Genomic DNA, 70,764 nt, shown 5'->3' with positions numbered 1-70,764 from the left:
CTGACTCATAGCGTCACCTTTGGCCACTCACTTCCCCTCGTCTGGACCTCAGGTTCCTCATCGGAGAGTCAGGGGGTGGACCAGCTGGTCTGCCGAGCCTTCCCCATTTGACAGGCACTGTTGAAATTGGGGCAGGTGATACCATTCCCTTTCCCAGCAACACCCCCCACAACTCTCCCAATAAGCGCCAAAGTCCAGAGACGTTCCCAGCTGACAAACTCACGTTCCCATCTAACAGACTGCGATGACCGGTCCCCTTTGTATTTCTTGAAAACAGAAAAGCTGCAGGGAGGGGTGGGCAGGTGCTTTTCTTTAAGGTGCCAGTTCCAAAGGGCCCAGGCTCTGGGCTGGAAGTGAATCACCGTGAGTTTGCACTTTGTATATTGTAGTCACTCATAACTTTAGCTTTTGTTTATAATAAACACTGTTCGAATGAAATTCAGATTCCTCCTGCCTCCAAGGCCCAGAAGGGCCCACCCCTCGCTCCTTCCCTGACCCTCTGCCTCGCCCCTGCTCTGACGCGCCTTCCGGTACTCGGAGCCCCTGATTCGTTCCCACCTCAGGGCCCTGGCCTCGGGGGGTTGCTTCACCATGAATAGCCCTCTTTCAGGTCACAGCTGCTTCTAGGGGAGACCCTACTTCAAGAAGCCCCTCTCCATCACACCGTCCTGGCATGTTTCGCCTAAACGGGCCCCATGGTCTGATATGATGCTGCTCGCTCACTCGCGCGCTGTCTGTCCAAAGGTGGGGACTGTTCTGTCTATTCTGCAATTGGTCCGCAACCTTCTGCCCAGGACCTGACGTTCAGTAGGGTCTCAGTACATCCTGCTGGAATGAACGAGCAAATGAAACCAGAGTCATAGAACTCATCGGCAGCGGCGTCTGCAGTCCAAAGAGCTGGCATTTGGTGAGCATCTATTGAAGCTCCAATACTCTGTCCACCTGATGCAAAGAACTGACTCCTTGGAAAAGATCCTGATGCTGGGAAAGGTTGAAGGCGGGAGGAGAAGGGGATGACAGAGGATGAGATGGTTGGATGGCATCACCGACTCAATGGACATGAGTTTGGGTAAACTCCAGGAATTGGTGACAGACAGGGAGGCCTGGCGAGCTGCTGCCATGGGGTTGCAAAGAGCCGGACACGACTGAACGACTGAAATGAACTAAACTGTATGCCAGTCACCACACTGTTGCCTCATCCTCCCAGACGGTGGTTTTATGGTCCCCATTTTGCAGTTAAGGTCAGGAGTCCCAGGCTTCAGGGCCTTCAAAAGGACAGAGCTGGCCTTGAGCTCAGCCTGGGGCCACCAGGGCCTGGGCTCCATCCTCCCCACTAATGAGAAGGCTGGGGGAGGGGAGCCAAGCCCCGCCCTGCACATGCACCCCTGTCTCAGAGAGCGCCTCTGGAGGGCTCCACATGGTGGAGCCCCGGGGACCAAGCTGGGAGCCAGGTGTGTGGGCAGCCTGGCCTTACGCCAGTTGGTGCCGGGAACCAGCTTGGGGAGCAAAGAGTATGGGCCCGTCCCGGGGCTGCTGACGGGGGCCACTGACCCCAGGTGGGCTCCCGGGGGTCCCTGGGGCTCGGCCGGCAGCAGTGGGCGCAGGGTGCTTCTGGGGGCCCAGAGGCTCGGGGCCCACCTGCCTTCCCCTGAGGGCAGAGCTAACCTCTGGGGCTCTGAGCGGAGGAGGGCAGGTAAACAGTGGCCGACAGGCAGCCTGTAAATCCCCAGTGCAGGCCCCTCCTTCAGCGCTTGCTAGCTGTGTGTCCTTGGGCAGGTCTCGTCACCTCTCTGGACTTCCATCTCTGGCGGGAGGGTGGTGCGGCTGATTCTAATGGAGTCACTGTATTTAAGGTCTGCTCAGGCAGCTGAGGGGTTGAAGGACAGGCTCCCGCTCAGGTGGAGGAAGCCCCCCAGTCCACCTCCCACCCCCGGAGGAGGGGTCTGCCCAGCCGGACCTGGAACAGGGAGTGGGCGTTTGGCACAGAGAAGTGGAGAGAAGGGTGCTCCAGGCAGAAGGCACAGCCTGGGCAGACAGCGGGCATTCTTCCCCGGGGAGCCTCCTTCCTTGCTCAGGTCTCAGCTCAAACGCTGCCTCCTCAGAGGGGCCTCCTGCTGCCTCCAAGGGAGGGAGCCTGCCATCAAAGCAGCTTCCTTTCCTCCTTGCGCTTAGGGCCGGCTCCCGAGTGAGTTTATTGCTCGTCTGCCCTGCCAGCTTCCCCGGGGCAGGGACGCGTCCGTCCTGCTCGCTGCTCTGCCCCAGGGTCCAGCACAGCAGCGGGCGCCCGGCAGACATTGGCAGGCGCCAGGCCCCTGCTCCGTGCCTCACTCTCCTCGCCCATGAAACGAGCGCCGTGACAACACACCCCTTCCTGGGGTGTTGTAAGAACTCACTAGTCCGCATTTGTGAAGCCCGTAGAAAATCCTGGCCCCCAGTAGGTGCTCTGCATAAGTGTATAAATAGAAACTACGGTCACTGCCTTAACACAATCATAGATGTGTGGATTAGAAAGTCAAAATATTGCAGATCACCAACCTGTATAACCTAATATGCTGCAGTTTATGTTTACATTCAGTCTCTATTTTACCTTTTGCCAGCTTTTTTATTTTGACAGATTTTAAATGCATAGAAAATAAATAAATAAAAAGAAAACACGGGGCCATGAAAGCCTACCATCTCACCAGTCAATTGACATGGCTCAGAAGGTAATGAATCCACCTACGATATGAGAGACCTGGGTTTGATCCCTGGCTTCGGAAGATCCCCTGGAGGAGGGCATGGCAACCCACTCCAGAATTCTTGCCTGGAGAACCCCAAGGACAGAGGAGCCTGGCAGGCTACAGTCCATGGGGTCACAAAGGGTCGAGCACGACTGAGTGGCTAATACTTTCAACACTGACTTTTAGCCTCATGTGCTTCCCTTTCACTAGACAGAACGAGAAAGATGGATATTTATACTTTTATTTTCTTGTCTTATTCTTCCTTTCTGACCCATATGGGAGCCAGTTGAAGACATGAAGATAATTTATCCCTAAATTCTTCAGCTGTTGCAATTTTTTTTTAAAATCTCTTGCTCAAAGAATGTATGAATTCTCTGGAACCAATTGTAACTAATTCTCTTACATATCTGTAATTCTACAAACCTGCGAACATGTGAATCCTTGAACCTGGGAACATTTGGTTCTAGAAACCGTCATCTGCTGCTCCTCGGAGTCCACGCATGCTTGAGGCTCGCTACCTCTTGCTCCCCTGGGATTCCCGGAGCCCTGCCGCTGTGGTCCAGGAAATCTGCAAGGCGTCTGATGCCTCTGAAGCCAGATTCCCACTTCCCAGAAGCCAATAGCCGGGACTGAGCAAGGGGAAAACCCAGCCGGCCCCAACACGATGCCAAGCCCCAGGGATGCCAAGTGGCACAAGGGCCTGGGTCACAAGCCAAGGGGTGAGACCCCAGCCTGGCCACACCCGCTAGCCCAGCAGGGCCTCCCCAGGGTGCTCAGGCCTCCTCCGGCCAGCCTGGTAAGGGGCAGATGGGCGGCCCCCGCCCCCGCCCTGCTCGTGGAGCAATCTTCTGAGTCACCCCCACCCCATGACTGGCCTGCCCGCCACCTCGGAGGCCTGTAATTAGCCTCCTCCGAGGCTGGGTCTTATCAGCCCATCGGGGCAGGCCAGGGAGGGGACGCCCCAGAGGTCCCTGCAGACGCAGCTTGTCCTGGGGCTTGGTAGCACGCAATCCAGGTGTCAGCCAGTCCCAGGTCCAGAGGCTCACTTCAGGCTCCCAGCAATCCCCCCGTCTGTTCCCCAAAACTTGGCCTCAAGTTCCACCATTCAAGCCATGTTCCTGCAAAATGTAAATGGGTCACTCGCGTGTCAGAGTGATTTTGCCAAACCCCAGCTAGAGACCCACCGGTGTTAGGCACCTGAGGGGTCAAGGAAGACCCAGCGGAGAGCCACCTGTGGTCGTGACTGTCAGGCAGCCCTTGCAGGGGGTGCTGGAGAAGAGAGGAAAGAAAAGATGCCCCCTTACCTCCTCCCCTGGTTGGAGGCCCTAACCCTGCTGCCCATTCTACAGATGAGGAGACTGAGGTCCAGAGACACTCCAGACCAACTCCCATCTCCCGGGGTGTGCTGACGTTGGGGGAGTGGATAGAGGCCTCTTCCAGGGAAGGGGGATCCCTCTACTCCCAGCAGAGAGGGCAGAGAGGGCAGTGAGAGCCGTCAGGCTGCGACCCAACACCCTGAGTTCAAATCCACTTAAACCCTTGTGCCTCAGTTTCTTCAATGGCGTCAACTGCAGATAAAAGCACCATCCTCCTCATGTGACGCTGTGAGAATTAAATCTGGCACAGATTGAGGCGCCTCCTGAAGACCCAGAGTGGGCTTTTTCCTGCCTCGTCTTGATACTGGCCGACTCCCCTAACTTGGGTTGATGGGAGGCAGGGAGGCCACTGTGTGCCTCAACCCGGGCAGGCTAACTCTGTGTCTCCCATCACCTCGCCTCCCACACACAGGCCCCCGGGAAGTTGCAGCTGATTCCCAGGCTTCCCCCACTCCGGGATGAGGGTCCCTAGAACTGGCACCCCCAGCCCCACAGCTGTGCAGACACACACAGACACATCTCCAGGCCTGCAACAGGGCAGGTGGCTTTGTGATTATTAATAATTTCCTCCCTCCATCCCTCCCCCAGACCTGCTAAACCAGTCTCCCCACAGGCAGCAGAGCTGGCCTGACATTTGAACCAACTATTATTCTCTCACTTGTGGGAGAAGCCAGAGGGAACATGGGCGCTGTGTCCTGAATCCTGGGGTGGGGGCACCCAGGCCATCCGTAGGTCCACCCCCCCACATCCCGAGGTCCTGGGAACAGCATTCAAGCTACCCAGGGCAAGGGGTTCATTGACCCTGAAGACCAGGTAAGATAGAGAAATTAAGCCCCTGGCAAGGGGCAGACTGGAAAACTCTCTTAAACGGGGCCAGGAATGTGGCGTGGTTAAGAGTCAAACGCACAGTCTGGATTCACACCTTGGCTCTGCCTTTGACTCGCTGTGTGGCCTGAGACAAGTCACTTGCACTCTCTGATCCTCTGTTTTCTCCTTTGTAAAATGGGGTGGTGAATCCCCACATTGCAGGGTCAGTGAAATTTACAAAGCCCCAGGCCCAGTGCCCACCTGGTTCCCTGGGGCCAGGGTCTGCTCACTGTCTTTCTTCCTGGGAGCCCAGGGAGGCTGCACCCAACTGTGGCCCCTGAGACAGAGTCCTGAGGCTTTGGCCACTGAGACCTTGAGGTCTAGGCCCATCTCCAGCCATCTCTAAACTCCACCAGTGGGAACAGGCCAGGATACGTGTCCCCCTGACGACTCCCTTGCTCCATAATTAGCGTTCGTGGCTTCTTCCTGATAGTTAGGCAGCGCCTGCAGGACCCAGCACACAGGGCCAGACCCAGCAGGGCCCTGGGCTGCCCACGGCACCCACGCTGGCCGGAAGAGCAGAGGCAGGCTCGGCACAGAGAGTCCTGGGGCCGCGGGAAACCACTGAAGGCCTCGGAGAAGGGGCGAGACCTGAGCTGGGCGGGTCAGACATCGAAGCTGACATCAGGGCCTCCCAACGGTTCCTCTCACCCTATGGAATAGCAGAATAGCCAAGCGTGCGAGCTGCCTGGATTCAAATCCAGACTCAGTACCTGGAGCTTCGTGGCCATGAGCAAGTCACGGTGCTCTGTGCCTCAGCCTCCATCAGTCAGAGAGGGATGCTGACAGCCTAGAGGTGGGGGGTTTACATGAAGCAATGACTCATGAGCACATGTCGTAGGTGATCAATAGATGGAAGCTGGTAGCTGTTTCTGCACCTGGCAAGTGTCACTCTTCACATTGTTCCCTCTGCCTGATATGCCCATCTCCATTCGTCTCATATGAACTCCCAAGCATCCCTATGGCTCCACCTAAACATTCCCTCCTCAGAGGAGCCATCCCTGACCCCCTACACACACACACACACACACACACACACACACACACACACACACACACAGGAAGTCCTCTCTTCTGGGCTCTCTGGTACCACCCTCGGCACCTCCTTCAGCAGCTTGGCCACACTCCGGGCAGAATAGCTGATACTCTGGGGTTCACCATGGATCACCATCACCTGGCATGCAGGGATTGTGGGTGGAAGGAGTCCTCTCTTTCTCTCTCTCTCTCATTCACTCTCACTCTCTCTCCCTCTCTTTTTATTTCTTTTATAATTTCAAGCAAAACAGACAAAAAAATCCCTGCAGATGTGGGAAAAGGTTACAGTTTCCAGGCAAACTGGAAAACTTTTCTCTGACCACCTCCAGAGCAAAGGACAGCAAAGATTCCAAAAAAGTAAATTCGAGATTGAAAAGCCCTTTAATGAAATGTGTTATAGACTAGACAAAAAGTAAGAAATACCGTGTGGAAAGATAAGAAGTATAGAGTAGATCTATGTGTACCGATCTGAAACAGGGTCCAAAATTAGTTGTCAAATAAAACAAAAATAAAACAAGGGGAAGACCGAGGTATGAAAGACATTGGCTACCATTTGTGTTGGTAGGAGGGAGACAGGAAAGGACAATTGATAAATTTGTTTGTATTATATAAATTAGCTCTGGGGGGAAAAAATGGGTAAACTGGCTGCTTCTTGGGGGAGAAAGTTGGAGACTGGGGGTCAGGAAGAACGGAGACTTGTTTTTCACTCCATATTCTCTTGTACTTTCTGGAGTTTGTACCTTTTACTCACAGGAGCTATTCAAAAGTAAGCACATGAATAAAGTTTTGGGCTTTGGAAACACACACCCGCCTGATGCAGGAACATGCTTCAGCACCCCTGACAGGCTCTCCTGCCTTGAATGTTCCCAGTGATGGGGAGCTCAGTAACTCACTAGCCAGTTAATCCATCCTGGGGTGGCTTGGAAGGGTGGGGTTGGGCTCAAGGAGAGAAGGCAGAAATGTGCATCCAGGGCTGCAAATAGATGCCTCTCTCGTGTCCCTGAAGGTGGATAGAAATGTGACTTTCCGACTAGGGACCTGCTCCGAGGGCCCGTCTGTCCCGAGGCCCAGGTGGGAGGTGGGCAGGGTGGCAGGGCGTGCTCTACCGTGACTCAGGCCCCACGGGTGCCCGGGGCACAGACAGCTTCCCAGGGCTCAGGGCTGTGACTCAGGGCCCAGAGCAGGGCCAGCCCAGGTGGCAGCTGGCGGGCCACCGGCACAGCCGCGCCCTTCTCAGCTTCGAACCCGGGCGCTCGGCACCCGGCTCGGCGCTGGCCCCTGGCGGAGGGTGGGATGGGGAGATGAAGGCTCTGGCACCAGGCGGCCTGGGTTTAAACCCTGCGTCAGTGTCTCCCTCTGTACAGGAGAGAGCCCCAGCGCCCTGCCTCCTCATGAGGCTGGTACAGAGATGCTCTGAATTCATCAGGTCCACGCCCTGGGCAGCCCCAGCGCAGAGCCTGCACTCAGTAAATGTCAGCCGTTACTGCTGTGGGTGCCCAGACTCTCGTGAGGGTCACTGACCCTGGAGCCTCCCAGGGAAGCCTGGGCACCCCAAGTTCGCCCTGCATGGCCCGGTGAGCAGGCCCAGAGGGAGCAGGCCTCCAGGGGCACCCGGCAACACTGAGGGACTCCTAGGTCCCCGCACAGATCGTCAGTCCGAGGAGGGCAGAAGTTTCTTCTTTCATCAGCTGTGTCCCGTGCTAGGAGTGGTATCTGACACACAGTCAGGGTGGGCTTTATGGGCGTGCGACCAGGCCCCTCACATGGGGCCCCATGTTCAGACGCTCCCTTGCTGGCACCATCTTGAAATTCTTCCTTTTGAATAAGAGGCTCTGCATTTAATTTTGCACAGCCCCCCCCCCCCCAAATTCTATAACTAGTCACATACATAATCGACACCCAGAATGGACTTCTGGACTTCCCTGATGGCTCAGAGGGTAGAGTCTGCCTGCAATGCAGAAGACCTGGGTTGGATCCCTGGGTTGGGAAAATCCCCTGGAGGAGGAAATGGCAACCCACTCCAGTGTTCTCACCTGGAGAATTCCATGGACAGAGGAGCCTGGTGGGCTGCAGTCCATGGAGTCGCAAAGAGTCAGACAGGACCAGGCAACCAACACAACAACATGAACTTCTGAATAAATGGACGGCCGGGTGAAAGTTGCCTGGGGCATCACTTTGTACCTTTCACCCCAAGAGTCGTGGATTCCAAGGCTCCTTTTACCAGCGGGGAAACAGACTCATGGAGGTGAAGAGACGCACCCCAAATCATCCAGAACCAGAACCCTAAAACCCTGGTGCCCGCGGCCACCTCAAGCATGGCAGGCTGGCTTCTCTGTGACAGTGAGGACAGAGCCCTGAGGATCTGGGGGGAAACTGAGGCCCGGCTCAAGGTGGGAGCTGGCCCCGCTTGGCGCGAGTGCCTGCCCGGGAGGCGGCCTGGCCGGGTGCCCGGTCAGGAGGCGGGAACCTCTGTGAATCGCTCCTCAGTCCCCGCGACCACAAGCGGGTTGGGTGAAAGGCGGCGGCTCCCCGCCCGCTTCCCCGCCAACGTGGGCCCAGACAATGGGCCTTTGTGCCCGGTGTGGGCGGGTTGTCAAGGTGCGCAGCCCTGGCCCGGAGCCCTGGCCCCAGCCTCCACGCGGGCCAGGAGGCCGGAAAATCCAGCAGACAAGGAAGCGAGGCCTCTCCCCGAGACAATCACAGCCAAGGAGATCAGGGCACAGAGCAGGTGTGCCAGGCCCCCAGGGCCACACAGCACACGAGTGTCAGAGGCCGGGCGGCAGCCTGCAATGCCAGCCTCCCGGTCACGTGGCCAGAGGGTGCCTACCCTGCAGCCAGGGGCTTGCACAGCCCTGCTGCTCAAGCCCACCCTCAGAGGGTCGGCAGAGCCGGGCGCCCGCCGTCTCTCACTGCCCCCACGTCCCCTTCCCAAAGGAGCTCGGCTGGAAGTGACAACCCTCCCCTGTCTCTGGGAGATCCGCCCCAGACTGCCACAGCCACAGTCCTGCTAGGAAAGCCGTGACCCCTGGGGGCTCCATCGGACCTGCTCTGGAGCTCTTTCTCCTTTTGAGACCACATGCCTAGTGGGAAACCACCTGGTCAGGCCAGCACTGCCAGAAGCTCCACTTTACAAGAGAAAATAGAGGCTCTGAGAGGGGGCTGGGCTCTCCCAACGGCCCCCAGCATGCAGCAGTAATGTGTAGCTGGACTCCAAATGTTTCCACTGACCTCCAGAGAAAGATGGGGGCAAAAGATGGGAGCCTGGCCCTCCCAGCGCCTACCATCTAGTGGGAAAGACAGAAGTCAACAAGAGGGACAGTGATAATACAGAGTAGCTAGCTACCAGTTATCAAGCATTCAATAAGTGCTTTACGTACAGAATCGCATTTCACTGTTGCAAAATCATGGGGAGGCAGGTATTATCCTTGTCCCCATTTTACAGATGAGGAAACTGAGAGGTTCAGAAGACACAATTACCCTAAGCCAGTCAGCCAACGAACGGATCCAAACCCTGACCCTGAATATCTCTGCTCACTCAGCCCCTGCCAGGCAGGGCGAATGATGCCAAATTATAGATGAAGACGCTGAGGCTTTGGGCTGCAATGTGACATGCCCAAGGTCACACAGCCAGAAAGTGGGAGGAGGGCTTCAAGCCCGGGCTTCTGGCCCCCAGAATCCAAGTCTGGTTTGCTTCCTCCTCTACCTCGACCGGGTCTGTGAAACTCCCCCAGAACCATCTGCACCTGCGGCTTCCCCTCCTCCCCTCCCACCTGATTGGATGCAGCTGCCCCTCCGCCCCCATCCCCGCTGGCCTCTCCCAACACAGAACAGATGCTTATGAAAATCCGGAAAGAGGATCCCAGTCAGGAGCAAGCTAAACGTCCGCGTGAGAGCTTGCAGGAGAGCGCTGTGGCCTGTTCGCAGGACAGATCCTACACCAAAAATAAATAGATGCACCCGAGCTGCCGTACCAACGGGGACGGATCTCGAGAACAGAACACTGAGTGAAAAAAAAGCAAGTTGCCGAAGCAAAAGTACAAGTGACACCATCTGTTGAATCACATCCACAACCAAAACAGTACCCCAGATCTGTAAAGTGTGTGTGTGTGTCTGTGTGTGTGTGTGTATAGAAGCATAAAGATGTTGTACAACCACTTTGGGAAATTGGCCAGAGCTACAAGGACTAAATATATGTGCATCTATAACCTCACTCTTGAACATACACTAAAAGAACTGTGTTCTTATGTCTGCCAAAAGATATGCATAAGAAGGTTCATAATAGCGCTATTTGAAATGCTGGAAACCAGGGAAAAAATGTACATCTCCATGGACAGTACAGCGATTGTATGAACTGTGGTCTATGTAACCAGTGGACTACGACACAGCGGTGAAAAGGAACGAACCACTGACAAAATACAGATAGATCTCACCAGGTTGAGAGAAAGCGCCAGATACAGAAGCGCACACACAGAATGATTCCATTTGTATGAAGTTCGAGAATAGCAAAACCAAAGGCTCAGAGTGGCCTGTGACTGGATCCAGGTAGTGATCCTACAGGCCATCAAATTACCCAATTAAGATTTGTGGATGGTACTGTGTATACATTATACCTCCATCAAACAAACAACAGAAGGACAAAGACATCGGTGGAATCACGAACACCAAGCCAAGTCTGCAGTATCTTCTAGCAGAAATGTGACTGGGAAGGGGCAGGGGCCAGAGGTACCATCTCTACTGGGCTGTTTTCTTCTTGAGCTGAGGGGTGATGGCTGCATGAAAGCTAATTTTCTTATCTTTTAAATGTTTCTCTGAATGTCTGAACTGTGTCACTGAAAAAGCAAACCAAAACCAAAAACCATTTCCAAGGCTTCTCCTGCTCCAGAAGGCACGCTGGCTCCCCACTGCCTCCAGGCTGAGGCCCAGCCTCCTTCTGCATGCCACTCAAGGTCTCATCCTGGGCCTCAACCTGTCTTTCCAGCCTCCTGTCTCACTCCTCCCCACCAGCCAAGCTGGTCTCTGCACTCTTTCCCTAACACACCTTAAACATTCCCAGCTCCACGCCTTTCCTCCCACCTGGAATGCCCTCCCCATTCCAGTCTACTTGCTCTGTGCCAGGCATTATGCCGAGTGCTTTAAGCTATTAACTCCTGAAATCAGAGGCTGAGCCCTGGGGAGATGAGAGCCCTGCTTTCAGCCCAAAATAATCTCCATTGTCACCCCCAAAAGCTATCCCGGAGATCTCAAGCACAAAGAGGGCCTGGTACGCCAGTTTCCAGGCAAATTCTCCCACACCCCGTTTCCAGAGCCCACCTCCCCAGTAGAGGAATTCTGGCCCACTACCGGATCTCACCTTCACTCATGTCTTTATAATTCTCATTTTACACTGGGGGAAACGAAGGCTCAGAGTGGGCACGTGACTCACTCAAAACACTCCGCAAAGACTGTCTGCTTCCTGAGGTCTTCGCATCCCCTGAAAGCTTGCAATCGTGGCTGGCCCCAAGCGTGTTCCTGCCTCACGACCTCTGCACGTGCTGTTCCGGCGCCTGGAATGCCCTTTTCCTAGATCTTCCTATGCCCAGCTCCTTCTCATCTTTCTGGTTTCTGAATTCAGAGCAGCCTTTCCAGATCCCACTCCCCGCCACCAGGGCAAAGTCCATGCACGCTAAGCTGCTTCAGTCGTATCTGACTCTTCGTGACCCTGTAGACTGTAGCCCGCCAGGCTCCTCTGTCCAAGGAATTCTCCAGGCGAGAATATTGGAGTGGGTAGACATTCCCTTCTCTGGGGATCCTCCTGACCCAAGGATAGAACCCGTGTCTCTTACGTCTCCTGCATTGGCAGGCAGATTCTTTACCACTAGCACCACCTGGGAAGCCGGGGGCAAAGTAGTCCCACCCTTGTTTAATTCTAGTCCCATCACTTAGCATTATCTGAAATTGCTCTGGGTGTTTATTCACCCACTTCTCTTTTATCTGCCACACGCACAGCCCTAGGATATCAGCGCCACAAGGCAGGGTTTTTGTTGTCCAGTGTTGCGTTCCGGGGTCTGACATAGTGGGTGCTCAGTGAATGGGCAAGAACACCCATCACTGACTGATGGTGCCCGCCGGCATCACCCAGGAGGATGTGACAGAGAAGGGACTCCGTGACCGCGGAGGACCAGCATCTCTGCTCCTTGTCACTCAGCTCTACCCAGGGCCAAGGCCGCATATGGGCCAAGGAAGCAGGAAAGAAAGGTGACGATGCTCTGGGCCAGGCATCCTGACAGACCCCATCCCAACCACCACGCAGGTTGTTGAAGGACCCCACATCCCGCTGAGAACATGTATTTTTTGTTCTTGATATTTCTGAGTTTATGTAATGGTATGATTTTGCCCTTATATTGTTGTTAATTTTTAGTTTGGGGTTTCTTTGTCTTGTAGCCCCATTTCCCCAGGTTTTTAGCATTTTCATAGATGGTTATAAAGCCTGTATGGCCCCCATAGGGTAAAGATAAAAAGAAACATTAAGAAATGAGGAGAAAGAGACAGAAATGAAAGAAGGGACACAGAGGCAGAATAAAGAGAAATAGGTGAACATGGAGAGGCAGGTACAGAGAAAGAAAGACGGACAGAAGGATGACAGAGACAGATAGAGGAGAGACCAAAAAGCAGACAGAGGCAGGGCCTGATGCCCGCATCTCCTCAGGATAATGTGCACCTCGCAAACGATGACAGTATTTACTGAACACTTCTCCCATGCAAGCACGTGCTAACCACGGTGACATGAATAATCGTGTTGGATTCTCCCTCACCACGAGGAGAGTGTTATCTCATCCCTGTTGTAAAGATGGGACGCAGAGAGGTGCCCAGCTCACGCCCGGTCACACAGCCAGCAGATGGTGAAGCCAGCTTCAAGCGTCAGGTCTGCCCCAGACCGAAGGCCGAGCCCCTTCCTCTAGTAACGGGTCTTGGGGTTTCTAGATTTGTCTTAGGGCAGCTCTTCTCAAACTCGGCTGCGCCAGCCAAAGATGGCACAAGTCCTGATTCGACAGGGCTGGGGCCCAAGACGGCGTTTCTTACAGCCTCTCAGGTGGGCCCGACTGATACTGTGCATCTCAGACCACATTTGAGCTGCACGAGTGGAGAGGCCTCTGCTAATCCGAGGATCTGATCGGCAGCCCTCGGATCCGCGTCCAGGCCGCAGGCCCTGGGGCTCCCGCGGCCCCTTTGGGTCAGTCTCCTGTGCTCAGCATTTCCTGTTGCTCTGCCTTCAGATGCCTGGGAATTCCCCATAAGCCAACTGCTGCGGCACACAAAGACAGCGGCACAAAGATGTCCATTGTGGCATTGTTTACGGGAAAGACAAACTGGAACCACCTCAATGTCCACCCGTCGGGGACTGTTAATCACACCGGGACTCATGCAGCCACTGAAAATGGTGGCAGAGCAAAGCTGAGAATGAGCGTGACACCTGACCCACAGCTCCACTTCTAGGAACACATCCTCCAGACTTGCACATGGGCACACAGAGGTTTGCACAAGGCTCTCTGTTGCAATTTATAGTGGTGAAAGCCTACAAGTAACTTGATATCCCTGAATAAGGAACTGGTTCACCAAACAGTTCCTTTCTATAAGGGCCTACCACATGGGCTTAAAAACAAACAAACAAAAAAAGCCAGGACAGTCCTTTATGCACCTATGTGGACCTTCTCCAAGGTCTACTGTTTGGTGAAAATAACAAGGCATAGAAACAGTGTGTAGGGTCTTCCAATGTCTATAAGGAAAGCAAGAAGAAAGAAATTATATGTTTCTTGTTTATCTATGCACAGAACTCTTCTGGAAAGCGAAACAAGAAAACATCTCAGCAAGGAAGTGAGGGAACAGAGACAGGAGGGAGACAGTTTACTGCACATTGCTTGTATCTCTGGAATTTGGCACCATATAGATGCATTATCAAAGAACAAAAATTAATAAATGTTTAAAGAAGTTTAAATGATAGAGAGTGCTACATTTGGGGATGTGGGGGAATGCTTCGGATGAACTATTGAGGGGAGGAAAAGGAGACGACCCAATCTTTATAAGACAGTGTTCACATAAACCCATGGACGTAGGTACAAGGCGAAATGTCTGTCCGGAAACTGTTAACAGAGTCACTGCTGTTGATGCGCTCTGTTAATTCATTAATCCTCACAAAGGTGGGGGGGGGAGGATGGGCTGGCATTGACCCCATTTCACAGATGGGGAGACTGAGGCCCAAGAGGGGTGGTCTGGCCAAGGTCTCACCGTCAGGGCAGGCAGAGTGAGACGAGAGCCACAGTCACAGGGCCACAGGGCCCCCTCAATTCCACTTGGGTGATTTTTAGCTTTTGCTTTGAATTTTTCAGCATTGCTGGAATCTAAAACAATGAACCTGCTTATCTGTCTGTCTGTCTCTCGCTCTTTCTCTCCCTCCCCCCCTCTCCTTTTAAACAAAACTTTTAAGAAAAGGCCTTCAGAACTCCCATGTCCCCATGGCAGCCACCCCCCTCGCCTAGCACTCATGTCCCCCTCCCCCTGGGACTTGCCTTTGAGCCCCAGGTATGAAGAATCCTGGGGGCAGCTTTTAAGAAGCGTACATTTTAGGACTTCCCTGGTGTTCATATTAGGGCTTCCCTGATAGCTCAGTGCAATGCAGGAGACCCCAGTTCGATTCCTGGGTCAGGAAGATCCCCTGGAGAAGGGATAGGCTGCCCACTCCAGTATTCTGGGGCTTCCCTTGTGGCTCAGCTGGTAAAGAGGCCGCCTGCAATGCGGGAGACCTGGGTTCAATCCCTGGGTTGGGAGGATCCCCTGGAGAAGGGCAAGGCTACCCACTCCAGTATTCTGGCCTGGAGAATCCCATGGACAGTCCATGGGGCTGCAAAGAGTCGGACACGACTGGGTGAGTTTCACTTTCACTCACTGGTGGTCCAGAGGATGGGAAGCTACCTGCCAATGCAGGAGACACAGATTCAATCCCTGTCCAGGAGGATTCCACATGCTGCGGAGCCACTAAAGCCCGTGGGCCGCAGCTACGGAGCCCGCGGCTGCACCTCCTGAGGCCCGAGCATCGAGTGCCTGCGCTCCACACGAGAGAAACCGCCACAGTGAGAAGCCCACACACCGCAACGAGGAGCAGCCCCCACTCGCTGAGACTAGAGAAAGCCCGCGTGCAACAAGGCAGACCCCGTGCGATCAAAAAAAATGTAAGTGTATTATATATCAAGCCAGGGCAGAGAGAATGTTCCAGATGAAAGGAGACCAAAGAGATCCTATCAAATGCAGGGCCTGATCCTTGATTAAAGTCCAGACAAGAAAAATAAACACACACACGCAGAGCTATCGAGGACACTTTGGAGCAACCTCAGTAATTTGGACACAGACTGGATATTAGGTAACATAGCCAGATCAATGTTAATTTTCTTGGACGTGATCATGGCGTTGGGGTTGAGCCTGGGAATGCCCGCGCTCTTCAGAGGTGCTTGCTGAAGTATTTAGGGTGAAGGGTCAGGATGTGCACAACCTACAAACATGTCAGCAAAAAGTCATGCAGACAGAGACCAAGAGTGCCCATGGGGCCAAGTGTTGAGTGTTCACAGTCAGGGCATCTGGATGAAGGCACGACAGCAGTTCCGTGTAAGGTTTTTGCACATTTCTAGAAAGAGTGAAAATCTTCAAAATAAAAATTGGGGGGAGATCACTGGTTGTCCGCATGCAGTGGTATCAAAAGAGACCGACCTCAAAGGAGCACCAAGGTACCTTCTGGAGTGACGGGAATCTGTGTCTTGATCACGGCTGTGGTTACACAGGGAAATTCATAGAGCTGTGTACCAAAACAGAGTGACCTTTATTGTAAGTTAATAAAGTGACCTTTATTGAATTATACTTCCCAAAAGGTGACTTTAAAAAAGAAAAGTTGGAGAAGACAAACAGTCAGCCAGGCCCCAACCCACACAGGCTCTGGGAACACAGTTGGGTCCTGCCTTGAGCCAGCCATGCCTGAGTGTGCTCCACTGTGGACCCCAGGGGTTCAGCAATGCACAGATACTGGGACCCGCAGCCTGGCCTCGAGGAGCACCCAGGCACCAGTTAGATGCTTCCCGCCTTACCACCTCGGCCTGACTGCAGGGCCTCAGTCTCCCTAGGACCAGCAGGGACATACTGAGTAACTAGCTCCCTGTGTGTCCCAGAGAAAGCGGGTCTGGGTGCCCCTCACAGGAGTGAGTGACCACTCATCATCGTCACTCTGCCATCACTGGGCACAGCTGGCTCACAGGGGCCCAGAGGAGGGAAGCAAGTTGCCCAAAGTCACCCAGCAAGTCAGGTCGCTCGGTCTGGAATGGATCACTCCTAAAGCTTTGAGCCTGAGGTCGTCACATCCAAGCATCCCCATTTCTCAGACTGGAGGCCTGAGGCCCGAGACAGTGTCAGTGTGCAGGTGAGCCGTGTCCTGGGAATCCCAGACCCTGCTGCCCTGACCCTACGGGGTGTGGTTCCCACAGGCAGGCCTCGCGGGGTTGCTGGGGAGGCGGGGTGTGAGTCTCTGGTCCTGACCATCGTCCTCTGTCATTCCTGCTGCCCCCTCCCAGGCGTCCTCTGCCCCCACCCCACAGGGGAAGAGGGAGGTGGCAGGGGTCCCACGCCCGCCCCCCACCGCCCCAGGGAGCACCCACATGGCAGAGAGCCACGGATTCTGCCCAGCCCACGAAACTCACCTCACCCAGAACCTGTTTCAACTCCTCCAGCTCTCCTTGGCAGCTGTGGCGGCCTCATTAAGCGATGCCAGTGCCTCCCACACACACCTGAAGAAGGGGAGGGGGCACACACCACGATGGAGTCCTAGGGCACCTTCCCCAGAGACCCCCAGAGCCCCCGGAGGGCAGAGACGGCCCAGCACCCTGTCAGCCGGGGCCTGGGCATCAGCTGCCTCGCTGCGAAATGGCCAGGCCGCCTTCTCCCCAGGCAGGCCTGCGTGGGTCCTCTGAGCTGTTTAGCCTCCTTAATTAACCGGCAGTGATTAAGAGGCCACCTTGGAAGGCCCCTGGGGCTTCGGGGAAGGCTGGGGGCAGGGCCCCCCAGCCATGGCAGACTTGGAGGCTCCCCACTCAGCAAAACAGAGAAAAAGCCACCATCCCACACTGGAGAGCTGGGGGCAAAATAGCCCATCTGCACCTCCCACCCCCATCAGCTGTGCGATGCTGAGAACGTGGCCTCGCTTCTCCGGGCCTCGGCTTCCGCTGAGAGCAAGGCAGGGTGGCGGTGAGACCTGATTAAAGACTGTTTGTGAAAAGGCCCCAGAGATGCTGCTGATAACAGGCCCAGCTATTATTCTGGGAAAGGCATCGAGGAGTGTCTGAGCCCATAATTACCGAGAGGATGAAAACAGTGAGGAACGAGGAGGCCTCGCCCAGTCCTGCCCACTGCCCCCCGTGCCTGCCCTCCTGCTCCTCCCAGGACACGGGGACCCTGGGAGAGGAGGTGTCGGACCCCAGCCTGGGCCCTGAGATGTCTGCTCCTCTTCTCAGCACCGAGATTGCTGAACTGTGTGCATCCATTCCTTCACTCGCTCATTCATTCATTCACAAATCAAGGAGGGCATGGCAACCCACTCCAGTATCCTTGCCTGGAGAATCCCATGGGCTGAGGAGCCTGGCAGGCTATGGTGGCAAAGAGTCAGACACTGAAGTGACTGAGCACATAAGCAGGCAGATGTCAGCACAGCAGCAGACGAGACAGACGTGGTCATGCCCACAAGAGCTCATTCTACTAGCGGAAGTAAACGATAAACAAATAAGAATCCATCAGAGGAGTAGGGTATTTTTTTAAGCTGATGTGGTAGGGAACAACTGACCTCAAGGGCTTACGGAGGACTTCTCTGGAGAGATGACATTAGCGCTGAAAACCCAAGGATGAGATGGAGCTTCCATGGGAAGAGTGTTCCAAGCAGAGGGCAGTGCATGTGCAAAGGCCCTGGGGCGAGAAACCGGCGTGTTGGAGGAAGCTGGAGCAGGGAGGAAGAAGGGGAGAGTGGTCGGAGGAGAGGTCAGAGAGGCGGGCAGGGTGGGGAGTGGATCGGGCAGGCCCTGATGCCAGCGTGAGCCTGGATTGCATCCTCAGGTCAGCGGCCAGCTGCGGGAGAAGTTTAAGTAGGGGAGGGCCCGGAGTGGGATCAGCTCACCATGCAACGTGTAGGGCCTGCTCAGTACACAAGCGCAGGTGCAGTTAGCGTCCAGACGGCTGAAGACCCTGATGATGACCACCTTGCCCGTCTGTAGAACCCTCTCCCCCTGGGGAGTCAAAGCTCAGCTCTACCACGCCCTGGCTCTGTGACCTCTGGCCGCAGTTACCTCTCCTGCGAAACAAAGATAGCAGATTCTCCCTTTGAAATGCGGACGGGCCCCCCAACCCACATGGAGAGGATGATCTAAATCCCCATACCCTGACACAGCACGAGTTTCCTGAGCACCTACTATGTGGAGTGAGAATCTGCGGGATGGACCTGCCAGGAGAACTTTGAAGGGGATGCTCAATCCTCCTGAGGGCCCTGGAGCATCAATGCACAAGTTCAGATCCCAGCTCTGCCCCTGAGAAGCTGTGTGCCGGACTTTCCTGGGGGCTCAGTGGATAGGAATCTGCCTGTAATGCAGGAGACACAGGAGGCTCGGGTTCGATCTCTGAGTCATGAAGATTTCCTGGAGGAGGAAATGGCAAGCCATTCCAGTATTCTATCCTGAAAAATCCTATGGACAGAAGAGCCTGGCAGGCTACAGTCCATGGGGTCTCAAAGAGTTGGACACGACTGAGTGCCTAAGCATGCTTTCATGCATGCAAGGAGCATATTTAGACAGCTTTTTTTTTCCTAATTGCCTCCCTGTGAAGTTTTGATGCCTGTCTTCTAATCTACTATTGTATATCTGTTTATTTTTTTGTATGCTTATCTGTGCTTTATACATAAAAACATTAAGAGATTTTCACCTCACAAGAATCAGTTTCCACCCTCTTGGGGGGCAGTATCATCCCCATCACCGCCACCCCCTTGCCCTTGAGCATGTTAAGTTAGGCTGAGCTGAGGTGAACACATTTGCAGCTCTTGGAAGGGATATATCTTGTCTTCCTGAAGGTAGAAGTTTCTGGGACAAGGGTTGAGACTCCTGCAAGACTGAGGCAGAGGCCAGGCCAAACTCAGTCCCAGCTCCCCTTCTGCCCTGCCAAGTTCCCTTCAGCCCATCCCCTCACCTGTGTAAAAGAAGAAAAAGGAAGCACACAGCACTGAAGCAGGGATGAGCTCAAAGTGTTGAGCTTAGCTGAGGGATGGCCATGTGACTGGAGAACTGAGGAGGAGACGGCTCAAGGGAGGTGAGGTTCTTGTGGGACATGGGGAGGAATGTGGTTTTTATCCTAAGGCAATGGGGAGCCATGGAAGATTCTGAGCAGGAGAGGGACATGACCTGCCTGGAACTAGAGTCTCTGGATAGAGGCAGAATGGACTCCCTCCGGGTCCAGGATGGTGTATCTGATTGGCCAAGCCCAGTCACATGTCCATACTCTAGCTGCAAGGGAGGCTGGAAACCTAGCTTCATATTCCCAGCACCCTTTGTGGAAAGTAGAATCTGCTCATAGAGCCGGGAATTCTCCAAACATCAGAAGGAGATTCAGGTTCTGGACAGTTGAAAAAAGTGGCCCAAAGTGACCAATAGTAAAAAATAATAAATAGAGTGCTATGAGGCTGGTTGGGTGGGAGTCGAAAAGCCAGGCTAAACCTGGTAGCAGCTGCCCCTGTCCCAAGACCCTGAGCCAGCCCTCATATATGCAAAGCTGCTTCCTGGTCCCCAGCCTGGGACAGGGACCCTGGGAACACACTGCTGGATCTCGGGATCTTGGGCCAAGAGTTGCTACTTTCACTGCTTTATTTAACTTTGTTTTAAAGGCTGTTCCATCTGGAGCCATGGTGGCCCTAAGGGACCCAGTGGGACATATACCAACAATGTATGCACCTAGAGACTCCCCTCTTACAAAAAGACAGGCTCCAGAGCTGAGCATGCTGAGGGTTCAACCTCTGGCTAAAGACTTGACTTCCCTGAGCCTCCGTTTCCTCACTGCGAGAGCAGTAGGAACATCTGACCTCACAAGGGAGGTCACCTCCCACCCGGGATGTCAGGATGGTCTCACTCTGGTCATCAGGCACACAAAGATCCTAATTTCATTCCCCCTGACCACGCACCTACTAAGTGCCACGTGTCAGACTGGACATCTCACACCTCCAGCCCGAAGCCCCACAGTAAGCCCCAAGGGCTGGGCAGAGACTCAGACCCTGGGCTGTGGGACACTCCATCCGCGCTATCGAGTCTGTGGTTCACCGTGTGGCTGGCCCTGCTCAAGACACTTAATCTGCGTCGCCTCACTCAGTCCTCGCCACCCTCTATGAGTGGAATGCTATGATTATTATCTCACTTTCTAAATGAGGCTCGGAGAGAGATGAGAGCTTGATTACCATGTTCACCTACTGGGAAAGGGGGCAGAGAGGAGATTAAAGCCCAACTGAGCTGACCCCAAAAACAAACCCTTCATCTCCCCTCTGCACACCTGGCTCAAGATACATCTCCTCTATGAAGTGTCTCCAAACCCAGTGCCCACCCCCACCACCACCACCAAGCTCGCCCCCATCACTGCACACCCGCCGACACCCAGTTTGGCTTTATCCTGTAGTTGTTTGCTATGACTGTGAGCGCCATTGTGCCTAGAATTTCTCCCTTGACATCCCTCCTCCACCCCAGGTCCCAGCAGCCTGCCCCCCACCCCACACAGAGGGCCCTGGACCAGCCGGAGCCCCACCTGCTCCGTAATGATTAATGAAACACCAAACTGTGACCTGCACTCTTGGGCCAAGCCTCGTGCCTAGTGATCTCAGCGTGCGTGGTGAGGGTGGGAGGGATGAGGAAGCAACGGAAACATTCTGTGGGATGAAGGGGTCTCCCCACCCCACCCGCCAGTCCCTGAGAGGACCTTTGGCAATCAGAGAAGGCAGTGGGTTTACCAAGAAAAGGAGGAAGAAGAAAATGCAGGCAGAAGGCAAGAGGCGCATGGCATGGGTGAATCAACACCCAGTGGGCGGTGGGTGCCTAGAAACCAGACTCTGTGGAGCGGCTGACAGAAGAGGGGGTCCACAGTCCTGGAGGAGGGCCGAAGTCAAAAGGACCCGAGCAGAGAGAGGAGGGGTCCATGAGCTCTGAGCACCGTGTGTGGCTGTTATCCACTCAGACCTCCGTAACTCCGCCCAGCAGCCCTGCAAGGCAGGTATCCACACTCCCATTTAATGTAGCAAGACACGGAAGTTCAGAAAGGTACAGTGGCTCGCCCCAGGCCACACAGCATCAAAGTGGTGGAGCTCAGACGCAACCAATGTCGATGGCTCAGGAAAGGAGTTTAAGCGAAAGCCTTCGTCGTCGTGCCTGGATCCCAGTGTGGGCTCCCCTGCTTGTGACTGTGTGGCTTTGGGCGTGTCACACCTCCTTTCTAGGTCTCGGCTTCTCAACACAATGGGCAGGGCAACACTCCACCCTCATTCATTGTCGGGTGACATCTGTGAGCGGCACAGAGTCTGTCTCAGATCAGAGACGGGTACCATGGGGCTGGCAGTGTGCACCCTGTTTGAACGTCCCCAGTACCGAGGAGCCCAGTCCCTTACAGAAGTGATTTTCCAGCCTTAAAACTTCTCCTTATTTTGAACTAAATAAAACCTGCCTTTCCCAGGACCATCCCAGGCCGGCGGTGGAGCCCTCACTACCTTCCGCTCCTCCTTTGCTGACCTTGCAGAGAGAACTCGGTCACTTGACACGCATTTACTGGGCTCCTACTGTGTGCCAAGCCTTGGTCTTGGCACTAGGGACACAGGAGTAAACAAGACCGAGAAAGTCTCTGATATCACGGGGCTGGTGTGCTATGGAGAAGAGACAGATACTAACCCTAAGAACCCTCAGGAAATACAACCCCAAGATCGGTATTCATTGGGGAAATCTAAAGACAAGAAGCATCCAAACAACAGAGAACATTTCGAATTTACTATTCTGATCACCCAATTTTTAAACGACGTCATTGTATGAATGAGATGATATTCCTTCTTGGATCAAAACCTTTCTGTGGCTCCCAATGCCTTCAGGATCAAGTCTAGATGCTGTACATACAACCAGTAGGGTTCCAAGTGACCCACCCCCGTGGCCCTCTCTGATTTCACCCCCTTGCTGACTCCACTCAAGCCACACTGGGCTTCTCACTGCTCCCAGAATGTGCCAAGCTCTTTCAGTTCTCAGGGCCACCGAGAGCAGCAAGCTGTGCTCTCCATCTGAAGCCCAGCCTCTCCTCCAACTGGCCAACTCCTCCTCCAACAGTTGCCATTCTGCACCCCAGGGAGACGCATCTAGGTCCAGTCTTGCCTCTGTGTTTGGCACACTTGGCCTCCCTCCCCCTGCCCCTACGAAAATCCACGCAAAATGGAAAGAAAAATAGCCAGGAAAGAGCGTGAGTCATTTGTTTACAGGCTAATTAATTACTAAGCTCAAAAACTTGATTTCCATTCTTCCTTTTTTTCCCCTCTCTGCCCTTTGAGAATGTTTGGAATCCACATTGTTTCCCAACGCAAAAGTATGTCAAGTTTATTTTTAGCAAATGCACATGATGGCTGGGACTGTTATTCATCGCCCCCCCACCCCCACCCCGCATCAGTAGGGAGCCACTCCACGGAGCGTGCGGGCAGCTGAATGCTCGTCACATGTGGCTCCTGGGAGGCCAGCAGGTCTGCCATAGCCTCCACGGCCCTGGGCTCCTGGAGACCCGAGCCGGGTCCAGCACCGAGGGGCTGCGGAGAGACGTTCCCGGCTGCAGTTTCTCCTCCTGACCAGGGCTGGCGCTGTGGTGCTGGGGTGGGAGGAGCCATGTCTCCCAAGCTGGCTGAGCAAATGCCTTTTTCCTGGACTAGCACATGGGGTAACTTGGGTGTTCCGGTGACTTGTCCCTCCACTTTTTGTCTTTTGAAAGGGAGTGGGAGAAGCCTGATTGATTCACCTTTGGTTCGGTCAGGATGGACGAGTCCTCCGATTCTGTCTAGCTGATACTCCTGTGCCTTCTCTGCCCACTTTCCCACCCAGCACCCTCACTCCCACCCTCCACGCCTGTCAGCCGACCCTGTCACCCGCTCTGCTCTCTAAGAGCCCAGATTGGGAAGTAGGGGCGGTCTTGTCCTGGGAGCGCTTCCAACGGTTTCCTTCCAAGGTGGCTGCTTCCGCTTCCTGTCCCAAGATGGAGTCCAGCAGCTATGAAAAAGCTACTTGCAGCTACTTCAAGGGAATAAGAAAGGACCTGTCTCCAACAGATACGTTACCCAGCAATAAAGACGACATTATGGCCGTGGAGAGTGGAAGACTGTTACCTCTAGAAGGCGGGATGGTATCTATCACCTCTCGCAGTGTGTGTCCCCGGCTCTGGTATACAGTAAGCGCTCAGTAAAGACTTAGTAAAGGATTGTGACCTGAGTTCTGGGCTCACGGTGCAATAGTAGTTAGGTCACTCGCTCTTCTGAGCCTCAGTATCCCATCTCGCAAATGGGTAACTGACCTCTAACCCTACAGCTGGGGTTGCAAACTCAGCTGCCACAAGAGTCAGGCAGGGACACAAAAGTGAAACAGGTTGGGGCAGCTGTGGCCACATAGACACAGGGCCCTTGGCGGCATCCACGCCTCGGCTCCAACACACAGCACTTACGAACCCGGGGTTCCTGGATCCTCTCGTTTCTCGAGGGAAGCCAGAAGTCTGGATGTTTCTGTGCAATATCCTTAATTTTCAGGGTTGGCAACTTGTTTTGACTTTCAGCAAAAGCACTGCACAGGCCAAACCCAATGCGCCTCGAGGCCGAGCAGGCCCATGGGCCACCAGTTTGAGCCCTTGGTGGTTAGCGCTCATGGTTCAGGAGACCTTGAACAGGCCTGTCCCGCCCAAGCCTGGGACAGGGCTTTGGGATGGAGGAGGCGGTGGAAGCCTCACCCCGAGTGGGAGCAGCTATTATCCCTGCTTATGGGAGGGCTGGGCTAGACTCGTTGAAGCCAGGGCTGTGGGCATTGCCTGCAGAGCTCTGCCTTCCACTTAATTAAGGAAGCCGATAATAATCTAGGTGGAGCGTGGAGATAGGTCGAGAATGAGTTAGCAAACTACAGTTGGTTGATTGTATCTATTGTAAAAAGCCCAGATATAATATCAGATTAGTACAGTTTGTGTGCCGTTTATAATACCGTGTCATTATGGGACGTGTTATAATTAAGGCCCCAGCGGGCCCCCTTCTCTTCCTGACTTTGCAGGTCTGGGCACCGTGTCTCCGCTTAACTCCTTCCTGGCCAGTGGGCTCTGCCCATGGGGTTTGTAACACAAATCTGGATCAGCCAGGCCCTGACACATCCCGCAGGGTGCCAGACTCCTTGCTGGGCACTGGTGGGCAGCAGGAGAACCAAGGCAGCCGTGGGTCTGTTCTCACAGAGCTCCAAGGCTGGGGGGAGGAGGGCTGGGGGTGGACATAGACACAAACAAAGCAAATCAAGTTCACGGTGAGCGCTGTCAGGGAGCTAGGGAGAGGGCAGTCGAGGGACCATCTGACAGGCTGGCCAGGGAAGCGTCTCCAGATACAAGCTGAAGAGGGCAAAGCATGTTCACTGGCCCTGGTGAGGTTCACTGAGGCATAACCTAGGCCGACGTGGCCCTTCTTGCACACCCGTGCTCTGATTTGTGGAGCACCTATGGTGTGCCAGGAGCTTCCCAAGCGGCTCAGTGGGAGACAGTCTGCCCGCCGGTGCAGGAGATGCAGGAGAAGCAGGTTCAATCCCTGAATTGGGAAGATGCCCTGGAGGAGGAAATGGCAACCCACCCTGCTATTCTTGCCTGGAGAAGGAGGACAAGAGGAGACACGGACAGAGGAACCTGGTGGGCTACAGTCCATGGGGTCACAAAAAGTCAGACATGACTGAGCATGCACGCACACACACGCTATGGGCCAGGCCTGGACTGAGCACCAGAGAAGGACTGTGAACAGAACAGACAACAGTCCCTGCCCTGAGGAAGGAGACACATATTAAACAAATAAACAAATACATAATGTGATGGTGAGTCAGGGAGAAAGAAGGGCTGAGGGTGATACTGGGGGTGACACTTCAGCAGGGTAGCCGGGAAAGGCGTCCTGGAGGCAGTGACATTGAGATGAGATCTGAATGACCCGTGGGATCCAGCTATGTGACACAGCTGGGGGAAGAGCATTCCAGACACATGGAACAGCATGTGCAAAGCCCTGGGGTTAGATCACACCTGGTGTGTTGGAGAGATCGCAAGGAGGCAATTGGACTGGAGAAAAGTGAGTTAGGAAGAGAGAGTGGTGATGAGGAGGTCAGAAGGGCGGTGGGGCCAGACGAAGCATGTCCCTGAGGGCCTTGGGAAGACTTTGGCTTGTGTTCTCGATGTGAGCCACTGGGGGTCCTAAGCAGAAGGGCAAGATCTGACTTAGGACCCACCTGGGTTTAGCAGGATCCTTTGGGCTGTGTGGAGAATGGTGAGATCAGTAGGGAGGTGCTTTGAATCCAGGTGTGGACGTGAAGGGCAGCCTGGCTGGGTCTGTGTATGTCAAGGGTAGGGCTGAGAGAATCTCCCACCACGCACTGGATGCGGGACAAGAGATGAATTGAGAGACCCCAGGGTTTGAGCCTGAGCACCCGGAAGGGTGGGGCTGTCATTTCCTGAGCGTGGAGAGCTGTGGGCGGGCCCAGTGCCCAGATCTGCCCTCTGCCCTCTCCCTGAAAGCCCCCTGCTGGCCCCTAGCCCACCCCAGCCTCTGCGGGGTCAGGGCATGGAGGGAGACAGTGAGCACTTGGCCCCACCCAGGCCTCCAGGCAGGAAAGGGGCGCCCAGGGCCTGGCCGCAGGGTGACACAACAGTTAATAATTTTGCCACTGAGTTTTGCAATGGGCACTCTTTATCGACTGCTAAAGCGAGTGGGATTTTGCAACCATCCCAACGGGTGATATGGCTAATGCCAGGCCAGAGGGACATGGGACCAAGCCATGGGCATCTCCTTGACCCACAGGGACTGACGCTCCAACAGGCCGTCCAGGGCTGAGCCATCATGGCGCCATGAAGGGCTGGCAGTGAGCTCTGACCTCTGGGTCACGAGATTCCAATCTCAGCTCGTCCACTTGGCCAGGGACCTTGGGCAAGTCACCTCCCCCCTCTCTGGACCTCAGCTCTTCCTCTGTAACAAGGAGAGCAATTAAAGGGATTGTTTTCAAATTACTTTAAGAGTATTACCCAACCTACCATTTAACCTTTATTGAACATTGACTGTGTACCAGGACCCATGCTTAGGTGCTTTCTCTACATCATCTCATTTAATCCTCATGTATTTTAAATCTTTTAAACTGCTGTTTTCCTGTTTTACAAATGGGGAAACTGAGGCTGAAAGAGAGGGGTCCCAGGTCAGCCAGCCTGTGAGGAGCAGGGACTCAGACCCAGGCCTGTCTGAGTCCAAACCGCAGCTCCGTCTTGGGAAGTCACTGCGGGTCTCTGAGGCTGTTTCCTCATCTGCACACTAGGAAGCACAAAATGAAGAGAATCAAGCAGCATCGCCCTCAGAGGGTTGGTGTCCAGTACTTGGGCCGCCCTGAGAACACAGGGGCCATTGGCATTATCACCAGGATTGCTGCTGCAGCCAGCACCACCCATCAGGGTGCCCAGCAGCTGGGATGCCCCTCCTTCCTGCTCCATTCAGCCCTGCAGGGCACAGACAGGGCACAGGCTTTAGGATCATGGCCAAATCCCTCCTGCCCTCCCGCTGTGACCCTGGGCACATCACCCCTGTCCCCTGGGGCAACAATTCCCAACCATTCCAGCCATTTGCAGGCCAAAGGAGGCCACTGAGGCAAGGATAATCCCGGTGTGCTGGGCCTGCCAAGCAGTCCTATGGAAAGGGGTCGTTTACCCCATCAGCAGAGGGGGACACCAAGGCTCAGGCTGGCACATGACTTGCCCAGGACAGCAGTCCAAGCAGAAAGGGGCAGAGATGCTGCTCCACCATGACAGGGCCTCTGCCTGCTGAGGCGCTGATGCAGAAGCTTTCCTGCGAAGTCTCTCTCTGTTTCTCTCCTTCTGTATCTCCCTGCCTTTCTCTTCCCTCAGTGTCTCTCTCTCTCCCCATGTCTCTGTCTCTCCCCGTGTCTCTGTCTCTCCCCCGTGTCTCTGTCTCTCCCCATCTCTCTGTATCTCTGTCTCTCCCCCGTCTCTCTGTCTCTCTCTCTCTGTCTCTCCCCCATCTCTCTGTATCTCTGTCTCTCCCCGTCTCTCTGTATCTCTGTCTCTCTGTATCTCTGTCTCTCCCCATCTCTCTGTATCTCTGTCTCTCCCCCGTCTCTCTGTCTCTCTCTCTCTGTCTCTCCCCCATCTCTCTGTATCTCTGTCTCTCCCCGTCTCTCTGTATCTCTGTCTCTCTGTATCTCTGTCTCTCCCCATCTCTCTGTCTCTCTGTCTCTCTGTCTCTCTGTCTCTCCCCTGTGTCTCTCTGTCTCTCCCCATCTCTCTGTCTCTCTGTCTCTCCCCGTCTCTCTGTCTCTCTGTCTCTCTGTCTCTCCCCCGTGTCTCTCTGTCTCTCCCCATCTCTCTGTATCTCTGTCTCTCCCCGTCTCTCTGTCTCTCTGTCTCTCTCTCTCTCCCCATCTCTCTGTCTCTCTGTCTCTCTCTCTCTCCCCGTCTCTCTGTCTCCCTGTCTCTCTCTCTCCCCGTCTCTCTGTCTCTCCCCCGTGTCTCTGTCTCTCCCCCATCTCTCTGTATCTCTGTCTCTCTGTATCTCTGTCTCTCTCTCTCTCCCCGTCTCTCTGTCTCTCTGTCTCTCTTTCTCTCTCCCTGTCTCTCTGTCTCTGCCCCGTGTCTCTGTCTCTCCCCCATCTCTCTGTATCTCTGTCTCTCTGTCTCTCTGTCTCTCTCTCTCTCCCCATCTCTCTGTCTCTCTGTCTCTCTGTCTCTCTCTCTCTCCCCATCTCTCTGTCTCTCTGTCTCTCTGTCTCTCTCTCTCTCCCCATCTCTCTGTCTCTCTGTCTCTCTGTCTCTCTCTCTCTCCCCGTCTCTCTGTCTCTCTGTCTCCTCTGTCTCTCTCTCTCTCCCCGTCTCTCTGTCTCTCCCCGTCTCTCTATCTCTCCCCCATCTCTCTGTATCTCTGTCTCTCTGTCTCTCCCCATCTCTCCGTGTCTCCCTCCATGTCTCCACCTCTCTGTCGTTTCTCTCTGGCCCTCCCTCAGGATCTCTGGCCCAGGCTCCCTCTTCCCCTACATTCCCTCTGGGCCTGCCCACCTCCGCTCCATTCCTGGCTCTATCAGTATTTACTGAGGTGAAGGCGTCTGGCCGCCTAATTTGCCTGACACCGTCACCCAGCCATACAGTTCCGCTCACAGCCACCACCCAAGGGTTCCCTAGAGAGGGAAGGCAGGGTGGGGGGACCCACAGCCTCAGTGATGCTCCAAATGCCCCCAGTTCAGGGTCCACAGCTCTGGGCCCAGACCGGGCCCCAGCTGGATTCTCTCTTCTAAGGCAAGGGCAGACTCTGCCCACAGTGCCCTGGGGGGCGAATGCTGATTGGCCCAAGCCAAACATGGCCCTCTCTCTCCCTTTGCAGTGATTGGCTGAGATTAGACGTGGAGTGTATCTGTGGCCAGTGAGATGCGGAATTCTGCCAAGGGACTTCTGGGAACAGTTTCTTCATTCTTAAGAGGACACATGAAGGCCTTTGCCTGCCTTGACCATAGCCACATGAGGAAGAGATGGCAGGAGATTAGGCAGCCATCATGGAGCTATAAGGAACTGGGCTGAGAAGAGAGGACAAACCCACAAGGTGGGAAGAACCTGCGCCCTCAGTGATGCCCAGCCCACCCCAACCTCCAGCTCACCAAACCATTGTTCATTCACTCATTTGACAAAACCTTTATGTTACACCTAGTGTGTGTCAAGCCCCATGATGGGCACTGGGAATAGAGCGGGAAACAGAATTGACACGGTTCCTGCCTTGCATTCTGGAGTAGGGAACAGACCTCCATTGGACTGAGCAAGTGTAACCGTATGTCCATAACGATGGCTGCAAGGGGAGATCCACAGAGACGAGACCAGCGGAGGTGGGGTGGGGGGAGCGGGGAGGAAAGCACTCTAGCAGTGAGCATGAGAGGGAGCGTGGCAGGAGGAGCCTGGGGGGAACGTCAAGCAGCACCTTCGGGTCGTGATTAGGAGCTTAATCCTTATTCTGAGGGCAGTGGGAACCACGGGAGACTGTTGGGCAAAGTTGCTGCACGGAGATCCTGTGTACATTTCCTAAGGCCCCATCGGGCAGCACGTGGAGAGGAGATGTAGGGGTGAGGCCTGGAGCAGGAGAGCAATCATCCAGGCCTGAATGGTGCTGGCATGGGGAACCCTGAGCAGGGGGGCCGGAAAAGGCAAGACTTCAGGAGGTGGCAGTAATGGTCCTTATCGATTGCTTCCCACCGGCAGGCATGGTTCCAAGCGCTTCACAGACAGTATCCCATGTAAGCACATCCCTGTGAAGTGGGAACTACGGTCCCTGCTTCACAAGGAGGAAACTGAGGCCATCATGGGATCAGTGCCCAAGAAATAGCTCAGACCCTCACTTGCCAACACTTTCTGCCCCCACGTCAATGGGACTCAGGACACTGTAAACCTTGGGCATCCAGGGCTCCTTTGGGCTGTCAGTCACCCTGGACTCTCCCCGCCCCCATGGGGGACACATGGGGATCTCGTCATGTGTCCCCCCTTTCCTATTCCACTCTCCTTGAGAAGTCACTGCTATCACATCCAAGGTCTCCCAGCCATAGACCCCATTTCCCCCACGCCCCTCACTCTTCTACAGGGCAGGGCCCCACCCCCCGTGACTTGGCAGCCCAGCGGAGGGCAGGGACTTGCCCGAGGCCACCTAGCATGTCCTTGGTGCAGGGGCCTACAGCTGAGGTGAGGCCACCGGGGCCTGTGCTGTTATCTGCGGCCAGAGGCCAGAGGCCCAGTGGGATAGCTGGGGCCCCTGATACAGTGGCCTGTGGTCCCAGCCCCCTTGATGTCAGGCAGGCCAGGCACAGCCCAGAGATAATCAGGACCGGATTCTGGCCAGTGATTGATTACAACATCACAGCCAGGGCCGCCCACAGCTGTGAAGACTCAGGGTCAGGATCTGCTGAGGCTGGGACTGCAGGAGGGGCGGGGATGATGCAGGAGACCCAGGGGTTCCTCTCAGATCCCTTCCTAGGAGGAATCCACACAGCAGAAAATGTCCAGGCCACTTCTTGATGGTCACTGGCTGGCTCACGGTGGGACATAGTGGTGACCAGGCAGAGCGGGTGCCTGTCCTCAGAAAACTGACACATGCATGGAGGAAGCAGGCATCAGAGCTGGAGGCCCACTAAAAGGAAGGAAGAAGAGGGACTCCCCTGGTGTTCCTGTAATTAAGACTCCAAGCTTCCAATGCAGGGGGCATGGGTTCAATCCCTGGTTTCAGGGAACTAAGATGCCACACACTGTGTGGCTTGGCCAAAAGAGTAAAAAAAAAGAAGAAGAAAAGGAAGGAGAGGTGCAGGAGAGCCCTCCCAGTGAGGTGACTGAGCTGAGAGCTGAAGCATACACAGGACAGAGCTCTGGGAAGAAGATGAGGAAGAGAATCCTGGGAACATATGCAAAGGTCCTGTGGTGGGCCCAGTGTGGACTATGTGGGGTAAAAGCGTAGAAAGGGAGGGTCAGGGTGATGAGGCAGGACCAGAAACACATCAACAGGCACCTCTAGGCCAAGGTGAGGGGCTGCGATTTTAGTTTATGGGCCACTGGGAGCCACGGAAGGCTGCAGGCTGGGCTTAGATGTGCTCAGACTGGGAGTCCAGGGCATCAGATCTGCAGGATGGCCTGGAGGGGCCTGAGCAACTTCAGGTTCTCAGACTTGAGGCTCCAGGCCTCTGGGGCCCTCCTCGGTCCAATATTCAGGGCTCTGGCAGCCTGCAGGCAGAGGCCCAGTGGAGCCGACCCCAGGGACCCATGGCCCTCTGCCTGCCTGCCCCCACCTGGACCTCCCAGGGAACATTCCAGGCAGCGATTATCTCAGGTTCGAGCACTAATTAGCCCAGTTTCACCTCAGGCCTCCCCAGCTCTGCTCTGAGAGGGCCCCATGGAGAGGCAGCCTCCAGGTACAAGGTCCCAAGTGAAGGCTGGAGGGGCAAGAGAAGGGGGCCCCCAGAGCCGGTTACTAGGAACACACAGATCCGCAGCTGCAACCCCGAGGTGTGGAAACAGCCCTGCTGGCGATGCCTGCAGCAGGCTCCACCCCCGTGCCCACACCTTCCCGCCCCCAAGCACCCTCTACCTCGGGCAGCCCCAGGCTCCTGGCCGCCCCCACTCCCACCCCGAGATCCCCACTGTGTCTCTCCTGCTCTCTGCCCTCTCCCTCTCTGTCTCTCCCCGTCTCCTTGCCCTTTAGTCCCAGCTTAAAGCCCAGGCACTCTCCCCTTCCCCGCTGGTCTCCAGCCCGAAGCCCCAGGTTGCGGGTCCCAGTCCCTCGGGGGCACAGGGTGGGAGTGAGTGACGCTGAGAGGCCCCAGGCAAATGGAGTGAAGACCGTGTCTGCGCTGACTGCTCCAACCCTGCCGGTTTTTCCAGCTCAGCTCCACCCTGCACGGGGCCACCCCCTCCCAGGGACCCACCCTCCTTAGGCCAAGTGGGGCCTGGCCAGGAGCATCCTGGAAAACAGAAGGGGAGGCAGGACCAGCTCACCTGGGCCCTCCAGCCAGCCCAGGCTAGGGCTGGAAACTTACAACCCTATGAGCACGTGGGGGAAACTGAGACCCAGACAGGGCTTAGGGCCACACAGCTGAATAGGGTCAGACTTTGAACCCAGGACCCAGGAAGGGGTGCAGATATAAACAAAGGTCCCCCTCTTGCTCCTGACCCCCGGGTCTCCTTCCCCAGAGGTCACCCTGGTCCCAGGTTCTTGTGTGTCCTTCCAGAATCACCCAGGCATATCCATATGTCTCTTCTTTTATGAATGTTTTAACACAAGTGGTGGAACAACAGGCACTGTTCTGCACCTGCTTTTTCCCTTAGCCGTATCTTGGAGATCTTGTCTTATCAAAGCCTTCTTCCTTATTTCTAACGCCTGGCGTGTCCTCCAGGGAGTAGACCAGCCCCAGCGAACTTGCCCAGCCCCACTAATGGACATCCTGTTTGTTTCCAGTCCTTTTTCTATATATATATATACATATAAATATGTAGAAAATGTCACAGCGAACCACATCCTCCCAACACACACATGTGTATCCACACAGGTTCACACACTCGCTGGGCTGCTGACCCATAGGAGCCAATTGTCTAGGAAGGTGGCGGTGACTGTAAAACCCGGGGATAAGCTCAGAAATCATCACAGTTGCAGACGTCTGGATGCTCCAAAGCACCCGAAGTGGGAGCTTGGGTGAAGGACCCTAGAATCTGCGTGTTTAGCAAACACCTCCCAGAGAAGAGGGACTCGTTGAGCTGAGAGGCTCTGGCAAAATAGTGGACGGTCCAGCTGTGTTTTCCAGCTGTATTTCCAGCTCGCAGGGCCCAGGGGTACACCCTGCCCTCCATCTCAGAGGCTCCCTTTTGTTCCATTCATGTGAGGCTCTGGAAACATTGGTGGGGGTGGTAAAAAGGACTCTGCACAGTGAAACGTAAGCAATGATGAAGCTGAAAAATCAATAAATGGGGAAATAGAGGCAAAGAGAGGCAACTGGACAAGGCTGAGATTCCACAGGGCCTGGTGTTGATGTGCGGCCAGGCTGAACTTGAACAGAGGGCTCCTAACTGTCAGGCCCCAAGTTTTCTGTTGCATGCTACACACCCCGGTCCCATCTCCTGTCAGTTAGCCAGCACTGATCCAGCCACCCACCCGGTGATCTGCCTACCAGCTCGTCCCTCCTCCTCCTCCTGTTCACTCTTCATGTCATCATGCAGCCCACCCTACCCATCCAAATCCATCCATCCATCTATCCCTCTAGCTCCCTGTCCACAGACCCTCACCCAACCACCCACCCCAACCTCCATGCAGGATTCGGAGCACTACCAAGTGCCAGGTGCCGTTCTAAGCGCTGGGGGCCCAGGATCCATGAGACAGACGGGTTCCTGCCCCAGGATCTCAGCGCCTACGGGAGAGAGTGAGTACAGATAGAGAATCACACACTTCCAGACCCCGAACAGGGTCCTGGCCGTGAACACCATGCAGAGGGTGGAAGCGAGCACGTGGAGGGCGAGGGAAGGCCTCTTTGGGTGAGGACCCTCTCCAGTGAGGGTTAGGTCGGGAGTAGGCAGGAGCCTGAGGGAGAGGGGAGGGAAAGGCATTTGTTGACGAGGCAGCAGCGTGGGCCGAGAGTTAGAGGCAGAACAGCAAGCTGGGGGCTGGAGGAGCGGCCCTCCAAGAGGAGGGAGGGTGGGACGTGAGCAGGGCTGAGGCGTAGCTGTGAGCAAGGACATGCTGGCCAGGGAGGACAGAGCTGATGGGAGACCCAGCTACGGGGCGTGTGGGAGAGGGATGCTGAGAGGCCTGGCAGGCCTGGGGCAGGAGCCACAGAGCAGAGACCACCAGCCAGGAATCAGATTCCCAGGAAGCCATACAGAAGAGGCCCTGGGGAGCCGCAAGGCACCTCGAGGGACACGGTCTGCTTCCTGCCTCTCTCGCAGGAGAACCAGTCCCACGCGCGCACCCAGTCACAGCACTCTGCCAGCACCCCCAGCAGCTCCCAGCTCCCTGCCAGCCCCGGCCTGGCCCCTCCTCCCACTCACCAGCCACTCCTGCTCCACTAAGGGCGTCGTCCCCTGCCTCCCCCTACCCAGTTCATCAGAGGGCACCAAGCCTGCCATAAGGAGCCCCCTTGGGCCTCACCCAACCTGCAAGGGCTCCATTAAACTTCCAGGTCACTTCATTCGAAGCCTCCTCATCGCTTCCACAATACCATGATGCTAATTATTGAGTGCCTACTGTGTGTACCAGGCCTTGGACTCGGCACTTTCCACTGTCCTTTCGTTCCAGTCTCTCCTCTCCCAGGCTGCCACCACCTGTAACTCTGGGGGGAGAAATCGAATCATATCCCCCTCTGCTCAGAATGCCACCTCTCCACAACCGCATCCACACACCACCTTCTAGCACCTCTCCTGCTTCTCCCCTCACTCCCAGCAGCCCCCAAGCGGCCTCCCTGCTGCTCCCCCACAGGGGAGGCCTGACCCCACCACAGGGCCTTTGCACGTGCTGGTCCCTGTCCCGCTCTCCCTCCTCCTTCAGGCCTTCGCTTAAATACAGCCTCTCTCACTGAGGCCCTTCCTGACCTCTGCAGTTAAACGCAGCATCACACACACAAGCGCACACACAAGGGCACACACCCTCACCAGCATTCCTTCTCTCCTTTTTTAATCAAAGTGTTTTTTTTTATTTTTAAAAAATTATTTTGGCCACACTGCAAGGCTTTCAGGATCTTAGTTCCTTGACCAGGGATGAATCCCAGGCCCTTGGCAATGAAAGCGTGGAGTCTCAGACCCTGAGCCAGCTGAGAATTCCCTCTCCTTCCTCTTCTGTGGACTTACCCGGTGGCTCAGGCAATGTGGGAGACCTGGGTTCGATCCCCGGGTCGGGAAGATCCCCTGGAGGAGGGCATGGCCACCCACTCCAGTGTTCTTGCCTGGAGAACCCCATGGACAGAGGAGTCTGGCGGGCTGCAGACTCTTCTTTATGTTTCTTCACAGCACTCACCATCTGACGGGCTGTATCTCCCAGCATGAGGCTGCAAACGCCATGAAGACACGGTCTGGGGCTATCTTGTTTTCTGCTGTATTCGGGGGCTTAGCCCAGGTTGTGCTCATTCCTGGAACACATCCTTGGCAGTCTTCTGTGTGCCGGACGCGGGGTCACAGACACAGCAGAGAACAATGGGGAAACGTGGAAAGCGGCATCAGAGGCTCTGGGCCCAAGACTTCCCAGTTGTGGGGCCTCCGAAGAACACGGGAGCCCTGAGGTTCAGCTGATCCCAGAGACTTGGGCCCCCCACCCCCACCCAGTGCCATCCCGTCAGCTCCTCCAGGGACCCCGTGACACGCACAGCGTTGTTATTCTCTGGAAAACGCTGCGCTCCGTTACCAGATGGTCTGTGCTTCACAACAGATGCCAGTTAACCAGAAGCCGCCTCGATGGGGCCCTCAGTGACCAGAACTGGGTTTTGCTGTTGTTTGTTTTTCCCTTTGTTTCCGTGAGTTCATCTACCAGCCATTTACTTATTGGGCACCAAGTGTGTGGCTGTCATGGAGGATCGTGGATGCTCCACTTACAGACGGGACTAATGACTAATACACGGGGACTCAGCAGGAGAGACAGGCTAGAAAATGGGGAGGAGGTGGGAAGCCACTAGAAGACATGCCCACGGAGTGGGCTTTGGGTGGATGAGGCTGGTGAAAATGTACCATCACTTTTGAACCCAGGTTATACTTCCATAAAAGATTTACCTTTTAAAAAGTATAACAGGAGAAAAGGAAGGAAGGAAAAGACACTTTGTGAAAGTATAAGTCACTCAAATGTGTCTGACTCTTTGCGACCCCATGGACTATAGCCCACCAGGCTCCTCTGTCCATGGACCCCTTCAGACAAGAATACTTGAGTGGGGAGCCATGCCCATTTCCAAGGGGTCTTCCCAACCCAGGGATCAAACCCAAGTCTCCTGCATTGCAGGCAGATTCCTTACCATCCAGGCCACCAGGGAAGCCCCATGAGTGCTCTGTCTGTGTGTTAGCCACTCAGGCATGTGACTTTTTTTGATCCCGTGGACTATAGCCTGCCAGGCTCCTCTGTCCATGGACTTCTCCAGGCAAGAATACTAGAGTGCGTCGGGGATCAAACCTGGGTCTCCTGCACTGCAGGCAGATTCCTTACCATCTGAGCCACCACGGAAGCCCAAAAAGTGAAAGTGTCAGTCGTCGCTCAGCTGTGTCCGACTCTTTGCGACCCCATGGATGGCAGCCTGCCAGGCTCCTCTGTCCGTGGAATAAAAGGCACTTTGGCACACACTTTTTTTTTTGGCCATGCCACACAGCATGCAGGATCTTAGTTCCCCAACCAGGGATAGAACCCACACCCCCTGCAGTGGAAGCACAGTCTATTAACCAGTGGACAGCCAGGGAAGTCGACATTGGCACACAGATTGAAGTAATGCATAGACCAAGGTCTGGAAGTTTGCACCCCAAAATCATAAAACCCTCCAAGGTGAGGAAGAGATTGACCCTGGGGCAGGTGAGCCTCATCAGAAATGTTTTCATGTCTTAAGAGGATGAATGTGTGTCTTACTAGCATCTTTTGAAATCTCAGTTTAAAAAGGCAAAGAGGTCACTCAGAGCATCAGTGAGCAACTTGTATCTATTAAGCACCTACTGTGTGCTCCAGGGGCACATGGCTAGCCCTACCAAGCCCTAATCTTCCTGAGTTTCACCTTAGCTCAGCCACTGATGGCAGCTGGGAAGCAGAAGACGGAGTTCCTCTCCTGTCTCCCTGCAGCCTTGCACAAAGTACTACATCCCAGGTGAGGAAAACTGAGGTCAGCAAGGTTAGTGATGGTGACACCTACGCTCAAAGAATGTTCCTGAACGTCTAAGGAGAAACTCAGGTGAAAGTGCTCAGTGACCTCCCTGGAGGCCACAAGCCCGGCTCCATGAAAATGAGGAGACTCCGGTCCTGAAACCACCGAGAATCTCAGGACGCAACAGCAGAGCATGAAACTGGGATATGCAGGCTGGGGAAGCCCACGCTGGTCTCACCTTCGCTTCGAGCTTCTCAAAACTCAGAGCGATTCATCCACGTGTACAGAGTGAAATAAGTCAGAAAGAGAAAAACAAACATTGCATATTAACACATATATAAGGAATCTAGAAAAATGGTACTGATGAACCTATTTGCAGGGCAAGAATAGAGACGCTGACATAGAGAACAGACGTGTGAACACATCAGGGGAAGCAGAGGGTAGGACAAACTGAGAGGGTAGCATTGAAATATACATATATATATAACCATATATAAAATAGAGCTGCTGGGAAGTTACTTAATAACAGTGCTCCCCAGTAGCTCAGCTGGTAAAGAATCCACCTGCAATTGCAGGCGACCCCAGTTTGATTCCTGGGTCGGGAAGACCCCCTGGAGAAGGGACAGGCTACCCACTCCAGTATTCTTGGGCTTCCCTGGCGGCTCAGACGGTAAAGAATCCGCCTGCAATGTGAGAGACCTGGGTTCGATTCCTGGGTGGGGAAGAACCCCTGGAGGAGGGCATGGCAACCCACTCCAGTATTCTTGCCTGGAGAATCCCCTGGCGGGCTGCAGCCCATGGGTTCGCAGAGAGTCAGACACAGTGAGCGATTAAGCGTAGCACAGTGACGACCTAGGGGGGTGGGATGGAGGCAGGATGAGAGGGGGTGGAAGGGAGGGGATGTGTGTGTATTCTTGACTGGTTGACATTGCTGTATGGCAAATACCAACACAGCACAGTAAAGCAATTATCCTCCGATTAAGAATAAATTTTTAGGAAAAAACCTCACAGTGGGAAATAAGTGAGTTTTCTGAGTAATCTTCAAAGCGGTCTGAATCAAGCTCCTTTCTCCAGAACTTTCCATCCCATGCCAGCTGCCTCACCACACTGGTGTTCCCAGGTCTAAGGGCAACACGGACTCCCTCCTTCCTGCAAGCAGCAATACCACCACCAACAACAGCGGCTATTATGATCGGGTGCTGGGACGGGCGGGCATTGTATCGAGATCTGCACACGCTGAGCTCCCCGAGTCTGCTCATCGGTGCTCTGTTAGCTAGATGCTCTCATGGGCAGCCTCTGGAAGTGGTAACTGAGGCACAAAGTGGGGAGCCGCTTGGCCCAGGTCACATAAGCAGATGGGGGCAGAGCTGGGATTGGCACCAGAGCCCACACGCTGGCTCAGGAAGGAAGGCAAAGGCTGGCAGGACGCGGGTAGAGATTGGCAGGGCCGCCCCGGGCCAGAGAACCAGGCTCCCGGAATGGGAGTTGCAGGCGGGGCTGCCCTCTGTCCCATTGCCTCCCCTCCGCACTTGGAGCCCTGAGCCTGAGCTCTGGGCTGGAACAGCCTTTGCCAGGCAGAGGTTTCATCATCCGCTGCCAGGCCCCGGGGAGCCTGTGGGAGCCCAGCAGGACTGTCCAGCCCGCTGAGTCCAGGCCAGAGCACTGGGTAAGGAACACACTCCTGGGCCCCCCAGACCCAGGTCCAAATCCTGCCTCTGCCACACCCACCAGGCAAGGCTGTCTCCATCTCTGAGCTCTTGTGGATTTTTTTGGTTGTTGTTTTTCCTTTTGAACCTCAAGGACCAAAAAGGCCAAGTTATCTGAGCGGACTGCTCAGCTCACAATGGTGTCCTCGTTGTCCACGCAAGGCTCCTCTCTGGTTTCATTTTTTATTCCCCGTAACCCCACTCTCCACTCCCTGCCCACCTCATTCTCCTATTTCTGATATATGTCTCTTTTTATTCTTTTACTATTGAGTTTAACTTACATAGGATAGCATGCTGAAAAGGAACTTCTCTCAACAAATTTTTGTCCATGAATTTTTATCTCAGCACCTATTTATTTACCTATAAATGCATGTGACCACCACCCAGATTGAGACATAGAACTTTTGCAGCAGCCGGGAAGGCTGCTCCGTGCCCCTTTTCAGACGATACCTCTGCCCACAAAAGGAACCAATATTTTGCCTTCTAGATTTGTCTGACCAATTCTTGAACTTGGTATCGGAGGAATCACACACAGTACGTGGGCTTCTGTGTCTGCCTTGCTTCCCTCCACAAGATTCTTTCAAGATTCAGCCATAATGTGCATGAATCCACAGCTCACTCCATACCATTGCTGAAACATTCCATTTATAGGTGGATTACAATGCGTTGCTCTTCTCACTTGCTGAAAAACATCTGAGTTGTTTCCAGTTTGGGGCTCCTATGGGCAAAACTGCTGGGAATATGCTTACAGGTCTTTTTGTGGACATATATTTTCATTTCTCTTGGGTATACTGAAGGTCAGCTGTTTTTATTTGTTTTTAAACTTATTTTGGTGTAACTTTCAACTCATAAAAAATGACAAGAGCTACAGGGACTTTTCAGTCAAGCTATAACATCCTTTACCCAGATTGTTTATATTTTGTCCCACTTACTTTATCACTTCCCCTCTATTTATATTTCTCTCTTATCCTGAGTTATTTGAGAGCCAGTTGTGGACATTATTGTTTGGTCACTAAGTCATAACCTCCTGGACTGTAGCCCGCCAGGCCCCTCTGTCCATGGGATTATCCAGGCAAGAATACTGGAGTGGGTTGCCATTTCCTCCTCCAGGGGATCTTCCTGACCCAGGGATGGAACCCATGTCTCCTGCGTCTTCTGCATTGGTAGGAGGATTCTTTACCACCATTTCACCAGGGAAACCCAGTTGTAGACATGATGTTCTTTTATTTCTAAACCCTCCAGCCATATCTTCTAACCCTCTCCCCTCCCCACCCACCCCGATTACACACCCAGTGCTACTATCAGATTCAGGACACAGAATCAATGCAGCATTACTGTCAAATCCACACAGCAATTCAATATGCTATAATCATCCTCAAAAAGTCTTTATGGTTCTTTTTTCTGGTCCAGAATGATTCCTAGCTTCCCTCAGTTGTATGGAGGCTCTTTGAATAGTTCCTCAGCTTCTCCCGGACGTTCTGGTCCTGCTTTTGAGGATGATAAGCTATCTCTTTTGTGATATGTCCTTCACTCTGGATTTGCTCGATGCTCCCTCCTAGTTAGATTCAGGTTATGCATCTTTGCAGGGAGATAATAGAAGTGATGCTGTATTCTTCCTGTGTGTCCTGTTAAGCAGCACACAATGTTGATTTGACCTATTGCTGGAAAATAAAGATAATAAAAGTTCCCACCTCCTAGAGGTATTAGAAGGATTAAATGAGACACAACCTAAGGCCTGATTTTGTAATTATTATCTCTCTTGCCATTGGAGGGAGGGCCAGACACGGGCTAGAAGAACAAACACAGGGTTATCCCCACCCAGACCTGTCTCCTGGGCTCTAATCCTCACCTTACCTCTGCGAACTTGCAGCCAAGATGCACGGAGAGATGGGAGTACACGGGAGCCCAGGATTCTAGTCAGACCAGACTGGAGGCCCCTTTGTGCTAGTTCAGCCTGATGCCCTGAGGGATGGCACCCAAGGCCCTGAGTGTGCAGAGGACTTCTCCAATGTCACACGGCAAGCCAGTGGGGACTCAGGCCAGCCTCTGCTCCCTCCACACCAGGGGCCCCAACCCTGGGTGGTTTTGCCCACTAAGGGACCCTTGGCAATGTCTGGAGACATTGTTGGTTGTCACAGCTGGGGACAGGGATGCTACTAGGCATCTAGTGGGTGGAGGCCAGGGATGCTGCAATACCCCAGACAGTGCCCCACAACAAAGAATGATCCTGCCTCACATGCCAATAGTGCCAAGGTTGAGAAACCCTGGTCCACACTCAACTCACGGCAGCAGGCACTGAGGGAGCCCTGGCCAGCTCACGCTGCCTGTTTTCTCCCGGGGCCCAACCAATGGCAAAGAAAGGGCAGTTAGGACCTTCAGCGACGTCTGGGCTTAAAAAGAGGAGTCCCCACCGTACAAATGAAGGTTTGCTGCCTGAGTCTGATTTTCCCCAAGTTCACAAAGGTTCAAGCTTCCCAGGTGGCATTAGTGATAAAGAATCCGCCTGCCAATGCAGGAGTTGTAAAAGACACGGGTTCTATCCCTGGGTCCAGAAAATCCCCTGGAGAAGGGAATGGCAACCCACTCCAGTATTCTTGCCTGGAGAATCCAATGGAGAGGAGCCTGGCGGGCTACAGTCCATGGGGTCACAAACGGTCGGACACAACTTAGCATCTGAACAGCACACGGGTGCAGGACGGTGCTGCTGGAGGTCTGAGGCTGTCACAGCCTCTGGAGAGCTGGGTGGTGGGGGCTTACGGGACATCAGGCAGGTGGGGGTGGTTACACCCTGAGATCATGTCGTCATTTCTGGGCTCTGATTTTATAGACTCTGAGGCTCCAGGTGGCTCTAGTTGTTGGCAGAAAGAGACAGTCAACCCTGACATGTAGCAGATTCTCAGTAAATGGTTTGTTGGCAAAATCAACTGTGATAATAATTGATCTTTATTGAACGGGTACTATGTGCACTGCTCTAAGCATTCTGCCCGTGTCATCTCATTTAATGCCACCATGCCTAGGGACTATTATTGCCATTCCCATTTTGCAGAAGAAAAAACTGAGGCACAAAGAAGTTAAGTCACTTGTCCAAAGTCACAAGCTGTTAAAAGAAACATAAATGAATGAATGGATGAATGAATGAAATGAATACCCATCCCCACCTAGATTAGCACTTTTGCTTCAAACGTTACCGAATTGGAAGTCTGGTTACAACACTTCTTGGCATCATAACAACCCCAGTTCAACACCCCTGACTCCCTGGTCCTCCCCCTCACTGCCATGAGGGGCTGTGTCCCCAGAACTGAGCCTGAGGTAGAGATTTATGCCACAAAGATCTGGGGACCCTAATTTAAGGGGACCCTTTTGTTTATCAAGGGCTTACTTTCCACCAAGCCTCATGCTACGCAACAGTTAGGAATGTGAGAGACCCATCACACAGATGAGGAAACTGAGGCTCGAAGGGGAAGGTCATTTATTCCAGGTCAAACGTCTAAGTGAGAAACACCCAGTGACCCACACCCACCAGACTCGTGAGCCCCACGGGGAGTCAGAAAAAGAAAGGGCAGAGAGGAAAATCTGATAGCGGCCAGGGGACCATGGACAGCCCAACTCAGCTCAAACTAGTTTCCAGAGAAAACTAGTTCCCATCCTTCCTCCCTAGGTCCCCAGAGACTCGCCCCTCTCCAGATTATTTGAGAAATAACCCAATTGTATTGAGTTTATTTTTTTCCTCTCCTCCCCGAATAAAGTCAACAGTTACAGCAAAAAAAAAAAAAATCCCTTGATCAGTCTCGCCAAACTCCATCTCAGCATTCAGACAGTCCAACCTGCACAGAGACACATTCAATGACATCATTACGGTGTTTGTGGCTTTGGGGACTTGGAGGCCGTATCAGTGTCCATCATAAGGGAGAGGGCACATTAAAATGTGGCAGACACATCACAAGAATGGTATGCATCTGAGTAAAAGGCAATGAAGGGACCAGAGCTGCATGGGGACATCTCTAAAACATCGTCTGCCAGGAACAGATTGGATATGGTTGTCCACTGAAGTATCACCTGAGTTAGAGAAAGGCGGAAACAACTTAAATCTCCATCAAAAGAGGACAGGTTAAATGATTATGGTACATCCATGCAACAGAATACTGTGTGATCATTAAAAAGATCGAGACAGCTCTACAGTACTGATATGATACAGTGTTGAATGAAAAAAGCAAAGTACAGACCACAATGGCAAGCAATAAGATATGATGTGTGGTATAAATGCCGTGTGCACGCTCCAGCTCACACAGACCATCTGATACAAGAAACACTGCTGGGAACTGCAGTGACCTCTGGGGAAGGGAACTGAGAGTGTGAGGTCTGAAATGGAAGGAAGACCAGCTCTTCACTGCAAACTCTTTCATATCTTTTGGAATTTTGAATAATGAGCATATGTTATATATTCAGATTAAATAAAAATTGAAAAGAAAAATGCATAAAGACCCTGAGGGAGTGGAACTGAAATCATCCACAAGAGAGGTGACAGTGCAAGGGCCAGAGCAGGGTAGGGAGGCATCCAATTGGGGCACGTCGCGGGGGTGGGGCGGGCGGTGTGCAGAGATAGGAAATTGGTGACCATCAAGTAAGGAGATATACTGAGGGTGATGGGAGCCAATTTTCTCCCTGTTGAAAAGAGAGTTCCCAATTTGGAAAAAGAGACAAACAGAATCAGTGGTGCGGTGCTGGAGTGGAACTAGAGTTATCAGTTGGAAACTCATAGTCTTCTCATAGATGATGGCCGGTGATGATGATAGACAGGTGCAGAAATAGTGATAATATGTATGTAAATGTATGTCTATTTACATACATAAGTATGTAAATATACGTGCGTGTGTGTGTGTGTGTGTATTTATAGACACACAGCCCTAAGACAACCTGGGAGTAGACACACTCCAGCAGCGATAAGCATACTTCCTGCTAAGATATTGGCTTCTACTGTTCTCTAGGAAAAGGAGCCCAGGATCCTTGGAGAAATGGCTGATTCCAGGGCTGGAGCAGGAAAAGCGCTAGCTGAACCCGGAACACCTCCTGCTACAGGGCTAGGGAAGTGCTTAAAGAATGGTGGCAACTGTCAAAAGGGCAAGAAACTAACAAAAATAAATCAGTGATTGAAAGCTTGATGAGCAACAGGATAGTTACATGGCTTCAAAATTCCTCCCTTCAAACAGTTATCAATTACAACGGGAAAAAAGTAACTTCACAGACATTCCTTGTGACAGATAATCTCTTCAAGTGATGGAAGTAAGCACCACCATCCTCACCACAAGGAAAAAAATGTTATAACCATGTGAGGGGAGGGGTGTTAACTAAACTTACTGTGACGATCATTTTATAATATATGCATGTATCAAATCATTCTGTTGTACACCTTTAACTTCAGTTCAGTCGCTCAGGTGTGTCTGACTCTGCAACCCCACGGACTGCAGCACGCCAGGCTTCCCTGTCTGTCACCAACTTCCAGACCTTACTCAAACTCATGTCCATCAAGTTGGTAATGCCACCCAACCATCTCATCCTCTGTTGTCCCCTTCTCCTCCCACCTTCAATCTTTCCCAGCATCGGGGTCTTTTCCAATAAGTCAGCTCTTCGCATCAGGTGGCCAAAGCATTGGAGCTTCAGCTCCAGCATCAGTCCTTGCAATGAATATTCAGGGTTGATTTCCTTTAGGATTGACTGGTTGGATCTCCTTATAGTCCAAGGGACTCTTAAAAGTCTTCTCCAACACCACAGTTCAAAAGCATCAAACCTTTAACTGATATGATGCTATACATCAATCATTTCTCAGTAAAACCGGGGGCAAGGGGAGAGAGTAAACACCATCAACAATGGGACAAAGAAAAGAACACAGTATCACTACTGTGACTTACCTGCATGGTATGAAGATGCACGGCCTTATTCTAACCACAGGGAAACAAGGGACAATCCCAAGGTGTCGGATATGCTACAGAACAGCTGGCCAGTCAACCTCAAGAGAGTCAAGGTCATGAAAATCGAGAAAAGACTGAGGAGCTGTTCTAGACCAGAGGAGACTAAAGAGGCATGGCAGCTAAATCCAGCATGTGCTCTGAGCTGCATCCTTTTACTGTACATTATTAGGACAACTGGTGAAACCTGAATGGGTCTGAGGACCTGGCAGCAATGCAGAATGTTAATTTCCTAATTTTGATGGTTAGATTGTGGTTATACAGAAAATATCCTGTTTGTAGGAACTATATATATCAAAGTATCAAGGGATGATTAGGCAATAGGTCAACAATCAATTCTCAAATAATTTAGGGAAACAATGTTTTTTTACCATATTTGTAACTTTTCTATAAACGCGAGATTTTTTTTCAAAGTAAAAAGTGCTATAGACTGAATGTTTACATCCTCCAAAATTCATGCGTGGAAATAACCCACTGTGAGGGTATTTAGAGTTAGGGTCTTGGGGAGATGATTAGGTCCCTTTAGAAAGGAGATTAGCACCTGTGAGGACCCAGCATCTAGGAATCAGGACCTCATCAGACACCAAAGCTGCCAGCAACTTGAACTTCTCAGCATCCAGAACTGTGAGAGAGAGATTTCTCCTGTTTAGAGGTCACTCAGCCTATGGTATTCTGTTATGGCAACCAAACTGACCAAGACAGAAAGTATTTTTAAAACAGAAAAAAAAAAAAAGGTAAGAAATGGAATAAGAACTAGGACTGAATATGACTACCAGGAATTAAAGCACTACTCAAAGCATTTCCTATGACTCAGCAAGGAACTGCTGGGTATATGCCCAACTGAAATATGCACATATGTTCACCAAAAGACATGTATTCTAGAATGTTCACCACAGCCTCAATTCTGAAGACCTAAAAGCTGAGAACAACCTCAATGCCCCTCAGCAATAAAATGGGTAAAGACATTGTGGTATTTGGTGTCCATGCAGTAACGAAAAGGAACAGACGCTAACACACACAGCAGCTTGGATCAATGCTGCAGTTACAGTACAGAAAGAAGTCAGACATATTGTGTGACCCCGTTTATATAAAGTGCAGAAGCAGGCAGAGTTAACATTTGCTGTTAGAGAGCGGGACGATGACTGCCGACAGGTGGTGGAGGTGACTAGACGGGGCTTCTGGAGTTCTGGGCAAGTCATCTGGGGATCTTGATGCTGGTTACACACGGCTCCACACAGGGGAAGTCCACTGAGCTGTGAACCTATGTTGTGTATACCTTCCCACATGTGTATATTTCACCAGGAAGAAAAGACATGAGACGATGAGATGCGTGACTAAGGATGGATATCAACCACATTAGTTGTGGGGGGGGGGGGGTGCCTTGAGAAGTGGGTAGAATGGATGCGGGGAGCCAGGATGGAGGCAGAAAATGAAACAAAATGCCCTGCAGAGCTTGAAGGAACTGATGGCAATCTCGTCCCAAGAACTGGGAGGCGTGCTTAGCGAATGTGCTACACTGGAGTTTGAAGAAGAAAGGAAGAAAAGATGTCATCTGCGTGTCCCTCCCCAACCCGCAGGCAATCTTGACGACTGGCCCCATTAGGCACGAGAGGCCCGAGGCCTGGCTTAGGTAAGGCGGCCCGGGCGGCCCGACTCCTAGCCCAGTCCTCTCCCCTCCACAGCCTATCAACTCCCACCCACCGGTTTCTCCGGGGGGCTTGCTCCTCCCCGGCCACCTCCCACCTCCAGGGCTCCACAGGCCAGGGCTCGTGAGGTAGGAGTCTGGGGACAGCTACAAAAATCCGAGCTCACCCGCCCAGCTCCCTGGCCCATAGACAGCTTGCAGAGACCCCAGCCTGGCCAGCCCCAGGCAGGCTGGCTGAGGTGCGTCTCAGCCCCAGCGGACCGCAGGCTCAGTGGGGCAGGTGGTGGTGGCGGCCAATCGGGGCAAAGGAGTGATCTGGGGTGGTGTGGGTGTCTGGTCCCAGCGCAGCTGCCAGCAGGCTCTGTGACCTACAGCCGGGGGTCTGGGCCTCTCCGTTTCCAAACCAAGGGCCTCCCCCAGTGGCTCATGTGGGGACAGTGTGGAGCAGGGTGTGAGCTCACTGGGGTCAGCAGAAGAGACTCCATCCCCTCCAAGATCCCTATTCAAGCCTATCGGAACAGGCGCTGAGATTCAGAGTCTCAGAGGAGGCACCTGAGCACAGGCAGAACACTTTCCTGACCAACTCCTTCGTGTGTTACTTCTGGAACTGAAATGAATCGAAAGAAATCCTGCCACCCCCTTGCTGTTGTTTAGTCGCTAAGTCATATCCAACATTTTTTGTGACCCCATGGACAGTAGCCCCGCCAGGCTCCTCTGTCCATAGGATTTCCCAGGCAAGAATACTGGAGCGGGTTGCCATTTCCTTCTCCAGGGGATCTTCCTGACTCAGGGATTGAACCCGTGTCTCCAGCATTAGCAGGGATTCTTTACCACTGAACCACCTAAGAAGCCCTACAATTTAGGAAAGTGCAGTTCATTCTATTCCAGTTATAAACCAATAAAGCTGTTAAAAGATAAAATCCATAAACATCTGGATCTCCCATTTCTTTGGGAAAATCAACCAACACTACATCAACACAACCATCTCCCACTTTCCATGTCTTGCAGTCAAATTTGCCACAGTAGCGCCTAACACTGGAGAACAATGAAGACCATGTCTACTTAAACACTGACCGGGCCACAAGACCTATCCAAGGCTACAGAGAATCAACTACATTGCATGGAAGTTCTTCTTCCTAAGCAAAGAGCAGCCTACTCGTGTTGAGCTCATGTGCAATAGAACATTCTCAGACAAGGAAGCACTGGGGCATCACTAAGAAATGCAGGTCACAAAACAGCCCACACAGGTTGATTCCGTTTTGGCAAACTTATCAGTTAGAAATAGATTCAGCTGCCGGTAACAGGAAGCCAAAATATCACGGACCTCCATAAGCACAGATTTATTTTCCAATCATGTAAACAAGTCCAGAGCAAGGCAGGCAAGGACTGGTGAGGTTGTTGCATTACCATCAAGAACCCAGATGCCTTTTGTCTTTTGGTTTCACCACTCTCAGCATATGTCTTCCAGGCGTCAATGTTCGCCTCATGTTCAAAATGGTCCTTGAAGCTCCAGCCATCACATCTGAGTTCTAGGCAGGAAGTAGAAAGAAATGGGAGTTGGAGGCAAAAGGGGAGATGTCTCACACCTGAGTCAGCCCATTTTAAGTCTTCCTGGAAACCTCACCCACGATCTCTGTTTATATCTTCCTGGTCATCCCTAGCTGCAAAAGAATCTGGGAAATGTAGTCTTAGTAAGGCCACTTGCCCCTAGTAATAGAGAGGTCCCACAGTTAAGGAAGAAAAGCAGGTGGTGCGTATCAAACAGACATTTGCTATACTGAAGAAAAAATACACATAGAACAAAAATTCTGGAAGAAAATACTGCATAGAGAAGTCTCTATCTACAATCACCCTGCACAAATTAACCTGTTAAAACTTTACAAAATGCTATAAAGAATATTATCCTCTTGTGACAGATGGGGAAACAGACACAGGGAAATACAGTCACTTGCTCCAAGTCACACAACCAGGAAATGGTGATTTCAGAACTAGAATTTTGTTGTTGTTCAGTCTCAAAGTCACATCCAACTCTTTGTGACCCCATGGACTGCAGCACGCCAGGCTCCTCTGTCTTCCACTATCTCCCACAGCTTGCTCAAATTCATGTCCGTTGAGTCAGTGATGCTATCTAACCATCTCATCCTCTGCCACCCCCTTCTCATTTTGCCTCCAATTTTTTCCAGCATCAGGGTCTTTTCCAGTGAGTTGACTCCTGGTCTCAGACGGCCAAAGTATTGGAGCTTCAGCTTCAGCATCTGTCCTTCCAATGAATATTAAGGGTTGATTTCCTTTAAGATTGACTGGTTAGTCAATTGACTGACTCCTTGCAGTCCAAGGGACTCTTAAGAGTTCTTCTCCAGCACCACAATTTGAAAGCATCAATTCTTCAGTGCTCAGTCTTCCTTATGGTCCAAATCTCACATCCATACATGACTACTGGAAAAACCATAGCTTTGACTAGATGGACCTTTGTCAGCCAAGTGGTATCTCTGCTTTTTAAAATACAATCTATATTTCTCATAGCTTTTCTTCCAAGGAGCAAGTGTCTTTTAATTTCATGGCTGCTGTCACCATCCACAGTAATTTTGGAGCCTAAGAAAATAAAGTCCGTCACTGCTTCCACTTTTCCCCGTTCTATTTGCCATGAAATGATGGGACCAGATGCCATGACCTTAGTTTTCTTAATGTTGAGTTTCAAGCCAGCTTTTTCACTCTCCTCTTTCACCCTCATCAAGAGGCTCTTTAGTTCCTCTTCACTTTCTACCATAAGAGTGGTGTCATCTGCATACCTGAAGTTGTTGATATTTCTCCCCACAATCTTGATTCCAGCTGTGATTCATCCAGTCTGGCATTTTGCATGATATACTCTGCATATACATTAAATTAGCAGGGTGACAAAATACTGTCTTGTCATACTCCTTTCCCAATTTTGAACCAGTCAGTTGTTCCATATCCAGCTCTAACTTCTGCTTCTTGACCTGCATACATGTTTTTCAGGAGACAGGTAAGGGGGTCTGGGATTCCCTGGAGGCTCAGACGGTAAAGCATCTGCCTGCAATGTGGGAGACCTGGGTTTGAGACCTGGGTTGGGAAGATCCCCTGGAGAAAGGAAATGGCAACCCACTCCAGTACTCTTGCCTGGAAAATCCCATGGACGGAGGAGCCTGGCAGGCTACAGTCCATGAGGTTGCAAAGAGTCAGACGCGACTGAGCGACTTCACAAGGGGGTCTGGTACTCTGAACTAGAATAGAGGTGGTCAAATTCTAGCATCTGGGCTCTTCACCCACCGTGTCGGTAATGATGTTATAAATCACATCATTGTTATTGTTAGTGATGATGGCTATTTCTGACTGTGTGCTGGCACTGTTCTCAATATGCTGCGTGGATTAACTCATTTAACTCTCGCAACAACTTTACCTGACAGGTACTATTATGATTCCGTTCTATATACAAGAAAACAGAGGCTCAGAGAGGTAAACTAAATCACCCAAGGCCACACAGCAAGTGTTAAGAGGGTCTGTGTTTCCGGGCAGGAGAATGACGGGTGCTTTGTATTCCCTTCTCCTATAGACACCCTGTGTGCGCCAACCCTCCTCCCACGACCCATCACACGCTACTTAGGAAATCAAGGAAGAAAACACTCCTCCTGGAGTCCAGCTCTCGCCTCCCCTCTGACCGCCTACTGCCCCCGCCCCGGGCCGCTGGGAGGCCTGCCCCCCCCGCGCCCCCCCAGTCAGCGCCCTCTCCCCTGCACTCCCCGCTTCCCAGAGAACTCTCCCTCTCTTGGCCGCCCGCCTCCGCTCCTCCCAGGCCCCACTCCTGGCATGGCCTTCGCCTCATTCCTGCTTGGTGAGCAGCTCCCCGTGGCTCCAGGCCCTGGGTCAGAGGCTCCGCACCAGCAAGGTCTCCCGGGCCCCGCAGGCAGCCTCCGTGCGCCCTTCACCCACTGCACGTCGCCTCACCCAGAGGCCGAGGGACACATCTCATCCCACTGACAAACTTGTCAAGAGCTTTTCAGGTGCCAGGCCCTGATGGGAACATCTAGCTGTCCATCCCCCGACAAGCCCTCTGAGCCTCACTCCACGGCCCTGCGTGAGGGACCCAGCCGCCCCTCCGCCTTCCCCTCTGGCTGCCTCGATGCCAGCCGTACGGGCTCCTCACTGCTTCCCTAACACACTGAGCCTGGTCCTGTCTCAGGGCCTTTGCACCTGCCGCTCCTTCTGCCTGGAATGCCCTGTAAAAACTCTCCCCGGCCACCCTCTACCACGTTCCCCAAGGTCTTCATCATGGTCTGAAATTAGCCCGCTAACCCATCAACCAGCTCCCCCACCAGGTCAGCCCCATGGGCACAGGCCGGCTGAATGCATGAACAAGAGCTGGTACTCTCTCTGCTCTCGGGGGAGGAGGCCCCAGCCCACACTGGTCGAGCATCTTGCTGGAGGTCACCCAGCAAATAAGGGACAAAACTCGGAGGCTTTTTTCTCCCCCTGCCTCTTACTCAAAGATGAGCTAAAGTGGGCAAAACCGAGGTCTGCCCATCTGTTTCCCCTCATACAGTAACTAACTCACCAGAAAGTGGCTTAGCCTGGGTCTCAGATAGACATGGATTCAAATTCTAACTTCACTGCTTTCTGGGCAAGTGATGTCCCTTCTCAAAGCATCAGGTCCCCACTCTTTGACACAGGACTCCTACCTCTTGGCCTCAGCGGGCTGGAGCCCCAGGAACCCTCCCGATTCCCCAGCCCTCCCTGGCCTCCATCACCCCACTATACGTGGCCATGGTCAATACAAGGTTGAACACCCCTAAGGAGGGGTGGCCAGCAAGCGAGCCGGCTGGGGCCACTGGGACTCCAGCATTGGTCACCCAGGTGGACAGCCAGGCTGAGAAAGGACTCAGTTGGGGGTGGGGGGTGCATGTCAGGAGAAGCAAGCGGAGCAGAGGAAAGGCCTGGGACCGGGAGAGGGAAGCAGCAGAAGGCTTCGTGCTGCCACTCCCCAGCCGTGGGGCCAGTGCCTTCGCCTCTCGGGGCCTGTCTGTCCAACTAGGGAAGGGGGTGTCACACAGCACCCGAGTCGTTGGATTACCGCGGATAAAAGGTTCACAAGGTGACATCTGGAGCAGGCGAGGGCTCCGAAAACCAAGGCTCTTCCCGCCCCCCGTGCCTCACCTGACTCGCCTCTGCGGATGCCTCCTCCGTGGACAGGCCTACCCGGACGCCCCCACGCCGCCCTGCCCTACTCGCCTTCCCTCCGAGCCCTTGTCCCCATCTGTCATTATCTTGTCCTTGCTGTCTGCTCTCTGTCCCCAAAACTCATCATCTCCATTTTGGGAATGTGTCCCCAGCACCCAGCATAGGGCCTGGCACAGAGCAAGCGCTCAGTAAATGCTTAAGGAATAAGTGAAAAAACATAATAATAACTGGTGTGTCAGAAACAGGGACAAAACAGTCCCAGAGAGGTCTAGATGGGATTTGGGGGGAGGACACATTAGGGGGAGGAATTTGGATGGGCAAGTCCCCCTTCTCTTTCCCATCCTGAATATCACGATCCTTAGCCGTGCAACCTTGGACAGGTCACCTCCCCTCTCAAGGCCGGCTTGATTGGCAGGAAAATGCCAATAACAAAAGCCAGGGCCTCCAAGAGGCTGATAAGCCACTACATGGTGAGCACAGGGTCCGGCACCCAGCAGTGTCTCCAGCTTCGATTTCTGACACTCACTTCTATCCCTGGTAAAAATCACCAGGCTGTGGGGCAACTGCCTAAGATTACAAGGCGTCAGTGTGTTCGGTCAACTCTCCTGTCCTAAGCAAACATTGGTCAGGGTTCCCAGCTAGCCTCAGTGATCAACCCCACTAAATGGGTCTACGGTTAACATGACCGGGCAGCTGGGAGAAACCAGCAAATCCATCTGGGCAAAGGTCGTGGCGTGTTGTCTTGCTCACTGTAAGTCCTGAGTGTGCATCCACTGTGATTCCTGCTCCCCGAGGCACACTCCTGGCCTCCTCCTGCTTCACCCCATCCTGTTCTCTCTCGTTTCCCAGCTTTTGAACAGACCCTCCCTCTTCCCTGCGAGCCTGCAGCCTGTCAATGCATATGCATAGGGTGGATGTCCCCCCATTTATGACATTTCCCCAAGTCCTCTGAGCACAGCTCTGTCCACGGTGCCCCCACGTGCCACCTGGAGCACCATCAGAGCCCTCAACCTGTTAACTATTTCTCCAAGCCCTCATCAGGGGCCGTCAGATGGGCTCGGGTTCAAACTCCTTTAATGCTGCTTCCAAACTGTGAAACCAAAAGCAAGTCACTTAGCCCCATCATTCCAGGTGCCTGAGGTGGGGGCAAGGATTCCTCCAGGCAGGGCCCAGGACTTGGGGTGGGGGCCGGGGTTACCAACCAGGCTCTCAGCCCCCAAGCTTTCCCCAGAGACTCCGGAGCCGAATTTGGCTAACTGGCTCCACCCTTGTTCCTCCTGAGCAGTAACCCCGCTGCCGTGGGCCTCAGTTTCCTTCTGTCAAACCACTGTGGCCCCTTCCCCGGGCGCTTATGTCGATTACAGGAGGGTCTGCGTGTGTGAAGGGCGACACACGACACTCAGCGTGCAGCGGCGCTCAGGACGCGGGGGCCTGGGGTCACTCTCGGCCCAGACTCCTCGCCCCACATGCATCCTCTGGTGAGAAGCGCAGCCGCCAGCCAACTCTCCACGACCAAGGAGTGGGGACTGCAGAGGTTCCCCCATCAGTGGCAACTCCCTCCCCCCACCCCCGACCCAAAGACTGAGCTACCTCACCCCCGAGGTCAGCCCCCCAGCCCGCTCTGCCCCTCAGCGGGGAAACCCCAGCAGCAGTTGAGCTGATGCGCTGGAGCTGGTACCGAATGGACTTGGATGTTGCAGGTCCCCATCAGTCTTCCGGCCGCCCGGGGCCCAGGTTACGTGCCCCCAGCGCCCAGGCCACAAACGGGGTTAGGGCGGTGGCATGTGCCTTGGTCCTCGGCTCCATAACAGTGGGGGCTGAGTGTCTGTTTCCCACGGGCTTCCACGGGAAGGGTGGTGGGAAACACCCAGGCCCCCAAAAGGCAAGGGAGAGGAAGCGCATTGCCCCTTCTCAAACCACAGTATCAGCAACTGCTCCCGAGATCCCAGGCTGTCCCAGGTCCCCAGCAAACTCATCTATGAAGCCCCCCATTCCACCCTCCCTCAACCCCTGAATTCCTAAAGCAGGGCTTCTCCCACAAACACATTTCTCACCCTTAGGGATGTGATAGCCAAAAGGCAGTTTCACAGCTCTGAAAGCAGGCCCCGTAATGGTAGCAACCTCTCCGACGGTGGCTGTGAGATTTAAACGAGATGGGCCAGTCCAGGGCTTACTGCACACTGGCCCCTGGCGATCGCTGGCCACACTCACGCCGCGCTGAAGATCCAAGTGCCAAATGCCAGGAGGCTCCCAGTGAAAAATAATAACAAGAGCAAACACTTATATAACACCTCCTGCATGCCAGGCACCGTGGGACGCTGTCCGGGTATCCACAAACCCCTCCGTCTACATCCTCAACTCTCAGGAATGCCATCCAGGGCTGGAATGGGGGTGGAGGAGCCGTCCATAGGGGCAGGCAGGAGTGTAGCAGGGGGCAGGGAAGACGCAGGCTTGCCCGGGGCCATTTCTGTCACAGGGAATCAGGGACAGCAGTCATGGGTTCACACCTGGGCTCAGCGTCCTTGAGCAGGTGAGCCTGGACGTCAGGGTCCATAGTAGGTACAAGCAGGACAAGTGGTACTAGGAAAAGGAGTGAACGTCTAGTAACCCTTCCCCCGCCCCCCCAACCTAGCCTGGATTCTCGATTCTCCCCTCCCTCTGGCCAGAATACACAAACAGGAGCTCACCCACACACCCAGGCTACTCTCTTAAAAACACACATGTGCGCACACACTTTTCTAGACACCCTGCCCCGCTTCACTTCTGAAACAGTCTGTTCCAATATGGGCTCAGTGGGACCAAGACCTGCACCCCTCCTCTTTCAGAGTCACAGTCCTGCGGGCTGGGTCCCCAAGCACTGTGCAGAGATCAGAGCCCGCCAGGCCCCTCCAAACCCAAGCCCAGCACTCAGGAGCAGCCAGAGGCCCTGCAGGCCCTCCCCAAGCAAGGCTCCTAGTCACTACTCCCCAGCACCCAGCAGCAGTGAGTCACCCTGAAAGCCTGACCCAGCACTCCTCTGCCCCTCCCCCGCGCCAGGCCTGATGCCCCCATCTCCAAGCGCAGGCCCTGGGGTGGGGGGGGGGGGGGGGGGGGGGGGGGCGGTTAGCAGAGAATAAGCAGCTGCAACACCCCCACCCAACCACCTAAAAAGCCAAAAATAATAGCAGCTCACACACACACACAACAACCCCACACACACCAGAAAGGCAAATATAAATCCAAAATAAAGGGGAAGAAAAAAAAAAAAGAACCGAAGCCAACTACTGCCCCCAAAAGGCTTTGTAAACATTCTCAAAAAAAAAAAAAACCACAAAAGTTTATTAAAAGTGTTCTTAATGCTCGAAACGGAAAAGATTCCCAAATATACAGATGCCTCTTTTCTCATAGAAATAGGTTATTTTTTATAATACAAAAAAAAGACAAAAAAAACACAACAAAAACAAAAAAACAACATCAACAGTAACAACCCCGTAGGAACATCTTTAGGCGATTACTCAGGGCCCGGCTGACAGTTACACGTGGGTTGCGTCAGTCCGTGTACACACGCGTTCAGCCATGTTTAAACCGATTGCATCAACTTCGAAACCGGCCCGCCCGCCGGCGCTCGGAGAGGGGGGGTGGGCAGAAGGAGAGGCAAGAGTTTATCATTCATCTGTACACATAGACATCTCTTCTTTAAATAACACCACGGGCGGGCGCCCCGTCTGCACGTGCGGCTGGTGTGGACAAAAATATAGATAGATATATATAATAAAATATTAAAATTACCGACGCGCTTCCCGCGCTGCCCAGTGCCCCAGTGCCAAAGTTCTGCCGGCGCCGCCAGGGGCGCGGGCGGGAGCGCGGGCGCTCCCCGGAGTCTCGGCGGCCGCGGCGCGCCCGGCCGCGCGGGGGCCGCGCTAGCAGCGGCCGGAGGCGGCGAGCAGGGGCTCGGGCAGCTGCTTGAACAAGTTCCGCAGCGTGCTGAGCTCGCGCGACAGCTGCTCCACTTTCTTCTGGAGCCGCTCGTTCTCCGCCGTGAGCTCCAGGACCTTGTGCTGCGTCTCCAGGTTACGCATCTTGGCCTTGTCGCGGCTCTTGCGCACCGCGATGTTGTTGCGCTCCCGCCGGATCTTGTACTCGTCGCTGTGCTTGTCCACCGTCTTCTTGGCCTTGCTCTTGACCTGCGAGGGCGCCGGCGCCGCCCCCGCGTAGCAGGCGGCGGCGGCCGGGGGCGCCTTGGCGTCGGCGGGGCTCGGCGTGCCGGGCGGGCTGGACGACGAGGACGTGGACAGGCTCCCGCTGCTGCCGCTCGGCACCGCCTGGTAGCCGAGGTAGGCGCGCAGCGCGTACGGGAAGCCGGCCGCCATGCCCGCGGCGCCGCCGCCCGGCGCTCCGGCCTCCTCCTTCCGCTTGCAGTCCGCGGGCTCGAAGCCCGGCTCCGCCTTGAGCTCGGCCGGCGGCGGCGGCGGCGGCGGCGGGGGCGGCGGGTGTAGGGGCGCGAAGCAGCCCGGGTGCAGCGCGCCCTTGGCAGCCCCCAGGCGGCCCAGGCTCAGGTAGCCGTAGTCAGCCGCCTTCTTGCAGTTCTTGCCCCCGTAGTCGTCGGAGAAGAGGTCGGAGAGGAAGTCGTGGTGCTGCCCGGAGGAGGCGGGCGCGGGGGCGGGCGCGGGCGGAGCCGCCTCGAAGGTGTCCGTGGCCGTGGTGGGTGCCGGGGCCTGCGGCGCGCCCAGCGGCTCCAGGTAGGGGCTGAAGTCTATGGCGCGCTCGTGCTCACCGATGCTACCCAGCTCGCCGGCGGGGGGGCGCGGCCCGGGTCTGGCCGCCGGGGGCGCCGCGGGGGCCGCCTTGCCGCCGTACGCAGCAGCCAAGCAGTCCGCCTCGTAGTAGAAGTTGGCCACTTCCATGGATTTAAAGGCGGGCGGCGGCGGCGGCAGGGGGAGACATGCTGGGTCCCAGGCCACCAGGCGTTGCATGAACGCGGGTGCCCGGGGAGGGGGCCTGGGGCTGCCCGCGCCGGCCGGCCCGCAGGTGGCGCGGCCTCCCGACTCCGAACGGTCGCTGCTGTGTCGCCGCTGATGCTGCTGCTGCTGCCGCCGCCGCTGCTCCGGGGTGGCCGCTATCAGTGTGGGGGGCTGCCGGCCGGACCCTCGGGTGGGTCCCCTTCCCGGTCCCGTGCGCGGCTCTGACTCGCTAAAGTTTCTCCCGAGCCCGTTTATTTATAAAGGCGGGCCATAGCAACGGCTGCGTCACGCCCGGCGGCGGCCCCTCCCTCCCCGGGCACGCAGAGGACACGCCGCGGCCGCCCGAGACCCCCGGGAGGGCGCCGGCGGCGCGTGCGGGCCGGCCTGGAGACCCGGCGCGCGCCCCCGGGGGTCCCCGGGCCTGCGGGGCCGGGGGGGGGCGGCCTCGGGCCGCCCCCTGCCCACTCCCACCCGGCGGCCCCGGGATGGCGAGAGCGGAGAGGCGCGAGCCCGCCCCCGGACCGCCCCCTCTGGGCCGGCCGCCGGACGGGAAGGGAGGGGGAGCCCGGGGAGGGGGCCGGGCGGCCGTCTGCTCCCACCCCGAACGCGGCCGCCGCCCGCCCCCTGCTGGAGGAGGCGCTGGCCTTCGGGAGCCGCGGCCGCCGGGCCTGGCTTTCCAGGGAGGGGACGCGCCCCCCCCCCCCCGCCCCCCGCCAAGGGATGCTGGAGACCCCAGCACCCCCAACTCGGACTCCCGGAGGGTTGAGCCGCCTCCACAGCCTCTCTCTCCTGAGAGCCCCCTAAACTGGCACGCCTCCCCGGATTTGGACTGGAGGGACTGTCACACCTGCGGTGACTCCCCTTCTGAAATAGGAAAACCTAGGGTTGGTGGCTTGGGGAGGTGCAAGCGAGGGGGCGAGCGCCCCTCCCCCGGGCCCGCCCCCTCGGACCACACCTGGGTCTTCTCCAGCCGCAGCCGCCCTGACCCGGGGCCCCCTCCCGGGAGGCTGGAACGGGGGTGGGGTGCCCCCCACCACATGCTGTGTGACCTTGGGCTAGTCACTTGGCTTCTCCAAGTTTCAGTCTGCGAGGGTGTCCTTACTGTTATCTTTATTAGTTGTCTTAACTGTCTCCAACACAGACTCCCAAACGCTCACCGCTCTGGGATGCACATCAGAAATAAGGGCCTCCTCCCAGGGTACAAAGAGGCCCAGAGGCCCACAGCACACCCAAGATCACACGGCTTCATGTTCCCCGCTGTTCTCAACAGAAAAGCCCTTATCCGGGCACCCTCAGGGCTATTTGGCACCCCCCAAAAAAACCTGTATCTGAGGCTGATGGGGTGGTGGTCCAGCCAGGGCCCAGGAGGGGCCGTGCAGAAGAGAGAGGGAGTTCTCCTCTTTCATCAGATCCCTGCTGTGCGGTGAGAGGGGCCTGGACCCAGAATTTGCTTTTTCACCCTGCCAGGAGAGTGCCCTCGCGGCCCCTGGTTCACAGAAAGGGAGATGAGATGGCCCACTAGGATGGGAACGCAGGCCTCAGGCCCTCCCTGTCGAGGGGGTGCCAGCCGCCCCGGCCCTCCCCTGCACCATTCCAAGGTCATTTCGGCAGCCCCTTGGGCCTACCCCTCTGCCACTCCCAGCCCCCGGACACCCCAGGCAGGAGCTCCCAGCCTGCCTGGTGCTGACCCCCGACCCACTGACCCCAGCCCTGGCCCTGGCGGGCAGGCGGGCATTGCTCAACCTTCAGCGTTATCTGCTGAGCTGGGGTGACCTCCGCCCCGGAGAACTGGAGAAATGACATCTCTGAGTGCCCTTGGGGGGTAGGGGGCAGGGAGGGACAGGGTGAAACACTGGCCCAGCCTGCTGGCTTTCTGGGCTTTCCCAGCAGCCTCTGGGCCAGGGAGGGACCTAAGGTCCTGGGGCCACCCAGCCAGACCTCCTGAGCTGCAAAATGGGACACTCGGGGCTGAGCTGAAGGTCCACTGCCCCCGAGAGGCCCTCCAGCCCCACCTGCCGGTGAACTTCCTTCCTAGCCCTCACCTCCAGCCACCGTGATCCTCGCTGTCTTGTCTGCCTCAGCGCCCCCTCCCCCAGAGTACCCAGCTCCATGAGCGCTGGCCCTCAAATATGGGAAATGGCGTGTCAGGCATGCTCACCATTTACCGGGGAACAGAATGCATTTGCTGTTACCTCTGGATCAAGAACATGGTTTCGCCAGCTCTGCCCAAGGCAGGTGGCCCCTCAGGTCTCCTCTGAGAGCCCTCCCTGACTTCCGGGAGGGGTTTCTGTGTGTTTTGTTCACTGCTGTTCCCCCAGTACCTAGAACAGGAGGGGCTCAATAAATGAAGGTAGAGGAGAGGATGGGGAGGTCCCCCCACACCCTATTAACCGGACTCTGATCTCTCTGAGACTCAGCACCCGCCCCCGCCACTCAGGGTTCTGGGGAGATGCAGTGAGACGCGGGGAGTCTGCAGCTAACTGAAGGATTTGTGTGTGATCTCAGGTCAGTCTTTCACCCTCCCTGAACCATATTGTAAGCCCTTTGCATATATTAACTCATTTAATCCTCCTGATCATTGGTAAGAAGCAGGTCCTATTATCATCCCCACTTTACAGATGAGGAAACTGAGGCCTCACAGTTTCCTCAGGCTGTCTGTTCAAGGTCATCCCCAGAAGCGGGATGAACGTCTTCCCGGCCCAGCCTTCCCCTTTGGGTTTGTAATAAATCATAGCAGGTCTGATGTGAGCCCCATTTTCAGAGTGGAAAAACTGAGGCTCAGAGAAGGGCAGTTGGGGGTTACACCGTGAGTCAAGGGGCCGCCCAGGCCCTGGGGACCAGCCCCCAAGGACAGATCCAGTCCCATTGGGGTCTTGCCCTCACCTGCCAAACTGAGCCTCTGGCTTCCCACCCTGCCGCCCCCGACGCTGAAATCAGTGACGGTTCCCACCCCAGCGCCACCGCAGGTGTCCTGCAGGGAAGCTGCCTGCACGGGTGACGTAAGCCCTTGTTTTCACAAGGCTGGTTGCTCAACAGGCCCTGCCTGCTGCCCCGCCACTAGCGCTCAGCCTTTCCCCGAGGAGGGGGGTGAGGCGACCGAACCACTATGGCCCAGAGCCCTGGAGCACGCCCCAGTGGCCCTGCAGGCGACGAGGCCCCAGAAACCAGGACCCACCTGTCACCTCCCACGGCGACCTGTCCCAGTCACCGGTGGCGTAGGTGTTCCTAGGAACCCGGGGCGGGGAAGGGTCTCAAGGCGGCAGCCAGCACCCAGATCCAACCCAGAGACGGGTTCGGCTTGACCCCCACGGTGATTTGCTTCGGATTTTTTTCTCTGTCTTGTTTTTTAATGACTGTGTTGCCAACATTTAACAAAATCAAGATATGTCACATCAAAATTCAAAATTCTAGCTTCACTTTTAAAACTGGAAGCTGTGAGCTGGGCCTGCGTGGCTGTGAATGGTGGGCAGGAACCCGGAGGTCGACTGGGGAAGAACAGGCCCTTTCCTGCCCCGGTCCATGCCCTCCTCTGCCCCCAAACTGCTTTCAGAATTCCCTCTCCTTGCCTCTGCCACTTTTCTTTAGCCCCGTTTCCAGGAGGAGGAAACCAAAGGTGTCCATTGTTGCTTCTTTGACAGACGGCGGTCAAGGTGTTCTCAGCAGAGCTTAGAAGTCAGCCAGCAGGTCAAAAAATAAGGCTGAAGGGGGAAGCATCAGAGAGGGTCTGGAGAGACAGTCTCTGGAGGCTTTGGAGCTGGGATGCTGTGGGGCTGGCCTTCTATTCCTGCTCTTACCCTGCAGGCCCTGGCACTCTGGCGTCCCTCATCCGGTCAACGGGGGTAACGCCATTCCCTCTCTCGGGGCGTTCTGGGCCTACAGCACCCCGTCACGCCAGCCCACCTTGGCACATGAGAGTGAAGGACCTCCCCTGAGCCCCGCAAAGTGCCCGACCATGCATGTCCTGGAAACCTGCCAAAGCAGGCAGGCCTGCAGGCCCAGGGCTGGTTAGGACTGCCCCCGGAATCACAGTGAACCAGTACAAGAGCAAAAGCCAGATTGCCCCAGATTCCTGTGTCCAACGTTTTCCCTCACCATGCCTCCTCTGCCGGACCTCACTTTCCCACCTGCCTAGATTAGATCTCGGAGAGTTTCCAGGTCCAATGTCCTGGGATCCGAAATTTTGGAATTGGTGGGAGACCCTCGGGGCTGCTAGTGAAACTTGTCTGAGCACATGCTGCCACCACATGGCCAGCTCTGGAAATGCAGTCAGTTCAGTTCAGTTGCTCAGTCGTTTTCGACTCTGACCCCAAGGACTGCAGCACGCCTGGCCTCCCTGTCCATCGCCAACTCCCAGAGTTTACTCAAACTCATGTCCATCGAGCCGGTGACGCCAGCCAGCCATCTCATCCTCTGTAGTCCCCTTCTCCTCCTGTCTTCAGTCTTTCCCAGCGTCAGGGTTTTTCCAATGAGTCAGTTCTGGAAATCCAAGAATGATTTAAATGAATCTTTCATGGAGGACCTAGTGAGTACTTGGCTTATGGGCACTGTGGATACTAATAGATGCTCACAGGGCATGAGCAAACCACCACTGAAAGAAACAAAAATGTCCAACAAGCAGACGAAAGGTACTTTCCTTTAGTCATTCATCAGATACTTTTTGGAACCTACCGTGTCTCATGCCCTAGAGACATATTCACGAACAAGACAGAAGTGATCCCTGTTCCCATGAACAGGGATATTCCTTTTGGGGAAGATAAACAGTAAACAAGGTAAATGAGTTAAGTATACAGTGTGTTACCTTCTGGAAAGTTCCCTGGGGAAGAATGCAGCAGAGGGGGGGATGGGGGGTGTTGGGGGATTTTATTTTAACTTGAGAATGGTCAGATAACTGTGCCGTGTGCTCCATCATGTTTGTGACCCCATGACTGTAGCCCGCCAGGCCCCTCTGTCCATGGAGTTTTCCTGGCAGGAATGGGTTGCCATTTCCTTCTCCAGGGGATCTTTCTGACCCAAGGATCAAACCCGTGTCTCCCGTGTCTCCTGCATTCATATTCTTTACCTGCTGAGCCCCTGGGGAAGCCGTTGCAGTTATTAAGATTTTAGAATGGTCAGGGGAGGCCTCACTGAGGTGACAGATGAGCAAAACCAGAATGCAGTGAGGGAGGGGGCCGTGCAGACAGCAGCAAGAACACAGCACGCACAAAGGCCCTGAGGTAAGCGCATGTCTGGCTCATGTAAATAGCAGGAAATTGTCTTGTAGGAATAGTGGGGGCCGTATCTCACAAGGCTTTAGCTTCCCTGATGGTTCAGTGGTCAAGAACTCGTCTCCAACGCAGGAGATGCAGGAGATACAGGTTCAATCCCTGGGCTAGAAAGATCCCCTGGAGAAGGAGATGGCAACCCACTCCAAATATTGCCTGGAAAATCCCATGGAGCCTGGCGCGCTACAGTCCATAAGGTAGCAAAGAGTCAGACACAGCTGAGAATGTAACGATTTTGGCTTTTACTTAGGGTTAGGGGGAGCAAAGGCGCATTCTGGACAGAGGAGGGACAGGAGCTGACTGAGGTTCTGATAGGATCTGTGGGCTGCCTATGGGGCATGGACTGTCCTGGAGGTAACGGGGAGCAGGGAGCCCAGCAAGGAGGTAAGCGGAGTCACGCAGCCAGATAACAGTGGGCTCCACCGAGCCGTGGAGGCTGTGAGAAAGACAGTGAGTCCACTTTAAAAGTAGAACCTTCAGGATTTGCTGACAGATCCAGTTACAAAACAACCACACAATGAACCGTCCTATAGCCATTTAAAGGGACAAGGTATATGACGTCGAAAGCCCTAGCAACCAACAGGGGAAAAAGTAGATATATTTGATTCATCAAAATTTAAAACTTCTGAGCAGTAAAGGACAAAATCAACAGTAGAAAGACAGTCTACAAGACAGGAGAAAGTATTTGCAGGTCACCTATCTGATGTTGAAGCTGAATCTCCAATATTGACCACATGATGTGAAGAGCCAACGCACTGGAAAAGACCCTGACGCTGGGAAAGATTGAGGGCAGGAGGAGAAGAGGATGACAGAGGATGAGATGGTTCGATGGAATCACCGATTCCATGGTCATGAGTTTGAGTAAACTCCAGGAGATGGTGAAAGACAGGGAAGCCTGACCGGCTGCAGTCCATGGGGTAACGAAGAGTTGGACATGACTTAGTGACTGAATAACCTCTGAAAAGAGGTTAATATACAGAAAATTATAAAGAACTCCTACAGCTCAACAGAAAAGTTACTCAATTAAAAACAGGTAAAGGCTTGAAATAGACATTTCTCCAAAGAAGACGTGTGAATGACCAATAAGCACGTGAAAAGATGTTCAAAATTACTAATTATTTGGGAAATGCAAATCAAAACCACAGTGAGAGACTACCTCACACCCACTGGCTGACTACTGTAAAAAAAGAAAAAAAAAAAGCCAAGCTGATGATGATATGGAGAAATTGGAACCCTTTTGTGTTGCCAGTGGGCATGTCAAATGGCACAACCACTGTTAGAAACACGAAGGTGCTTCCTCAAAAAATTAAAAATGGAATTACCATATGATCTAGCAATCCCACTTCTAGGTATATACCCAAAAGAACTGAAAGCGGGGTTTTGAAAATATATTTAACACCCATATTCACAGCAGCAATTATTCACAATAGCCAAAAGGTGAAGGCAATACAACTATCCACTGATGTATGAATGAATAAACAAAACGTGGTCTATACATACGAGGGAATGTTCAGCCTTTAAAAAGAAGGAAATTCTGACACGGCCTGCAACACTGATGAACCTTGAGGACATTATGCTAAATGAAATAGGGAGGACACAAAAGGACAAACACTGTCTGATTCTACTTACCAGTCAGGCCCACAGAGACAGAGTAGAATGGTGGCTGGAGAGAGGGGAGTGGGGAGTTGTTTATCAGGCACGGAGTGTCAGCTCGGGAAGATGAGACAGTCCCAGAGATGGATGGTGGTGTTGCTTGCAACAGTGTAAATACACTCGATGTCCCTGAACTCTAGTTGTGTGTGTGTGTGTGTGCGCGCGCGCGTGTCCGACCCTTTGCGACCCCATGGACTGCAGCCCGCCAGGCTCCTCTGTCCGTGGCAGTCTCCAGGCAAGAATACTGGAGTGGGTAGTCATTTCCTTCGCCAGGGGATCTTCCCGACCCAGGGACTGAACCCACATCTCTTGTGTCTCCTGAATTGGTAGGCACTGTCCACTAGCGCCACCTGGATGCCCGAACTGCAGTTAAGATGGTACATTTTTTTTAACTTTTTTTAAATTGCTGGTTGATTTTAACTATTTACTTGGTAACAGTTTTAGATTTATGGGAGAGTTGTGAAGTCAGCACAGCATTCTCATAACGTCTTTGTGCAGCCTCCTCTAATACTAGCATCTTACGTAGACATGACACATTTATCAGAACTATGGGATTATAAGACAGTCAAGTTCATAGAGCTACCATGTGATCCAGCAGTCCCACTCCTGGACACGTATCCAGAAAAGACAAAAACCTAATTCGAAAAGATTCAGGCACCCCACTAGTCACGGCAGCGCTATTCACAAAGGCCAGGACAGGGGAGCAATCTAAAGGTCTATCAACAGATGAATGGATGGAGAAGAGTTAGGAGGTATATACATATGTATGCAGATGTAATTACTCTGCCAGCAAAAAAGAATGAAATAATGCTACTTGTGGCAACGTGGCTGGACCTAGGGAATATTATACTTAGTGAAGTAAGTCAGACAGAGAAAGACAAATACTACACAATGTCACTTATATGTGAAATATAGAAAACAATACAAATAAACCTATTCACAAAACAAAAATAGACTCACAGATATAGAAAAGAAACTTATGGTTATCAAAGGGGACAGGGACAAGGGATAAATCAGGAGTATGGAGTTAACAGATACAAAGTACTGTACATAAAACAGATGAGCAACAAGGATTCACTATGCAGCACAGGGAACTATAATTGGTGTGTTTTAACGACTGAGAACAGAAAACCTGAGATGGTATATGTAGATGTATCTGAATCACTTTGCTGTCCACATGAAATTAACACAATATTGCAAATCAACTCGACTTCCGTTTGTCTTAAATGATGACAAACTTGATGCTATGTGAATTTTATAATACCAGAATTTTTTGAAAGGACAAGGTCTCTTTTTAGGTCAGCTTGGAGAGACGCCCAGCGGGGCTGTGAGTGAAAGAAGCGCCCGGCAGAGCAGCTTCCTGGTAGAGTCTTGCTTGGTGTGCAAACCTTCACCATTAGCTAAAAAAAAAAAAAAAAATTCTGAATCCCGCATGCGTTGATGAAGCCGCTTTGGGAAAACAAACAGGCTTACACACTTTTAGTGGCTTTGCACAGTGGTTCGACATCTAGTGCTTTGACCATAGCTATCAAAATGGAAGATTTCATCGGGCCCAGAGATGTTGGGCCTTTATTCTACAAAGACACACAACTGCAGAGAGACAGACAGACACTGAAATAGCGAATCTCGTGCTCTGGCGCCTGTATTTCCAGGAAAGACTCTGCAGCTGCTAAAAATAACCGGTCAGTGCTATGGGGGGAATCCAGACCAGCACTGCTCCGCAGGACTGACTCCCTGGGTTGGTGGGAATACCCCACGTCTCTGCTCTGCCACGTGGGAGCCAGCTGCCGGCTGCAGGAGGCCGCTGAGCCCCTGAGAGGCGGCTGGTGTGACTGGGAACTCAGTGCTTTTATTTCATCCAATTTCACCGCCGTGGCTGGTGACTACTGCACGCGTCTAGGACCATCCCTAAGGTCTGCGGTTAAAGGAAAAAGGCCAGGGACTTCCCTGGTGGTTCAGTGGTTAAGAGTCTGCCTGCTAATGGAGGAGAAACGGGTTCGTTCCCTGGTCCAGGGAGACTTCACTGCCGGGGATGGGCAACTAAACCTGGGCGCCTCAATTCCTGAAGCCGGTGCGGCCTGGAACCCACGCTCCGTGACAAGAGAAGTCACTGCGATAAGTCCGAGAAAGCTAGAGTAAGGCAGCGCGCTCGTAAGGAATCAACTTTTTAAAAAGTCGATGAACAGACGAATGACTTGAAAAGAGAGAGAGAGGAAGAGAAGGGCCGGGCCAGGACATGCGGTGTATGAACCCCCACCTGCAGGCGGACAGACGTGGAAATGCACCCTCGTGTGTCTGTGTGAGGGTGCGTCTCCTGCTGGGAGGGCCGGAAGAAACTCGGGGTGCTCGGAAGGCCGTGTAATAACTCACCCCACAACTTACCGCTTGCCACCACCCCCATCTGGTTTGCTGACAACCCCGTGGGTCAGGACCCTGGACAAGGCGCGGGCGGGGGCAGCTTGCCTCCGCTCCTGGGCTCATCCCCGCTGGTGGGACCGCCGCTGGCTCGGCCTGAACGGCGGCTGGCTGCAGGAGCCTGTCTGCATCGAGTCCTCGGTCCCCACTCTCCATTACGTAGTCTCTCCCTCCACACGTGGCCTCTTCCACTGGCCCGTGGACGTGTCCGTGATGGTCACAGGGCTTGCTCGCTGGCCCCTGCGCGTCCAGCTCTCTGCTGGAATGCTCTCCCGTGGCCCCCAGGTGGCTCCTCCCGTGGGGTCCCTGCCACAGTGGCCGTGCCCCCAAGCGCAGAGGTGAGAGCTGCTGGGCCTTCTCAGGTGGAGGCCCCCCACTGTCCTGCCGGCCGGGCCAGGCGCAAGGCCAGGGGACTGCACAAGGGCGTGCCTACCAGGAAGCTGGTTCGTGGGGAGCCCTCGAGGACGTCCGCTACAGCGGGCTGCGGTCCTGAGGTGGGGGGAGGAGGGACACCACCTCCTCTTCTGACTTTAAAACGGGCACCATGGATAGGCATTGTTTTTGTTTAGTTGCTCAGTTGTGTCCGACTCTTTGCGACCCCATGGACCGTAGCCCGCCAGACTGCTCTGTTCATGGGATTTCCCAGGCAAGAATACTGGAGTGGGTTGCCATTTCCTTTTCCAGGGGATCTTCCCGACCCAGGGATTGAACCCGTGTCTCTTGCATTGCAGGCAGAGTCTTTACCTGTATATGTGTTCCCTTACTACTGTTTGAGTTCGGAAAGCCATGCCTGGCATGGTCCTGCCACCACACCTTTGCTCCTGCTGTTCCCTCTGCTTCTAACACGCTTCTCTTCTGCCTGCAGCTGAGAAATGCCCTGAGAAACTTCCCCTGAATGCCCAAGTCCAGTTACCCTCTGCTTCCTCTGTGCCCCCGACACCTTATGACTCCAGGATCTTATTCTGACCCTGCTGGACTTAGCTTTGTGTAACCTCCCTCTCTTTCAGTCTGGGCGCTCAGTCGTGTCTGACTCTTTGTGACCCCATGGACTGCAGCACATCAAGCCTCCCTGTCCATCACCAACTCCTGGAGTTTACTCAAACTCATGTCCATTGAGTCGGTGATGCCATCCAGCCATCTCATCCTCTGTCGTCCCCTTCTCCTCCTGCCCTCAATCTTTCCCAGCTTCAAGGTGTTTTCCAGTGAGTCAGTTCTTCGCATCAGGTGGCCAAAGTACTGGAGCTTCAGCTTTGGCATCAGTCCCTCTCCTTGGACCCCTCAAAGTCAGCCCAATGTAGGTCATCTGTGTATACACACACTCACACAGGACTCATGCCGGCGCTGAATAGGGGCTCAGTGACTAAGGGACACAACCCTGGAAAAGACACTGACCTGACCCCCAATCTCCCCACCCTGCAGGCCGCAGGGCTGGCATCGCTGGTTGCACTTATCTAGAATGACCACCAGGTGGCGACAGAGCCTAGCCTCCAACTTGCCCCGCTGTTGGCTGAGCTGAGACAGGAAAGGAGGTGTAGGTGATCAACTTGAAAGGTCAGATGTTCCAGGACAGGAGGCTCCAAGCCAGCTTTGAAGAGAAATTTCCCATCCGTATTGCCCATCCCCCTCCTCCTCAACTTCAAATTTTGCTTCCCTCTCAAGCAAACTGACTTTAATCATAGGCATGCCAACCTAGGTGCAACCACCTGATCAAACCAGTCCATCCTAAAGGAAATCAATCCTAAATGTTCATTGGAGGGACTGATGCTGAAGCTGAAGCTCCAATACTTTGGCCACTAGATGTGAAGAGCTGACTCGTTAGAAAAGACCCTGATGGTGGGAAAGATTGAAGGCAGGAGGAGAAGGGGACGACAGAGGATGAGATGGTTGGATGGCATCACCAGCTCAACGGACATGAGTTTGAGCAAGCTCCCGGAGTTGGTGATGGACAGGGAGGCCTGGCGTGCTGTGGTCCATGGAGTTGCAAGGAGTATGACACAACTGAGTGACTGAGCAACAAGAAACCACCTCGCTATCTCTAAAATCGTGTGCTACGTGAAAAGCACCAACACAGAGGGATACATCCCTGATTCCTCTTATGTGAAGCTGCACAACAAGCATCATTAATCTATGCTGGAAAGTATCAGAAGTGTGATTTCCTCTTCTGAGGGGTGGGCAGGGTTTTGTGGGAAGGTAAGAGGGTACTTTGGGGGGTGATGGTAAATGTTCCGGATCAGTTTTTCCAGGCTGTCATCACAAAGCATCACAAACCAGGGCACTTAAAGCAGCATGCGTTTATTCTCCAGTAGTTCTGGAAGCTGGCAGTCTGAAATCAGAGCCATGCTGATGCAGTCTCTAGCATTACTGCCTTGGATCCACATCATGCCATGCCCTGTCTCCCTCTTCACGGGGCCTTCTTCCCCTTGGGCACGTCTGTATCCACATCTCCTCCTTTCTCTTATAAAGACACCGGTCAGTGGGACCCACCCTCATCCAGTATGAGTTCATCTTAACTCGGTTACATCTGCAAAACTTTGTTTCAGAAATAATCCAAAGTATACCTAAGATCTGTACGTCTCACTGAATGTCAGTTTTACAGACAAGAAATATTTCATCTATCCCAAAGGAAAGATTTTGGGGTGCATATTAGATATGTTAAGATCAAAAGAGCAACGGCCCCTGATGGCTCACAGTAAACAATCTGGCAGTCAGAAGTGCTTTAGAAAGGAGAGGAACACTCCGATAATGAACATGTCAGGGCAGCTCCCTTGGACTTGACGCCTCCAATTCTAATTTCCCCTACAGGAGCCCTGGAGAAGGAAATGGCAAGCCCACTCCAGTATTCCTGCTTGGAGAATTTCACGGACAGAGGAGCCTGATGGGCTACAGCCCAGGGAATCGAAGGATCACACCCCACTAAGCAACTAACACTTACTTACGGAACTCTAGCTCCCGCTGTCCGTGCTGAAGTATCTCGGGGCAAGTATCTCGTCTGCGACTTACTCTGCATTTCATTGCCCTATCTCTTTGGTGTCTGTTCATTGGGAAACAGTTCCTTGGTCTGTCTTTCCTAAAAATTGATGACCTTGACACTTTTGAAGAGGCCTGTTATTTCACAGAATGTCCCTCCTGTCGTTCCGTCCAAAGTTTCCTCGTGGTTGAACGCAATCTCTGCACCTTTGTCAGGAACCGCCCAAGTGGTGGGGTGTTTCTCTCGGTGCTCCCACCAGGGGATCTGAGAGCTACGTGTCCCCTTACTGGTGATGCTAATATCGATCACTTGGCTGAGTAATGTCGGCCAGGTTTCACCACTGCCAGAGAACTATATTTTCTCTTTGTAATGAATAGGCATCTCATGGGGAGACATTTTAAAACTATTTCAATATTCTATTATTCCTGCAGTCTTCACTCATTTTTTCACAATTTCAGTACCTTTAGCATCCATTATTATGCTTGCCTCAATCAGTCTATTGCTATGTGTATAATGACCCCAACACTTAGCAGCTTAAAATAATCATCATTCATTTTCTTACTGGTTTTTGGAGTCAGGAATTCAGTATTGTTTGACCTGAAGGTTCTCCTTAGAATCTCTCAGAAGATTGAAGTCAAGATGTTGCCTGGGGGCTTCCCTGGGGGTTCAGTGGTTATGAGTCGGCCTGCCAATGCAGGAGACACAGGTTCGATCCCTGGTCTGGGAAGATCCCACACGCCCCGGAGCAACTAAGCCCGAGCACCTAGAACTGGAGCTCTGTCCACGACAAAGAGTGGCCTCCGCTCCCCGTAATTGGACGGATGACCCAGCACCGCCAAAAATAAATGAATAAAGAAATCTAAAAAATAATAAAAGATGTTGGCTGGGACTAGAATTATTTGAAAGTTCGGCTGGGGCTGGAGCATCGATGTCCAGCAGGAATAACAGAATGTGAGCCATGATGGAGACCCCATGGTTAGTGATTGATTTTAGAGATATATTTTACCAAGCCCACTATATCTAAAATCTTACCATTTCAACATATTCTCAATATAAAAAATTATTAATGAGATATTTGACATCTTTTTTTTTCCAGGCTTCTTTGAAATTCAGCGTATATTTAACACAGAACATTCCAATTTGGGCCAGTTACACTCAAGCCTTGAACAGCCCTACGTGGCTGGTGTCTCAGTGCTGAGGGATCTACTTCCAAATGCCTCGGCTCCCAGCACACAGGCCGATTGCTAGGCCTGCTTGAGTGTCCTTGTGACGTGGAAGTTGTCCTCCCCCAAGCAGAAACTGTCACAGCCTGGCTGGGAAGTTCTCATTCATCCACCATATTCACCAGACATTGCACCTTCAGAGTACCATTTATTTCAGTCTTTACAAAATTCTCTTAATGGGGAAAAAAAAAAATTCAATTCCCCGGAAGACTGTAAAAGGCACCTGGAATAGTTCTTTGCTCAAAAAGATAAAAAGTTTTGGGACAGTGGAATTATGTTGCCTGGAAAAATGGCAGAGGATAGTGGAACACAATGGTGAGTGAAAGAAAGAAAGTGAAGTTGCTCAGTCGTGTCCAACTCTTTGTGACCCCATGGACTGTAGCCCACCAGGCTCCTCCGTCCATGGAATTTTCCAGGCAAGAGTACCGGAGTGGGTTGCCATTTCCTTCTCTGGGGGAGCTTCCCGACCCAGGGATGGAACCTGCGACTCCTGCATTGCAGCAGATGCTTTACCATCTGAGCCCCCAGGGAAGCCCACAATGGTGGATACATTGTTCAATATGAAAAGTGGTGAAAATGAAAACTGTCTTTTATTTTTACTTAAACACCAAAGGCACTCTTTGGCCAACCTAACATTACCAAGTTTCCTGGTAGTTTCCCTTCTGCCATATTATATTTATTGGAATCGAATCGCTGCGTCCAGTCCCTACTCCGGAGGAGGTGAATTTGGTTCCACCCCTTGAAGAGTGTCAAAGGACTGGTTGTCATGGCTGTTGTTGTTCAGTTACCCAGCTGTGTCCAAGTCTTTGCAACCCCGTGGATTGGGATTTTCCAGGCAAGAATACAGGGAAGAGTTGCCATTTTCTTTCTCCAGGGGAGAAAGAGCTCTTCCGAACCCAGGGATAGAACTCACGCCTCCTGCCTGCGTCTCCGGCACTGTAGGCAGATTCTTTACCACTGGGCCACCAGGGAAGCCGAAGCGTTGGCAGCCATATCTTAAAATCACCTTACCCCCGTTCATTTGTTTATTCGCTTACACCAATATGGACTCGTGGATCTTATTTTGGCCCATTTTTCTTTTCTTCCATCATCACTACTGTTTGTTTCGGTGCTCAGATGGGTCCTGCATGGCTTCTGTCGGCCCCTTTCAGCGGGCTCCTGTGTCTTTTT

General features: G+C 53.6%; 1 protein-coding gene and 1 long non-coding RNA gene across 2 annotated transcripts; both read right to left on the bottom strand.

Moving 5' to 3' along the window:
* Positions 1–39,626: 39,626 nt before the first annotated feature.
* On the bottom strand, positions 39,627–53,399 carry LOC110134464 (uncharacterized). Its single transcript, XR_002313074.2, has 3 exons — positions 53,189–53,399; positions 47,349–47,470; positions 39,627–39,994 (listed from the first exon to the last, which is right to left on the bottom strand). It is a non-coding gene; the product is annotated as an uncharacterized lncRNA (long non-coding RNA).
* Positions 53,400–54,422: 1,023 nt separating this feature from the next.
* On the bottom strand, positions 54,423–56,560 carry CEBPB (CCAAT enhancer binding protein beta). The gene has a single exon (XM_020888995.2). It carries the CDS (start codon positions 56,084–56,086, stop codon positions 55,034–55,036), a length of 1,053 nt encoding a protein of 350 aa, XP_020744654.1. The 5' UTR covers positions 56,087–56,560; the 3' UTR covers positions 54,423–55,033.
* Positions 56,561–70,764: the final 14,204 nt, after the last annotated feature.

The sequence above is a fragment of the Odocoileus virginianus genome, chromosome 9 (assembly GCF_023699985.2).
Source record: "Odocoileus virginianus isolate 20LAN1187 ecotype Illinois chromosome 9, Ovbor_1.2, whole genome shotgun sequence".
Classification (NCBI taxonomy): Eukaryota; Metazoa; Chordata; class Mammalia; order Artiodactyla; family Cervidae; genus Odocoileus; species Odocoileus virginianus.
Note: the sequence above shows the minus strand (reverse complement) of the source record. Positions and strands in the feature narration are given on the sequence as shown.

Excerpts from the sequence above, each read along its gene's own strand:
- CEBPB (XM_020888995.2), bottom strand. The coding sequence starts at position 56,086 with ATGCAACGCCTGGTGGCCTGGGACCCAGCATGTCTCCCCCTGCCGCCG.